Source organism: Telmatherina bonti (assembly GCF_933228915.1).
Source record: "Telmatherina bonti genome assembly, chromosome: 19".
NCBI classification, from domain to species: domain Eukaryota; kingdom Metazoa; phylum Chordata; class Actinopteri; order Atheriniformes; family Telmatherinidae; genus Telmatherina; species Telmatherina bonti.
The window spans coordinates 32,439,716-32,511,804 of NC_136617.1; the positions used below are offsets into that span (position 1 = coordinate 32,439,716).

The window sequence follows — 72,089 nt, forward strand, 5'->3', positions numbered from 1 at the left end:
CGAGTTTTGCATGAAAAGTAGAGTAAGACTAAGCGGTAGCAGAGTCGAGCAGTACACTGTAAGAAGTCCTGACCGTTTGTTCTCCGTTCCAGAATCCGATTGGTCGGATCAACCTGGCGAGTTGCACCAGTAAGGCTGTGGAACCAGCAAACCGGGAGTTCTGTGCCCGACCCCACACATTTGAGCTGATCACAGTGAGGCCTCAGAGAGAGGATGACCGAGAGACACTCGTCAGTCAGTGCAAGAACACCATGTGTGTCACAAAGTGAGTTCAGACCTACACACACACACACACACGCAGCCTTTATATGTGTGTGTGTTGAAACGTAACTCTTCCTTTCTCTTCCAGAAACTGGCTGAGCGCCGACACAAAGGACGAGAGGAATCTGTGGATGAAGAAGCTGAACCAGATCCTGCTGGACCTGCGTGTGTGGCAGCCTGACACCTGTTACCGGCCTCTGTGATTTCAGCTTTCTAGACTTTTCTCTGGGACACACACTTCCTAAGTGCAATACAGTGCAGGTGTTTTGGCGGGAGCAGGTTTGAGCGGAGAGGAATAATTCAGCCCAGATCAGAGGAGGAGCGTGAAGCCGAGACATTTCTGAACAGTTTTGTTTCTGAGTCGGGGTTCAGCACTGCTTTTTACACATTTCCCACTCGTGTTTTGGGATATTATTATTGAGATGCCATGATTTTTATTTTTTATTTTAATCCAAATATGTAGTTGTTTTGATCTGAAAAGCATGACTTTGATGCTGAAACATAAATGACTGTTTTACTGATGTTTTATCACACCGTGTCCTGCATGGCTCAGACCGGTAATCACAGCTAAGGTTATATTTTATATATTTGCTTTTTGCGGCAGGAGACGATGACATGCACAGACTTTTGATGGCATTTATTATCAGACTTATTTGTATTTGCAATGTCTTGTTTTTATGTAAATGTTTTAGTGTGGAGAGGTTTGGGGAAGTGGGGATGAGGTCTGTTACACACTCAGGTCTTCCCAAAACTAATCTGATGCCAATACTAATGTGTAAAAGTCTAATATAAACTGTCTTATCCTCTGACGTCTAACGCGGTCAGGTTTCAGCCTGCTGGGGAGTGTGTAACAGACCCTGCAGGGACCCTGCAGCTGTTGGAAATGTTTTACTTTATAATTGGATAAAAGAAGCGGCTTTTTTCACTGTTTACAATCAATACAAATTGAAAAAAACAACCTGTAAAGTGGTCTTTTTTTTCTGCCTGGTCTGCTAGCTTCAGACTAAATGATTGAGAGACGTGGCTACAGAGTTACATGCAGTTAATCGCTCTTTTAATTCTCATTTATTGAACATTAAAATGATATTACAGTCAAGGGATTTTTTTTCTAAGCATGATTACTGAGATGTGATGTTCCAGCGGTGAACTTACCAGCCTGATACTGAACGAAGCCCCAGTTTTACTGCAGTGGTCCACCAAAGACGGCGTTGTCTGAATCCGACATCGGTGGGTTTGATTTCCTGATCAGAGTTGAAACATGGTGCTTTGATCGGATTGAAACTGAGCCACAATCTTTTCCAGGAAAACAAATGAGATGAATGATTATGAATCTGAGTTCAACACTTTCCCTTGAATTCTTAAATTTCAAAGAAAATCTTGTAGTTTAGAAATATTTGGCTAAAGTTTTTCATCAACCTAAAACCAACCAAACAAAGAAGCGTGGTGAATAAAACAGGCATGTTTCATGCTGGCAGCTGTTCAGTAGTTGATAAGTTCATGTCTCAGGATTCTGGTGGGGAAAACGTCTCCAGGCATCCCCAACTTATCTGGTCTTCAGAGAATGAGCCGCCAAGAGTTGGCATCAACCACAATGTAAACAATAGTTTATCAAATTCATTCAGGCGAGTTGGGACATGGAGCGCTACTTCAGGAAAACCTGCTGAAATGATCCGAATGTTTTCATCACTTAACCACTAAAAAGCATTAAAAAAAAACTTTACAATCACTCCCAGCATCAACTATGCAAAGATGCAGTGTAGAGGATCATTTTTATTTACCTTTAAACAGTAACTTTTACTAAGTAAAAATGTTCAAGAATCTGAATTTTTATATATATATATATATATATATATATATATATGTATGTATGTGTATATATATATATATATATATATGTATGTGTATATATATATATATATATGTATGTATATATATATATATATATGTGTGTATATATATATATATATGTATGTATATATATATATATATATATGTATGTATATATATATATATGTATGTATATATATATATATATATATATGTATGTATATATATATATATATATATATATGTATGTATATATATATATATATATATATATATATATGTATGTATATATATATATAATTTTTTTTTAGTATTTTCCAGACTATAAGTCGCTCCAGAGTATAAGTCGCACCAGGGCAAAAATGCATAATTAGGAATAAAAAATTCATAAGTCGCACTGCAGCACTGGTATGTAAGTTGCCTTTTTTTGTGGGCAATTTATTTTACAAACTACTTGACCAAAAACAGACATTACATTATCTTAGAAATCAAGTTATAACAGTAATAAAAGAAAAGAGAACAAGCTAAATGGGTGCAAGATCAAATCAAATCAAAGATACTTTATTCATCTCCGAGGGGAAAACTCAAACAAGATACACAGTCCAGGGAGGCGGTGAGTCAGGAGGGGGCCGGGGGTGGTTGAGGAAGGGGGACAAACCGCCAATGAACATCTCTTCCTCTGTTCTCAGGGGGGGTTGCACTGGCCCAAGGCTGCTGGGAAGCCAAATCCAGATATGATTGTTTGGGTTCCAGGCGAGGAAAACAATTTGCCCTTGACCTTGAGTCCATAGCAGGTCTCAGGCTCCAAACAGCTCCAAACATATGCTAACACGATGACGGTTATTCAGCCACACAAATAATAAACATGAACACAAAAAGTTTCCAGTGTTTATGTAACATAACAATTTTACATGACAGCCTAAAGAACAAAAATGTACCTTTACTGTATTTAAAAACGCACAATCTCAATCCACATCACTAAATCCGTTGAATTCTTCATCCATAACTCTGCGTGGAGACGTAACTTCACCGTTAACTATGGCAAGCATCTCCCTGCAGCATGTTGTTCAACCACCGACTGGCGAAGTCGTTTCTCTAGCTGTGGCCATCGAGCTTTGAGCCTGCGATTAGCTTTTTTGTTTTATTGTTTTCTGCATCGTAGTAAATATGGCCTCCGCTTTACGCCATTCCAACAAGTTTCTCACTTACTCCTAACTTTCTCTCTGCTGCTCGATTACTGTTTTCCGCTGCAAATTTCACTACCTGCAGATTATGATTTTATTTTGGGGGGCTTTTATGTTCAGTGGTTCTCAGTCGCCTTGTAAGCTAACGTTTACTGTGTATATTTTTGATTGTTAAGGAGTAGGAGATATCGGCGTGTAACTCTAGAGGGCCCTCTTGTGGCTGTCTGCGAAATTATATATAGTTTTTCACGTATAAGTCGCTCTGGAGTTGTATGTCGCAGGAAGAGCTAACCCATGAAAAAAAAGTGCAACTCATAGTCTGGAAAATACAGTATTTATAAAATGATTCCCTTGTTGGTTCCAGTTTGAAACTTTAGATGAATTACTTAAGAGAACACATTTGTTTACAGGTGTATTATTATTTTTGTCAGGTCTGATATCTGGCGACCTTCTCTCTTCCTTGCAGGAAAGTGGTGAGAAGTTACTCTAGGTCCCTTTTCCTCTTTACTTTCATCCGAGGTGCTGGATCTCTGATAATACAGCAGCGAAAAAACATTTGTTTGGTAAAAACAAACAACGTCAGGGATGTGCTAAATGTTTCTGGTAGTTGGTCAGATGTCGACATGTCGGAGATGACCCATGATGCGCCGTGATGATGTGAAATTCCCATTCCCTGTGTAAGTGTTCCAGGAAGCAGCAGCTTGTTACTACTCAGACAATGGCGTTCCCATTTGAGGAATGTCCTTTATTAAATGTACTCTACAACATGACACGTGTAGCGGAATAGCCTCTACAAATTATGAATTTATTAATTACCTCGGAGCACCACTCATCACCTTTAATTAACTTAAAATTCAGGCGGATGAGACACCTGAAATAAACTCAATTCAATAAACAGTCTCACTTCCAAGGAGTAAATCCTAAGAACGAATGAACCAGAAATCGTGCATTCAGAAATTATGACAATAACGGATGAATTGATTATACATATTTATTTACAATGATGGTAAACATATAGCAATGAAAATGAGCAATGATGGAGAGATGTTATTGGTGAGATGGTATGATGAATTTGTCAACATGGAATTTCATTTATAACATTAATAAAGAACGCTGAGATTAATTAAATGAGATGGAGGCAGGAAGAAACTGGTTGGAATTAAGCAAATAAATCGGGATGATTATCTTACTTAAATCTTTGACAAGAACGTGTTCAATAATTCTAAATTTGGATAAGAATTCGAATTTAATTATTTAATTAGAATTTGATGTACTGGTTTGGGACATCACAAATGTCAGAGCGCTATCAGATCCTACTTTGAACGCTGAATCCGGAGTGTGGGTCGAAGCGGGTGGTTGGTTCCCTATTCGCCGCGTTTCCGGGGGAATTGGATCCCTGGAGCGTCAGAAGATGTAGGTCTACGCAGCTACTCTGGCCTTCTGGATCCGTTCAGCGGAGTTCCAGAGCGGTGTGATGATGATCCAGATTGTCCCAAAAATAGATAGTTCCAGATTTTACGTGTAAAGACGTAATGGAAAAAGTTGGAGCTACGGTTCTAGTTAATTACTGATCTCGGGAAAAATACTGGTTACAAATAAACACTTGTTGTACTTTCTCCCGTTCGGAAGAACGGAGAGGTAAAAACTTATAATGAAATAACAAAAAGAAGACAAAAGGCTAAGGAATTAAACAGAGGACAAAAGAAAAGCAGAAACTTTAAGAGGAGACGAAAAAGTAAAGAAAACTCAGGAGAAAAAGCTCAGGAAGTTGGTCTGCCAGTCTAATTTAAACAGACCCGCCTTTCGAACTTCCAGCCAATCATGAGTTGCTTCTGTCAGAAACTGACCAACCTTATCCAATCAGGTAAGCTCTAGTTCCTTCCCTCTGCATCTCATTAATGTGAACAGGATACTTTCAACTCCTTGATTTGTCTGCCGCAATACACATCAAATCACATTCTTTCAGAGTTATGCAGATTCCTCGTTTGCTGGCGAAGGAAAGCATTTTATAGTATTACTTTCACACATGAAAAGATTGGCTACATGTAATTTTTATTAAAGGTGGATTAATTAATTGTCATGACTCGTCCTCATTGGGTGATCCTAAAAAAAGAAAACTCACATTTTATTAATTCATATTAGTAGCTTAAGAGAAGTCCGAAGCTTGGAAAACATACTCAACAATTATTTACTGCAGTGTTCATGATTAATGTGTGTGTGTGATCAGTTCAAAGAATTACATTACATATCAAGATAAAATAATTGAAAATAAGAGATTCAACCAAAACAATTAACCACAGTCTTTTAGACTAAGTTAGATCAGTTCCTTCAATTGGGGAAAGAAGTTTGGATTCCTTCTGTCTCCTTCTCCGTCAGGGGAGGGGTTGTTCTGGTGCCCTGGAGTCTCGTCTTTTTGGCTTAGAAGTGTCATTTCTGACAAGAACCAGGGTTTGGTCAGATGCGACTCTCGGCATTTCCCCGACCTGCGACCATAAATTGTTAGATGTGCTTTAATCCTTCGTGTTGACACAGCTGCATTCTGTAGGGAGTAAAGGTGTAAATCTCGGGGTGTCACCCCTCCTCTTGGGTCAAATGGTCACTCTCTACTCGTCCTGTGTGGATCAGTCTTACTGCAGAGAAAGAAATAACAACTATTGTTTAATCCAGTTGAATGTTTTTAATCCTGGGAGGCCAAGATCGCTACACACGTCTGGCTGCCAGCTTCTTCTGCTTTGCTGGCCTCAAACCAACAAGGCTTGTCGATGTGGAGTTTCACCAACTGGCAGGTCAGCAGGATGTTTTTGTGACAATGTAAGAATGTGTAAAAATGATTTTAGATTTTGTCTGGGCCTAAATGGCATTTTTCAGTCTTTCCCAACATAATCGGTGTGATTGATGGGACTCATGTGCCAATAAAAGCCCAACTGTCCAACTAGGCTGTCTACAATGATCACATCTATTTCAGGATGGCTTGTTAATTGTTTTCTTTCCCCCTGGTTTCATTGGAATAAAACACAACGTGATGCTTCAAAGCTCATTATGTGGAGGTGAGACAATGAGGTTTAGTGCATAATGCAAGAATGTACAGGAAGCGTCAACTCAGCACTAAGTTCCACAGGGTGTGTCATAAACACACTTGATGTTACGTGCAGTCAGGTTAATTTGGTGGTTTTCTCCTTAGAGATTGAGGACACTTGTGTCTCCCACAGCTCACCTTCCTTTATTTGTTTGAACAGGACAGTGAATATTAACGACCAAGCAAAAGTAGTTATAAATATACCATATTTAGCAAAATGCTAATTTCCACCCGTCATGACAGAAAACTCATAATGTTGCCAGTGTGCATAAAGGCCTTTTCACGAACTCTGAATAATTCGTCCAACAATTCACATGGTAATATATCCTATGGAATCAATGTCAATGTCCAACAATTTTATGAGTTTCATTTGTTCAAACTGAGGTTGATTTTTCTTCATTTTTGCATCCAACAGATATATAATCGACCAATCAGAGGCATGTTGACAGATAGATCAGCAGTTGCAGGTGTCACATTTGCTGCTGTTTCATTCCAACTTTGTATTATCATGGCCGATCAGATTTATTATTTCTTCTCTGCTTCTTAAAGCAAGGAGCTAGCTGCTAAAGCAGATCATCCGACTGTCTCACAGACGTCCTAAAGTCCGTCATGAAGCGGCTGTGGTCCAGTTTCAGGTCCTGGATAAACGCTGCAGTAGGTAATGTTGTTTAGAGACTTTTCTTTTCACTGTGGGTGAAGTGGTTCCTCGTCCTGATAGTAGTCTATACATTTTGTAATCATGAACAATAAGAAATATAGTTAGACCCCTCAGTTTACTGTAAATCTGTAAAAACTCTGACCAATCCAAACATTCCGACCGAATTGAAGCTTTTCATTTCTTTTATTTCGTAAGCTTCTTCTCCCGGCTCCCGTCCACCCCCTCCAGCAGTGCATACCTGATAGCCACACCCTGCATATAAATAGTGTGTGATAAATAGTGGAGAAGAAACTCGGAAGGCAAACATGGCTGAGAAAATGCAGGAAGGATTTCCATACCAGGGTTTATTTGCCTCCTCCCGCTAAACAGCCGAGAAAGAGAAAATCGTTGGTGGAAAAAGCTGCAAATAAAAAAAAAAATTGGATCGTGCAAGGAGGAGGAGCAAAACACAGAGGGAGGAGCCAATACAGGGGGAGGGGTTGTCATCATAAATTTTGTTCTTTGTTCTTTCAACTATATTGGAGTTGGCGCGTTCATGTTGTGATTTTTTTTTTTTCTTTCAGCCTTCGGGAATGAAATTAAAGTGGAACTATTCTGTGCATTTCAGGCTAATTTATATTTATTTCTGAGACCAGAAGGGCTGGGATTGATCGAGTTATTGTCACGAATCGCTTTATTTACTTCAGACCGACCCTCTCCGTAGGCTGTCAGATCAGCCTGTGGGCAAAACGAGTGGATTGAGACTCTTCCGCATTAAGCCCCGCCTCCCGCCACTGCACTACATCGCCGTCATTGTAACATCTCATAAACAGAAAGATTAGGCTAAAATGAACTCAATAAAAAAAACAAACTACAATGTCAACACATAGCATACAGCCCTACATGTTGGAACCTGAATCAGAGCCTGAAAACGAAGTGGAAAACAGCAACCCACAGCAACGAATGCAGCAGGATGTCTCTCTTTGGTAAACTCACCAGCCATCGTTGGAAATAACTTTATCCCACGTTTTCCACCCGCCTGATGTATTTGTACATGCCCTTGTTAACCAGTAGAAGGTAACCAATCACCGAACCTTATCCCCCGGGACGTCACAAGGATTTCCAAGTAGAAAAAACTCTCTAAAACGACACGTTTTTCGTCGCCATGGAAACCGAATGGAGAGAGTGCTGAAACTCAAACTCAAACTCAAACATTCGTTTAGGTGATAAAAAACAGTGTCGTTCGCATGTCTGATGAGGATTCAACACTGTAACACTGTAGAAAGCTCAGAAAACTCCAAATACCAGAATAGCACCCCTTTAAACAATTGCTTAATCCAAAGATCACGCTGTGTTGCCACAATTTATTAACCAGCACAATGCAGACGCGGACCGGTTACACATACACACATACAACTCAACGTTGACGATGCTGATTACAGATCAGCCACGCTACAGGATACATGTGGAGTAAACATTAGTTTTGATTGAGGTTGGAGAAGTAAGCTTTCTCAATTTTTTTTAATTGGAACCTAATTAGTTTTTATCTCTGCAAAAAAAATTGATTCTCACTTTTTTTTTTTTTTTTTTTTGCTCTCAAAACTCAATTTTGGTTTCAAATCTTATTTGATTGGAAAATAAAGAAACAAATTTCTCTCCATACAAGAACGCAGTGATGCATATAGTCAGAACAGCAAACTGAGAGAATAAGAAAACATTAAGAAAAAAAAAAGATCAATAAAAATAAATAAATAAGTTTGAAAAAGGCTGCGCGGTGGCACAGTGGTTAGCACTGTGGCCTCACAGCAAGGTCACTGGTTCAATCCTTCGCTGGGAAGGGGTTCAGTCAGTGGCCTTTTGGTTACTCTAAATGGCCCCTAGGAGTGAGTGTGAGTGGTTGTTCATCTCTGTGTGTCCCTGCGATGGACTGGTGAGCTGTCCAGGGTGTACCCTGCCTTTCACCCAAAGCCAGCTGGGATAGGCTCCAGCTTCCCTGTGACCCTGAATTGGATTAAGCAGTTCAGAAAATGAATGAATAAAAAAAAGAAAGAAAAACACAAGATTAATATTATTATTGATATACTTTTGTCACTATTCATTATTTTTCATAAGGTCATTCAAACAAATACCTTAAACTCAGAGCAAGTATTGACTGTTTTAACATTGGAATAATAGTTGAGACATACCGCTCCAGTTCAGTCTTTAGCACCAAAAAAAGTGGAGTTTTTCTTGTAAACTTGCATTTATGAACGTGATGTTTGGCCACAAATAAAATTAGATTTACAAGAAAAAGAGCATCATTATTAATCACACTGGGTCTAAAAAAATCAAGTATAACATCTTTGTAGTACAAGGAGAAATCTGGGAGAATATTAGTAATAATAAATTAGTTAACCTCTTTCCAGAGATTATATGTGAACTGACAGGACCAAAACAAATGTGAAACGGTCTCAGGATGCAGACCACATAACTTTTGGATGGATGTGAACAACTTTCTAGCGGCGTTTTGGTGTCAAAACGAGGAAGTGAACTCTGAACTCAGCACGGCCCACTAGTGGATGTACTGAACAACCACGGCAACGTAAAAGTCACACGGAAACATGAGGATGACGTCGTTTACGTCCGTACGGGGGCAGAAATGGGTCCTTAAGCCAAGCGGTGCTCTTCCTCCTGTCAAACAAAGTTATCCTGTAGTTTTAAAGCTTCACACACAGAGTTGTTTGTCCACCCAGAGCCACCGTATCGTTCAGTTTTTATGCTCCTCACATGTGGAACAAACTCCCAGGAAACTTCATGTATGCTAAAACTTTTTATTTTTTATGTTTTATCTTATTTGAGTTGAGTCTCTCTGTCTGTATTGAATTTCTTTTATTCGTTTGTGTTGTACTTTAAATGCTTCTTCCACAGCCTGCTGTAATGCCTTTAATGTTTTACATGAAGCACATTAAATTGTCTTGTACATAAATTAAAGAAAGAAACTTGCCGTGTTCAACAAAAAGTGGCAGCTTCCATGTGAGTGGACAAACATCCATGATGATCCTGGAGATCATCATCTCAGGACATGTCCCGGAGTCAAACCCGCAGCAGGAGTGAAGAAGACCAGCCGAGGCTGGACAAGCTGACGCGCTGCATCACGGCGTGCTAAGCTCAGCTGGGAAGCAGAAGGTCCTGCAGAGGGTCAGCTGTAAGGCGACACTATGCCTGTTACAGCTGCTGAAAAACTCAGCTGCTCATCTGCTGAAGTCCAGAAAGAAAGCTCATATTCCTCCTGTTTTAAAATCTCGCATCCTGTGTGCTTCCACATTCATTTTGTGACACTTTTATTAGTTTTAAAGTCTTTAAAGGTTTAGTTTACAAACCTCCCAGGTTCCCCAGGTTGTCTGGGGTCTAATATCCATTCCTAAAGCTGTTTTTTTTTTTACTCCTCGTCTGTGCAAAAAGCAACACAATTACACTTGAAACCAGTTTTTTCTTGTTGACTGTGGAGCTGGGAGCTCAGATAAATAATCATTAATCTGATCTCTTTTCTTTTAGTTTAGTTTAGGGATCGGATCATTAAAAAACAGCTTCAGTTCGGGTTCTGACGGAGGTTTCCTTCCTGTTAAAAGGGAGTTTTTTCCTTCCCACTGTCGCCAGCGTGCTTGCTCAGGATGGGAGATTGAGTTGCACCTCCAACTCAATCTGTTGGTTTCAGGCTATTATGAATTGGCTTTCATTATGTTTTTTTCCTGTCTGTAAAGCGTCTTGAGATGGCATTGCCATGATTTGACGCTATATAAATAAAGCTGAATTGAATTGAATGCACGGGGTTACCTGGGCTGAAGCCCAGGGACCCATGGAGTTCAGGGGCCTTTTCATTTTCGGGGTGAAATGATCTAAAAAGTCAAATTGTTATGTAACTTGTAAGTTCTGCTGTCAGTCAGCATCTTGATTGATCCAAATGAACCCATTGCCCCCATGCCAAATCCCCCCCTGCATGTGTGCCAATTCAAAACACGACCCAGCTCTTTGACATGGACGCACAATGGTGCATGTAGTCACGCGGGGACAGCTAGAGCCAGATCTGTTATGTTCCCAGTCTGAGTGGGCAATCTAGAATTTTCCATTGGGCTGAACCACAGTTTGCAGGTCATTTAGTGATTGTGTAAATGACCTGCAGCAAAGAAATCAGATTGACACACAAATAAAGGCTTTATGGGAGCAAATTTATGATAAAGTTAATGCTGTTGGTTAAATGGGGATGAAGGAAAAAGACGGAATAAAGACATTTGAAGGTGAATAAAAAAATAAGAAATCTGGAAAAAAAAATAAAATAAAATTTTTGGTTTTAGTTAATGAGTGGAAAATAACCGTGAACATCCGGCGACATGTGACATTTAGGACCTGAACAGCACATCTGGAGGATCCCGGCTGCGACATGCATCTGTTATCTGCAGGTGTGTGTGAGTCCTCTTCACGTCCACCAAGAGTTCCTCTAAAAGCTCCAAAATGCTGGATAAGTTTCTGTTTTGATGATTGTTTCTTCATTTATCCCACAAATCTTCACATGAGGATGAAGAGTGCGTTCTCTACGTCTCCTTGCTTTATTTGGTGTCTCCTAGTGACGATAACCGCAGCCATGTCCACGATAACACACACAGACGGTCTGCACGTCCTTCTGGAGCGTATTAAATATAAACAGCAACCCCGCTCTCAGGTTTAATAAATCACTTTGCTCGTGTTGCTCCTCCCAACACACCGAGCAGGCCGTGAACGCCACATACTAAACGTTACGCTGGACGTACCAACAGTCAGGCTGGTTTGTGCAGCAGTAAAAGACACAATCCTCAATGTGTGCTGTTAATAAATCAGCTTGTAATCTTTTTGTTCTTGCACATGTTTTAGTTTGTGTAAACCTTTAGTAGATCCGGGCATAAAAGTTCCCCTGCAGCATGAGACCACTGTGTTTTTATCAGGTAGGAAGTCAGTTATAGGTATCAGCTGACTCTGATATTCAGTTTAAATAGAAAAGGGGAGGGGGGGTGGAGTAATCATCAAGTCAGCTCTATCGTGCCATGTTGACACTTAAAACAATTATTTTATGATACTTTTCAACTGGGCAGAAAGGGGGCTGATGTGTCTGCGTCAGAGCACTTAAACAGCAGAAACATAGTCAGTAATTCTTACACTTCTCAGTTATTGTGCAGAGGTGTGGGGTAACACACTGTACTACCACTAAACCCTCCGTTCTGTTGCACAAAAGAGCCATGAGGATTATCAGCAAAAAGGGGTATAAAAACCACACAAGTGATTTGTTTTTGACAACCAGACAACTTAAATTTAAAGAGCTGGTTGATTTAAAATGTGCACTTGTCATGTCAGAGAATTTTGCCTGATGCTGTTCAAAAACTTTTCACTTCCAGTTCACAGAAATGTTCTCACAGACGGAGAGATGATTTTCAGACTCGAACGACACAGAAGCAGAGGTGTGTGTCTGCTTATGGAGCTAAGTTGTGGAACTCCTTAAACAAAGAGCTACAATGTTGCTAAAGTGTTTTCATATTCAATAAAATGTACAAGGATGGAATTATGAGACTGTATACACAATTGTAAGTTTATTAAATCTAGCTACAGATACACAAGACAAATGGGTTTTTTTCTTGTTTTTTTCTCTTATTTTTCGCTGAAGTAGTGTGTGGTGACATGGTTAGGGTGGGCGTTAATTTAATTTAGTTAACTCAACTCAACTTATTATTCGAAAGGTGCTTTATGGGGCAGATTATATAAGATTTAATCTTCTGTCTGTGCCTATTTGTTCATGTATTACAATGTAAAGTTAAACTGAACATGAACATGAAATGAACAAATAAACTATGTATACACTTATCGCTGACATTCTTCATAATTTGGATTTTAAGGACACAGTTTTCAGTTTTCTGTGCAGGAGAGACCAGAAGAAAGCGCTTCCTAAAAGGAGAGTTCAGTGTTTAGTGAAAGCATCTGCAGGTTTTCACATGTTGTGTCTGAAAAGTCATGTTGATGAAGCTGTTTCTGTTTAGGAAGCTTCACAGGGTTGTTTAATCTGTTGCTGCTGTTATTTAATACAACTAAATAAAGAAAACCTCAGTATAAACCTGGATAATATTTTCTGTAATGAGACTTGGTCCATCTGGAGGACGGGACGGGACGGGACGGGACGGGACGGGGGGCCTACAGAACTTCTCAGCCCAACAGCAGGTAAAGGCGCCCTGCTCTGGACGTCCTGTTCTCAATAAGTCAGATTCTGATTGTTGGTGAACATTACTGACACATGGTGACGTCGCTAACATTCAGACTTATTTCAGTTTAAGTCTTTATTTTTATACGGCAGTCCCTCTGACACCCCGTCTCATTTCTAAGATGTGTTCATGAGTTAGCAGTCTAATAGTCTGAACTTTATACACAATCTGAAACAGTTCTCTGATATATCAATGAAACTTTGCAACCCTGCTTTGGTAAACGTGGTCCACAGTTTGAGAGCAGCTGCTTCCCTCTCACCCCCCTCTGACAGCACCGCTCAGACGACGCTTAGTTCCCGGCAGCTCCTTTTTCCTCTGATTTGGAGTTTATGTAGAGAAACTCTTCCATCCGGCTGTCCACAGCTCCTACTGCTTCCTGCCGGCTGAAGAATGAATGTTTGGACTCGAAGCAAAGACCAGCGATAAACAGATTGAAAATAATCTATTTAATAGTGGAAAGGACGCTGAATATCTGGGAAGGGGACAAAACCAGGGAAGCCACTAAAACGGAGAAGAATGGAGTTCAGCGTGATCGAGTCTAGGAGAAAATAACTGTCATGGGTCTTCAGACTCTGTGTGTGTGTGTGTGGCATAGCTGCCATTCATCAACCCATCACACAGCAGTATATCCCTCCGAGTCCATCCAGCATTCAACGCCAGATCGTACTACGAACTAGTGGTATCTGGTCTGTAGTATTCTTGAATTTACCAAAGTGCTTGTTTTGTGTTTAATGTTTATTTGTCCTCCTAGAGACTCCAGTCTGATCCCATCGCCATCCTCAATCTTTTGGAACAAACTCTCCAACCAGTCCTGCGCCGCACCCGGATCCACCTGTACTCCCAAACATCCATTCACCTGTCTGCCTGCCAGCTCCCTGGACCACCAACCTCTCTGGAATACAGTTTGTGTTTCAGCGCTACATTCCCCGTCTGCTCTTTGGGTCCGAAACCCTGCATGTGTGACAAAAACACAGTCATTAATACTTTCTCAAGAATGATACTTCCAAAATCTTAGATTAAACTCACGTGGAAGATCCGGGATCAACGGGTCTGGGTCCAGACCTGGTCAGCTGAAACTAAAGGGGGGGGTGAAGTGGATTGAGTTACTGAGGTGACAACTGTTGGCCACGGGAAGTATGCCCAAATAAGGCATGAGTCAGAGAAGCAGACCAGAACCATGAGAGACGAGATGAAGATGAAGACGAGGATGAAGACGGGATGAAGATGGGACAAAGACGGGATGAAGACGGGCTGAAGATGAGATGAAGACGGGCTGAAGACGAAATGAAGACGAAATGAAGACGGAACGAAGACGAGCTGAAGACGGGACGAAGACGAGATCAAGACGAGGATGAAGACGAGCTGAAGACGAGATAAAGACAAGGATGATGACGGGATGAAGGCGGGACGAAGATGAGCTGAAGATGGGACGAAGACAAAATGAAGACGGGCTGAAGACGGAACAAAGATGGGACGAAGACAGGATGAAGACGGGACGTAGATGGAATGAAGACGAGAATGAAGACGGGACCAAGACGAGCTGAAGATGGGATGAAGACGAGATGCAGACAAGACGAAGACGAGACGAAGACGAACTGAAAACGGGACGAAGACGAGACGAAGACTAGATGAACACGAGATGAAGACGAGATGAAGACGAGACGAAGACGAGAGGAAGACGAGATGAAGACGAGATGAAGACGAGAGGAAGACGAGACGAAGACGAGATGAAAACGGGATGAAAACAAGATGAAGACGAGATGAAGACAAGAGGAAGACAAGAGGAAGACGAGATGAAGACGAGACGAAGATGGGAAGAAGACGAGACGAAGACGAGACGAAGACAAGATGAAGACGGGAAGAAGACGAGACGAAGACGAGATGAAGACGAGATGAAGACGGGATGAAAACAAGATGAAGACGAGATGAAGAGTAGATGAAGACGTGATGAAGACGTGATGAAAACGGGATGAAAACAAGATGAAGACGAGATGAAGACGGGATGAAGATGAGATGAAGACGAGACAAAGACGAGAGGAAGACGAGATGAAGACGAGACGAAGACGAGACGAAGACGGGATGAAGACGAGACGAAGACGAAGACGGGCTGAAGACGAGACGAAGACGAGATGAAGGCGAGACGAAGACGAGACGAAGACGGGAAGAAGACGAGACGAAGACGAGACGAAGACAAGATGAAGATGGGAAGAAGACGAGACGAAGACGAGATGAAGACAAGATGAAGACAAGATGAAGACGAAGACGAAGACGGGCTGAAGACGAGACGAAGACGAGATGAAGGCGAGACGAAGACGAGACGGGAAGAAGACGAGACGAAGACGAGATGAAGACGAGATGAAGACAAGATGAAGACGGGAAGAAGACGAGACGAAGACGAGATGAAGACAAGATGAAGACGGGATGAAAACAAGATGAAGACGAGACGAAGACGAGACGAAGACGAGATGAAAACGGGATGAAAACAAGATGAAGACGAGATGAAGACGGGATGAAGACGAGATGAAGACGAGACGAAGACGAGAGGAAGACGAGATGAAGACGAGACGAAGACGAGACGAAGACGAGACGAAGACGAGACGAAGACGAGACGAAGACGAGATGAAAACGGGATGAAAACAAGATGAAGACGAGAGGAAGACAAGAGGAAGACAAGAGGAAGACGAGATGAAGACGAGATGAAGGCGAGACGAAGACGAGACGAAGACGGGAAGAAGACGAGACGAAGACGAGATGAAGACAAGATGAAGACAGGAAGAAGATGAGACGAAGACGAGATGAAGACAAGATGAAGACGGGATGAAAACAAGATGAAGACGAGATGAAGAGTAGATGAAGACGAGACGAAGACGCGATGAAAACGGGATGAAAACAAGATGAAGACGAGATGAAGACGGGATGAAGACGAGATGAAGACGAGACGAAGACGAGAGGAAGACGAGATGAAGACGAGATGAAGACGAGACGAAGACGAGACGAAGACGAGATGAAAACGGGATGAAAACAAGATGAAGATGAGATGAAGACAAGAGGAAGACAAGAGGAAGACGAGATGAAGACGAGATGAAGGCGAGACGAAGACGAGACGAAGACGGGAAGAAGACGAGATGAAGACAAGATGAAGACGGGAAGAAGACGAGATGAAGACAAGATGAAGACAAGATGAAGACGAAGACGGGCTGAAGACGAGACGAAGACGAGATGAAGGCGAGACGAAGACGAGACGAAGACGGGAAGAAGACGAGACGAAGATGAGATGAAGACAAGATGAAGACGGGAAGAAGACGAGACGAAGACGAGATGAAGACAAGATGAAGACAAGATGAAGATGGGAAGAAGACGAGACGAAGACGAGACGAAGACAAGATGAAGACAAGATGAAGACGGGATGAAAACAAGATGAAGACGAGATGAAGAGTAGATGAAGACGAGACGAAGACGAGATGAAAACGGGATGAAAACAAGATGAAGACGAGATGAAGACGGGATGAAGACGAGATGAAGACGAGAGGAAGACGAGAGGAAGACGAGATGAAGACGAGATGAAGACGAGACGAAGACGAGATGAAAACGGGATGAAAACGAGATGAAGACGAGATGAAGACAAGAGGAAGACGAGATGAAGACAAGAGGAAGACGAGATGAAGACGAGATGAAGACGAGACGAAGACGAGATGAAAACGGGATGAAAACAAGATGAAGACGAGATGAAGACAAGAGGAAGACGAGATGAAGACGAGATGAAGGCGAGACGAAGACGAGACGAAGACGGGCTGAAGACGAGACGAAGACGAGATGAAGACAAGATGAAGACGGGAAGAAGACGAGACGAAGACGAGATGAAGACAAGATGAAGACGAAGACGGGCTGAAGACGAGACGAAGACGAGATGAAGACGAGACGAAGACGAGACGAAGACGGGAAGAAGACGAGACGAAGACGAGATGAAGACGAGATGAAGACAAGATGAAGACGGGAAGAAGACGAGACGAAGACGAGACGAAGACGAGATGAAGACAAGATGAAGACGGGATGAAGACGAGATGAAGAGTAGATGAAGACGAGACGAAGACGAGATGAAAACGGGATGAAAACGAGATGAAGACGAGATGAAGACGGGATGAAGACGAGATGAAGACGAGAGGAAGACGAGATGAAGACAAGAGGAAGACGAGATGAAGACGAGACGAAGACGAGACGAAGACGAGATGAAAACGGGATGAAAACGAGATGAAGACAAGATGAAGACGGGATGAAGACGAGATGAAGACGAGACGAAGACGAGATGAAGACGAGACGAAGACGAGATGAAGACGAGATGAAGACGAGACGAAGACGAGACGAAGACGAAATGAAGACAATATGAAGACGGGACGAAGACGAGACGAAGACAGGACAAAGATGAGACGAAGACGAGATGAAGACAAGATGAAGACGAGATGAAGACAGGACAAAGATGAGACGAAGACGAGATGAAGACGAGACGAAGACGAGATGAAGACAATATGAAGACGGGACGAAGACGAGACGAAGACAGGACAAAGACGAGACGAAGACGAGATGAAGACAAGATGAAGACGAGATGAAGACAGGACAAAGATGAGACGAAGACGAGATGAAGACGAGACGAAGACGAGACGAAGACGAGATAAAGACAAGACGAAGACGAGATGAAGACGAGATGAAGACAAGATGAAGACGAGATGAAGACAGGACAAAGATGAGACGAAGACGAGATGAAGACGAGGCGAAGACGAGACGAAGACGAGATGAAGACGAGACGAAGACGAGATGAAGACGAGACGAAGACAAGAGGAAGACGAGATGAAGACGAGATGAAGACGAGACGAAGACGAGACGAAGACGAGACGAAGACGAGATGAAAACGGGATGAAAAGATGAAGACGAGATGAAGACAAGAGGAAGACGAGATGAAGACGAGATGAAGACGAGACGAAGACAAGACGAAGACGGGCTGAAGACGAGACGAAGACGAGATGAAGGCGAGACGAAGACGAGACGGGAAGAAGACGAGACGAAGACGAGATGAAGACAAGATGAAGACGGGAAGAAGACGAGACGAAGACGAGATGAAGACAAGATGAAGACGAGACGAAGACGAGACGAAGACGAGACGAAGACGAGACGAAGACGAGATGAAAACGGGATGAAAACAAGATGAAGACGAGATGAAGACGGGACGAAGACGAGATGAAGACGAGACGAAGACGAGAGGAAGACGAGATGAAGACCAGATGAAGACGAGACGAAGACGAGACGAAGACGAGATGAAAACGGGATGAAAACAAGATGAAGACGAGATGAAGACAAGAGGAAGACAAGAGGAAGACGAGATGAAGACGAGATGAAGGCGAGACGAAGACGAGACGAAGACGGGAAGAAGACGAGACGAAGACGAGATGAAGACAAAATGAAGACGGGAAGAAGACGAGACGAAGACGATATGAAGACAAGATGAAGACGGGATGAAAACAAGATGAAGACGAGATGAAGAGTAGATGAAGACGAGACGAAGACGCGATGAAGACGAGATGAAGACAAGATGAAGACGGGAAGAAGACGAGACGAAGACGAGATGAAGACGAGATGAAGACGGGATGAAGACGAGATGAAGACGAGACGAAGACGGGATGAAGACGAGACGAAGACGAAGACGGGCTGAAGACGAGACGAAGACGAAGACGAGATGAAGGCGAGACGAAGACGAGACGAAGACGGGAAGAAGACGAGACGAAGACAAGATGAAGACGGGAAGAAGACGAGACGAAGACGAGATGAAGACAAGATGAAGACAAGATGAAGACGAAGACGAAGACGGGCTGAAGACGAGACGAAGACGAGATGAAGGCGAGACGAAGACGAGACGGGAAGAAGACGGGAAGAAGACGAGACGAAGACGAGATGAAGACGAGATGAAGACAAGATGAAGACGGGAAGAAGACGAGACGAAGACGAGATGAAGACGAGATGAAGACGGGATGAAGACGAGATGAAGACGAGACGAAGACAAGACGAAGACAAGATGAAGACGAGATGAAGACGAGATGAAGACAGGACGAAGACGAGATGAAGACAAGATGAAGACGAGATGAAGACAGGACAAAGACGAGACGAAGACGAGACGAAGACGAGATGAAGACAAGATGATGACGAGATGAAGACGAGATGAAGACAGGACAAAGACGAGACGAAGACGAGACGAAGACGAGATGAAGACGAGACGAAGACGAGATGAAGACAGGACGAAGACGAGATGAAGACAAGATGAAGACGAGATGAAGACAGGACAAAGACGAGACGAAGACGAGATGAAGACAAGATGAAGACGAGATGAAGACGAGATGAAGACAAGACGAAGACGAGACGAAGACGAGATGAAGGCGAGACGAAGACGAGACGAAGACGGGAAGAAGACGAGACGAAGACGAGATGAAGACAAAATGAAGACGGGAAGAAGACGAGACGAAGACGATATGAAGACAAGATGAAGACGGGATGAAAACAAGATGAAGACGAGATGAAGAGTAGATGAAGACGAGACGAAGACGCGATGAAGACGAGATGAAGACAAGATGAAGACGGGAAGAAGACGAGACGAAGACGAGATGAAGACGAGATGAAGACGGGATGAAGACGAGATGAAGACGAGACGAAGACGGGATGAAGACGAGACGAAGACGAAGACGGGCTGAAGACGAGACGAAGACGAAGACGAGATGAAGGCGAGACGAAGACGAGACGAAGACGGGAAGAAGACGAGACGAAGACAAGATGAAGACGGGAAGAAGACGAGACGAAGACGAGATGAAGACAAGATGAAGACAAGATGAAGACGAAGACGAAGACGGGCTGAAGACGAGACGAAGACGAGATGAAGGCGAGACGAAGACGAGACGGGAAGAAGACGGGAAGAAGACGAGACGAAGACGAGATGAAGACGAGATGAAGACAAGATGAAGACGGGAAGAAGACGAGACGAAGACGAGATGAAGACGAGATGAAGACGGGATGAAGACGAGATGAAGACGAGACGAAGACAAGACGAAGACAAGATGAAGACGAGATGAAGACGAGATGAAGACAGGACGAAGACGAGATGAAGACAAGATGAAGACGAGATGAAGACAGGACAAAGACGAGACGAAGACGAGACGAAGACGAGATGAAGACAAGATGATGACGAGATGAAGACGAGATGAAGACAGGACAAAGACGAGACGAAGACGAGACGAAGACGAGATGAAGACGAGACGAAGACGAGATGAAGACAGGACGAAGACGAGATGAAGACAAGATGAAGACGAGATGAAGACAGGACAAAGACGAGACGAAGACGAGATGAAGACAAGATGAAGACGAGATGAAGACGAGATGAAGACAAGACGAAGACGAGACGAAGACGAGATGAAGACGAGATGAAGACGAGACGAAGACGAGATGAAGACGAGATGAAGACAAGACGAAGACGAGACGAAGACGAGACGAAGACGAGATGAAGACAAGATGAAGACGAGATGAAGACAGGACAAAGACGAGACGAAGACGAGACGAAGACGAGATGAAGACGAGACGAAGACGAGATGAAGACGAGATGAAGACAAGACGAAGACGAGACGAAGACGAGATGAAGACGAGATGAAGACGAGACGAAGACGAGATGAAGACGAGATGAAGACAATATGAAGACGGGACGAAGACGAGACAAACATGAGATGAAGACAAGATGAAGACGAGATGAAGACACGATGAAGACGGGACAAAGACGGCCTGAAAATGGGACGAAGACGAGACGAAGACGAGACGAAGACGAGATGAAGACGAGATGAAGACAAGATGAAGACAGGCTGGGCGAGCAAAGGCCATACAGACATGGACGATGTGGAAGACCAGCAGAGGGAGGAACTTAATAGTTTATGACATAAAAATGGACTTTTAAAAACGAGTTTAGATGTTTCATTTCAGTCTGCTGAAAACTAATCAGTCCTGTTTTTATGAGTTTTTTTTTTTTTGTCTGTTTGGAGCGTAAAACGCCACTTAGAGAAGTCATTTTTCATGCAATGTCCCCTTTAACGCAGTTAGACTGAAGTGGGACATCCAGTCGGGCTGAAACTGTGGAGAGGACGGGGGAGTGGGCCGAGGAAGGGGCTCACATGCAGTGGACGTCCGCAGGTTGACACTAAAACCTGGGCTTACTGCTAAATACCTCCGTCTTCCATCATCTCAGCTGGCATTACGACACCCACCATGCATGACTCGACCTGTAATCTTACAGGAAAAATCTAGGAAGTTATTTAACACGTTCCCGTTCCCTCCCAAACCACTGCAACTCGAGCAAAAAGAAACTTTATTTTATTTTTCTGTAAATAAGTCATGGTGACTAAATGTTTCGTTGCCATGGTTGCTTCCCCTGAAAATGAGCTGATACTCAGCTCAGCGTGCTTTAATGACGGAGGTTGTTCCATTAGATTCTCCTCCTGTTTAAATCGCTCATATTTCAGAGCAAATCCTCCCCCAAACCATTAATCCCTCCCAGTAAAACCAGTCCAGGGCGTTGTGTTGGGATGTTTTATGGGCCAGCTGCTGGAATCATCCAGTGTCCCAGTTTAACCCACCAAGATGGGAAATTTGCCAAGTCTTATGAAAATGATTGAATACACGGACTGGGAGGAAAACAAGGACAACAAAACAAACAAACAAATAACAGAAGAATAAACTTTTTTAAAAAAGCTTTAAGACTTTTTGTCTTGTGTGGTGTGTTTTCACAGCTTCTGCTCCGTTTCACCGGAAACACACTTCCATCATTCCCTTCAGTGTAAAACTGCATCAGATCCAATTTCCATCCATCTAAAGGACAGAAAATTATTCACATCCAGAAATTAGAAACACCAGTCAAACAATCACGAATGTCTATGGACTGTGGGAGGAGAGAAGCCACGCGTGGCAGAGGAAACACGCAAACTCCACACAGGAAGATCCATCAAAGTTCCGAATCTGGTGTCAATATGTACCTTTAATGGTAGGTACCCTACCTGGTCATTGCCTCAGATGTAAGATAATTTATTACATATTACATCGGTCATAAACTAATATTTAGTTTAACAATCCTTTAATGTTTCCGCTCCAGTCAGGTGTTTTCTGTTCCTCTCAGTCAGACTTCTGCACCTGATGACAGGTATTTTGTCCCACTGTTCAACAGAAAAGTCCTCTAATTTGTCCAGGACCAGTTTCTTTGTTTGTTTTTTTTTCTTTTTTCAACTCAATTAAATGAAAAAAAAAACCAGTGTCTTATATTACTAAATTATATTTTTGCAAATTATTAGCTATTGTTCCTTTTTAAGTCTGCAGTTATTTGAGTGACTGTTGTAAATTCAGTCTTTTCTTTAATGAAAGGGAATGAATACATATGAGCACACTGTATATACATACACACACACAAACTTCCAATTAATTAAACTATAATAATTTAAACTTTTTTTTCTTGTGGCTTCGTCACCTCTAAACTTTAATTTTTGCAAAATTGAATCGCTGACTGCTTGCAGGTGATGCAATCTAAAGTTTCATTGCAATTTTAGAGCGAGGCGTTACGTCACCGGTACAAAAAAATAGACCTTCAAAATAAAAGCATCGTCGTTACACACATCCTTATGTGAAGATTTTTAAACACGTGCTGATTGGTGCGACCATAAATAATAAGCTGATTCTGCTAAAAAAAAAAAAAAAAAAAAAAAAAAAAAAAAAATGCTTCCGTGTATGAGAAAATATTTTATTGATTATACACATGTGCTGCTACTGCGCGTGGAAGCTCTTATTCTCCTTCCGGTGTCCCACGTGCCGCCTCCCATGTCGGTGTCTGCTGTTGCATCAGTTCACCTCTGAATAAAAGCAAGTGTCAGGACACTTTGGGCTCTTTCCTGTGGACAACCACTAGAGCAGACCGGTAAGTTGAGTATTTAGGACTGAAATCTTTTAATGTTTTATTGTTTAAAAAATAAAAGATTGATGGCAGTTTCCTACCAGGAAGATTCACGTTGTCCCATTCAAATTAAATGTATTTTACTTCTTTGAAGGTACACACTTATTCACCGGGTTAAGCAGAGCTTTACCTCACGTTAGGATGGTTTTAATATAAATTCGGCGCAGGGATGGACCATCAGCAAGCATCACTTTCTGCAGAAATCCTTGCTTTGCTGTCTGATAATTAAGGAGGACCACGCGGTGATGAAGGGAGGAAATACCGGTTTAACCCGCCCAGCGACACTAAAACAGCAAAACCTTCGCTGTTTTAGTAGCCGATGTAATGACTGAAACGTAAAACACCTACCTGAGCTGCTAAACCACACCGTTGAGCCTTAACTAAACGCTGGCCACGAGTTTAGCTTAAATTTCAGGGATTTTAAGCGGAGTTCTGCATTGCTGGGTCGACGCACGCGGAGCGAAAACACGCAACTCTGACGCGTCTTTTCCCACCAACAGCAAAGCTTTTCAATCATAATCAATTTATTAACATTTTGGTTTGTATCACCCACAGTTTTAAGTCACAGCTGCTAATTGAGAAGTTGAGATGCCACGTGCTTCCTTTCATCACTGTTGGATTCATCACTTCTTTTAGGACTTTTTAAAAATTTTATTAATAATAACACACAAAGTTGAAACATTATACAGAGGCATATGTGTGCTATCTTTAAAGCCGACTCGCCATTTGGACCGCATGTCACTGTCAGGGAGCGCGTGTCTTGCATGCACACAAAAATCTAGTGTGACGTCCTGGTTTGACCCTGCAGATCAGGGCCGGATTAAAAGTGCACAGGCCCCTGGGCCCAGAGTGTTCCAGGGGCCCCCTTCCCACCCGCAACATTGTTAAAAATTGTGAATGAAACACTGTGAAACGGCATTTCTAACATCTCTCAGCCAATAGTAATACACTAGACACTGTAGTGTCTAGTGTATTGTGTATTGTGTATTGTATTGTATTGTATTGTGGAGTGTATTGTCTAGTGGACGTGGGGCCCTGGGCCTGTGCCCACAATGCCCATTGGGTAATTCGGCCTCGCTGTTGACTAGAATCCCTCAGATATACTCTAACTGATGGGAAGAGGTGGGCAAAACAATGGATCCTGTCAGATCAGATAAAGTTTTTAGTGCCATTAATGACCTGAGATCAATGGGGGAAAAAAAAAGGTTTGAACTGGGAGGGCTGTGCTGGTTTTGCATGCAGCTGGAGGACCCTCAGGATACCAGAGTATCAGGTTTCCATTCCCACAAGCTTTCACACTGCAGATTGTGCTTCTGTTCTGGCGTTTTGTCTTGGCGGTATCTGCAGTCATAACGGCAGAAATTGAGCAGAGTCCCACCAGACAGCGGAGTGGGCCGTGTCCACATCCAGTCTGTTAATCCACAGCCTCCTTACCTGCGTTGTTAAATCAGTTATCAGTGTTTACATGTTGACAGTTAGAGCCTCAGTTTTTTAATTGAAAGTAAGAATCGGGCGTAAAATCCTGTTTTCCCAGCTGCATCTGCACCTCCCCCAGCTAGAACACCAAAATGCTCCTAAAATCATGGGAATGGAGGGTCCTAACTATTTCCCCCCTACCTGAGTGGGTTTTTACATTTTCCACTGACCAAAAAAACTTTTATTTTACATCCACAGGTGTTAAACGTTGGGTTACTTAACGTAAACCCTGGTTCTTTGATAACAGAGTGAGGTGTTTCACTATGGGAATCGCTTATGCGTGACCAACTATGGATGCTCCAATGACACCACGTCTGTCTGTGACAGACAGGTTGAGCCGTACCCAGGGCTCCGCCCCCACATACAGATACGGCCAACCAACCCCCTCCTACTCATTCTGGACAGGTTTCTTTCCGTGTCCGTGCAAGACGGGATGAGAAGGTGAAACGCCTCACTCTGTTATCAAAGAACCAGGGTTTACGTTAAGTAACCCAACGTTCTTTTTCTAACTTCGCTCGGTGTTTCACTATGGGAGATATAGCCCATTCCCGGATTGCATGAACAATGCCGAAGCGTGAGGAATAGCTACTGACAGGTAAAAGTCAGACCTAACTCCCCACTTCCAGTACCGCGTGAGCCAGAGACGGCTGAGCAACATCCAGCCTGTAAAACCGCACAAATGTGTGTGGTGTGGCCCAACTAGCGGCAGCACAGATGTCTTGAATAGACACCCCTTTAAACAAAGCCCAAGATGTGGCCATGCTCCTGGTAGAATGAGCCCTTATCCCTGTGGGTGGCTGCGCCCCTTTACATCTGTAAGATAGACGTATAGCCTCAACGATCCAGTGTGATAACCTTTGACGAGACACAGGTTTGCCCTTGTGGGAAGTGACCCAGGAAACAAACAGCTGGTCAGATCTTCTGAAGCAAGCTGTTCTGTTCACATAAACCCTTAGTGCTCGCACAGGGCATAATGTGTTTAGCCTCTGCTCCTCCCCCGAGGCGAATGGAGGAGGATGGAATGCCTGCAGTTCCACCGAAGAGCACCTGTATAATGGTTCAATAACCTTAGGCACAAAAGCCGGATTGGGCTGCAGACACCCTGGTGAACCCTGGACTCCACTGTAAGCAAGAAGGGTGGATTGAAAAGGCATGCAGATCACTGACTCGTTTGGCTGTGGTCAAAGCCAAAAGCAGTGCTGTTTTAAATGAGAGAAACTTCAGTCCCACCCCCTCAATCGGTTCGAAAGGATGCTGAGAGAGGGCATCCAAAACAAGCGACAAATCCCATAATGGAATGAGTGGTTTGGAGACATGTAGTTTACGGCGTGCACCCCTCATGAAACGACACACCAGGGGGTGCTGACCCGCTGGTTTGTCACCAAAGCCGACATGGCAGGCTGAAATTGCTGCTAAATAAACTTTGAGGGTGGAAAAGGCCTTCCCTTTTTCCAACAAATCCTGTAAAAAACAGAGTAGATCTGCAACAGAACACTGGAACGGTGCATGTTGCCGTTCTTCACACCACTTCTCAAACACTCGCCATTTGAAGCTGTAAAGAGCGCGTAGAGGCAGCACGTGCATTTTGGATAGTATCAATTACTCCTGGAGAGAGACCAGTAGCATTTAAAATCCACCTTTCAGGGGCCAGGCCCAGAGTGCAACCCGGTCTGGGTAAGGGTGGTAAATCTCCCCCCTTGCCTGAGACAAAAGGTCCCTGCGGATGGGGAGAGACCATGGTTCCGCAGTTAGCATTTGAATTATCTCTGCTACCCAGGGTTTGGATGGCCACCAAGGAGCTACCAGGATCAGTGCCAGACCCTGCTCTCTCACTCTGGTTAAGGTGGGGGGGATCAGGCTGAGAGGTGGGAATGCATACAGCAGCACGTTTGGCCATGGGTGGGCTAAAGCATCCATCCCTAGTGGCGCGTCTGGCTCGGATAGGGAGAAAAACAGTGGGCAGTGGGTGTTTTCCCGTGAGGCGAAGAGATCTACGGCGGCTCGGCCGTACCTCTGCCATATCTGCTCCACCACTTGAGGATGGAGTCTCCATTCCCCGTACAGGGGGTTCCCCCTCGACAATAAATCTGCACCCCTGTTCAAGACTCCTGGTACGTGAGTTGCTCGAACGGACAGAAGTCTGGAGCTGCACCACACTATAATCTTCCTGGCCAGCTTGTGCAGGTGTAGTGAGCGGGTCCCACCCTGACGGTTTATGTAGGCTACCACCGTGGAGTTGTCCGTCTTCACCAGGACATGACGGTCCTCCAGGTGGGGTAGAAAGTGTCTCAGAGCCAGGAATACTGCCTGTAGCTCCAACATATTTATGTGAAGGCGGGCCATCTTCTGTGACCAAACGCCATTCACCACTCTGCCCATCATGGTTGCGCCCCAACCTTTCAAGGAAGCGTCCGTTGTCAGGGTAACCCTGGACGACACTGCGCCGAGCGGCACTCCCGCAGTGAGAGTTGTTGGCGCTCTCCATGGCAAAAGAGCAGCCATACACGCCGGTGTGATCTTCACACCGCGGCGGAGATGACGGCGGGTGCACATCCGCAAAGACGCGACCCACCGCTGAAAATTTCTCATCATCAAAAGCCCGAGCTGTACCACCGAAATGACCGATGCCATTAGACCGAGCAGACGCAGGCAAAGTCTGAACGTCACGACTTTACCCAGCCGAAAGCGAGTCATGCACTGGGTGAAAGACGCGATCCGCCCCTCTGACAGAGTGACCCGATATGACATGGAGTTTATTTTGAGCCCCAAATATTCCGTACACTGAGCCGGAATTAGACGGCTCTTTTCCCAGTTTATTTTGAAACCGAGATCGATTAAATGACTTATCACAGCCTTGGAATCCCTGATCGCCTGTGTCTGTGACTGGGAGCAGACCAGGTAGTCGTCTATGTAGGAGAAGATCCTGATGCCGCTGTTCCTCAGTGGAGCCAGTGCTGCATCCACACACTTGCTGAATACCCGTGGGGCTAATGACAGCCCGAACGGCAAGGCTTGAAACTCGTAGGCTGTGCCCCGATAAGCAAACCTGAGAAACTTTCTGTGTGGAGGATATATGGCGATGTGGAAATACGCATCTGAGAGATCGATTGTCACAAACCAATCTCCTGGGCGGATAGAGCGGCAGAGTGTTTTGTGTATCAACATTCTGAACGTATACTTTCTTAAGTGTCTGTTTAACACACGTAGATCTAAAATAGGTCTGAGCGATCTCCCGTCCTTTTCCGGGATGAGGAAATACCGAGAGTAGAAACCCTGACGACTTTCTTCGTCTGGGACTACTCTGACCGCTCTTTTGTTCAGCAGGGCAGCTATTTCGTCCTGTAGGACGTGAGCTGAATCGCCGCTGGTCGCTGATGTTAACACACCGTTGAATCTGGGTGGTTTGATCGCGAATTGAAGTCTGTATCCCTGGCAAATAGTCCCCCTGACCCAGGGATGCACTGCGCATGCGCGCCACTTCTCTGCCCGGGCAGCCAAAGTGTCGCACTCTTGTGACGTCACGCTGGCGATGCTGTCGGTCCTGTTGCGAAGGGCCGGAGCGCCCTCCGTTGGTGACAACAGGGACCAACAGCCTTTTTCTCTTATTCTGTTTATTTTTTTGTGGGGGGCATTCTGCCCTTGGCAACATGCCTGGCTGCAGAAATGCACGCTTTATTTTGTTTGTCACCCCCTGTCTGGAACAAACTGAACTGGGACACTGTGTCGTGCTTGGTGACACTGACAAAGTGTTTTTGCAGGCATGAAGATCTGAACTTTGTTCCACCTGCATCTGAGTCTCTGCTCGCTGCTGTGGAGACTGAAAAAGGGCTCCTGATGAACTGGTAACCACAGGAGCCACTGAACATTGAAGAACTGGGCCGAGTCCATCCTCGGTCAGTTTTCTTTTCTTCCAAGGAGGGGGGGACAGTGAACACTGGGGTGTTAGGTCGTCCGCTTCTTCTTCCCCTCCCCGGGGTGGGACGGGCGGTTTCTCGCTGCGACTGCCGCGAAGGAATGTTTACCCCATGGTCTTGGGTTCTCAGCTTTGTGAGGTGGGTTTGATTGCCCACCTCCATGCCTCTGTGTTTTCACCCCACTCCGGTGCCCTCTTGCAGCTGCAGCTGCAAAGCCAGGCCTGGGAGCCTGTGGGGGAAGAGGGTTTGGCTTACGTGGGAGACAGAGGTTGAAAGCTTCACCCTCCTCTTTTCTGCGGGTGCTTGTCTCCCTCATTTTCTCCAAAGCTGGTCCAAAAAGCCCTTTGGCTGGATCATAGGTAGCATCCATGACCTCAGCTTTTTGGGAATCACCCAGGCCCGACAGGTTTAACCACAGGGCCCTTTCACCAGAGACAGCTAGTCCCATAACCCGACCAGAGCCCTGGACTGCTCCCCTGGAGGAGCGGAGGATGAGATCGTTAACCACACAAATTTCATCCCACAGAACTGGATTAGGTGATCCAGAGTCCAGCTGACGGCCCATCTCCTCAAGGATCTCAGCCTGATATGCAGACAGCAGCGTGACTGCGTTGAGGGAGCACACTGACTGTGCACCATACTTGTACATCCTCTGATAAATGGATGCTGTGAGGCGATCCATCTTACTGGGGTGAGAGACACTTGAGGATGCTGAGAGTGACTTGCGGTTTGGATGAAGGTGATAAGCCACTGAAGGCTCCACCGCTGGGGGCTCAGCCAACCCCAGCTCAACCATACCTTGCACTTCCAGCTTAGAGCAGCCTTTGGTGGGAAGCTTGCTCTTGTAAGGGCTTGACCAGTAACGGCTCATTTCCTTCATGCAAGCAGGAACTGCTGGTAGCAGTTGCTTGGCTGGTGGCAGGGCTGGTGGAAGTCTCTTGCCATCATACAGATCTCTTTCTGTCCCTTCAGCATCCTGAGCTGCGGGCCATGGGATTCCGAGCCGCGCAGATGCACGTTTACATACATCGTATAAACTGCTGTCTGCTGCAGGGGGCATTTCTGCCCCGCTGGCTGGCCGTGAAGGCTGGGCTGGGAAGGTGGAGTCATCCTCCTCTTCCTCCATGTCGTTCATCTCGAGGAGGTCAGAGTTAGCATCGCACTCTGCGTCCTCGTTAACCGGGTCGAGCCCTCCATCGTCGAGAATTCCCTCGAAAAGTGGAGGCATGACCGGGGACTCCTCTTCCATCATGTCCGCCCAGCTCGTGGTGGCTCGCGGCTGATGGATGTCACCTGGAGCCACGGCAGTGGTCCCGGCAAGAGAGGGGTCCTGGTTGTTCGCTACCGCCACCCTCAGTCTCCTTTCGAGGATCTTTTCGGGCATGGCGGAGCAGTGGGAGCATTCCTGCGGGTTAGCTAGCGAGTTCTGGGCGTGTTTAGTGCCCATGCAAACTATGCACATCGGATGAGGGTCCCTGCCCGAGATGGAGGCCCCGCACGACGCAGGGCACGGGCGGGATGCAGCCTCCTTAGGTTTCGGTTCCGACCCTTTGGCGGGGGTGGCAGCCGTAGCCATAGCAGGAATGCGGGGAAGAAACAGGCTCGTCGTAACACGTTAGTCTGTTCGTGAGCGCCAGTCGGATGGTTATTTCCGAGCTTACCACTTAATGTCCGAGTCAGCTCGCCGTGACACGTTAGTTGAAGCAGACGGTCTTGCTAACAAGTTAATGTCAGACCAACAACAGGCTCACCATGACGCGTTAGCCCGAGTCACACGGGAGTCAGTAGACCGCTTGTTAAAGACGGTTGGATGCAGCTTGCTTTACGCAGTTGCCTATCCGACGACCGTGCAACTAACGTCTTACTCAACACGGTTGCAGACCAGAGCCAGGAACTGCGTTTGGCGACGTGCTCCTGTGACGGGACGCCTGCGAACAGTTAAACAGTAGACCAAGCTAGTCCGACCGCGCTGAGGGAGCTTCGCTGTAGTTCCACACGGGAAGAAAGCGAGAATGAGTAGGAGGGGGTTGGTTGGCCGTATCTGTATGTGGGGGCGGAGCCCTGGGTACGGCTCAACCTGTCTGTCACAGACGTGGTGTCATTGGAGCTTCCATAGTTGGTCACGCATAAGCGATTCCCATAGTGAAACACCGAGCAAAGTTAGAAAAAGAACTTTCTCCACAGAACCTCTCAGAACCCATTTCGGATCAGTATCGCTATCAAGCACCATGTTCCATATTAACCATATTAGTTTATGGTTCTATTTCCTCATATCGGCACCTCCTTTAAGATGCTTTTATAAAAGGAAATTGTGTTTACTGAATGAATGACAAGCTTTTATAGGAGCGCTTTACAAGGTAAACGGATGATAAAAAGACAAAGGACTAAAATGAGATAAGGGAAACGGAGGAGGGAAAATGTTTCGACATGTAATTGGAGCGTTTACTGTTTGAAGGCGGCAGAGTTTAGAGGAAGAAGGCTGATAGAAGACTCCAGTGAAATGCATTAATGAGTAAATTGGATGAAGATTAACCTTTTTAAAATAACAGAAATAAAAATGCAGAAATATGAGAATTTCATTGTAAGAGACAAAAATATGATTTAATATAATAAAAGATGATGCTGGAGAATCTGCAGGAAATAAAACGTGACATCTGATTGGCTACCATGATCATGTGACACGGAGGAAACTCACTGCGGCTGGATTTTATTCCCCAAAACTGAGAAATGAAAACAAACTATGTTCTAGTTTTACTCACTGGTTTCTGCAATATCAGAAAAATATCCGCTCTGATCTTTTGACTGTCGGATGTTTAAGTATCGATATGCTCTCCCCAAACAAACACATCTAGAAGTTACTTCTGACTCTGGTCTCCTCCATCTTCGGTTAAACTCGAGGATGAGGAAGATGCTGATCTTCGTTTCAGACATTCTTTGTTTCCGAATTTCCAGTAGCTGGTAGCTTCATCTGGGTCTGACCTTCTAAACTGTAGTGTAACTATGATAACAGATACGTTATCATGTTTAACCTCAGTGTCTGCTGCAGGTTTAAGGGTGCAACAGTGAAAACGGTCCCCCCCTCCCCTCAGTCAGCTGCTCTGCTGCAGGTTGAAGGGTGCAGCAGTGAAATCCGCCCCCCTCCCCTCAGACAGCTGCTCTGCTGCAGGTTGAAGGGTGCAGCAGTGAAAACAGTCCCCCCTCCCCTCAGTCAGCTGCTCTGCTGCAGGTTGAAGGGTGCAGCAGTGAAAACAGTCCCCCCTCCCCTCAGTCAGCTGCTCTGCTGCAGGTTGAAGGGTGCAGCAGTGAAAACAGTCCCCCCTCCCCTCAGTCAGCTGCTCTGCTGCAGGTTGAAGGGTGCAGCAGTTCTTTTGCCGTGAGTCTTATCATCAGCAGATGTGGGACAGATGTTCTGCAGAAGACATGCTGCTGTGACGTCTGCCTTGTTACCCTTGGATGACCCAAACGTTTTGTTCCCACCCCCACAGGTGTGAAAATGTGCGGCATCTGGGCTTTGTTTGGCAGCGATGAGTGCCTGTCAGTTCAGTGCACGTGTGCCATGAAGATCGCTCACAGAGGTCCCGACGCTTTCCGCTTTGAAAACGTCAACGGCTTCACCAACTGCTGCTTTGGCTTCCACCGGCTGGCCATCGTGGACCAGCTGCACGGCATGCAGCCGCTGCGCGTCAAGAAGTTCCCCTACCTCTGGCTCTGCTACAACGGCGAGATTTACAACCACCACAGAGTAAGACCGGCTTCTTCCTCTTCTCCAGCCAGACACAGCTTCCTTCCATCGCTTAATTTCTTTCCGTTTTTGACTTCTAGCTGAGGAAAGAGTTTGACTTTGACTACCAAACCAAGATGGACGGTGAGATTTTGCTCCACTTGTACGACAAGTTTGGCATCAAGAAGATGGCTTCCCTCCTGGACGGCGTGTTCGCTTTCATTCTGTTGGACACGGCCAACAGAAAAGTCCACCTGGGGAGGGACACGTACGGCGTGCGGCCCATGTTCAAGTTCCTCACAGACGATGGATTCCTGGCCGTCTGCTCGGAGGCCAAAGGTATCAGCTCCCACCTGAATGCGTTTGTGGCGTACCGACCTGTGGTTGACTTGTTCTGTTTGCAACAGGCCTCATGGACATCACCCACTCCATGGCCACCACCGCCAACATCGTCCCCTTCCTCCCCGGACATGTCGAGGTCTTTGATCTGAAGCTTAACGGCAAAGTTGAGTCCATTCAGTTGGAGCAGTTTCACTGCTGCACGCAAGAGCCGGCTCACGCTCGCTACGACACCGCAGACAAGCTGTCCAGAGGTAAGTCGGGCGGCTGCTTGTGTGCTTTGTGTGTTAGTCTGTTAGACGGCGTCTGAATGAGGGGAAACGTGTCTGCGCAGGTTTCGACGAGGAAATGGTGCAAAGCAACATCAGGACCCTGTTAGAGAACGCAGTGAAGAAACGGCTGATGGCGCACCGGCGAATCGGGTGCCTCCTGTCAGGTACGGATGTTCTAGTTCGCAGCACCGCCCCGCTTCAGATGCAGAACGTTCTGCTGGGAGATTCACTCGGATGTAAGTGGTTAAATCTGGTCTGGTAACTTCTCAGGTGGTTTGGACTCCAGTTTGGTCGCCTCGATTCTGATTAAACTGGCAAAAGAGGAGAAGCTGGACTACACCATCCAGACGTTTTCCATCGGCTCAGATGACAGTCCAGACATCCTGGCCGCTCGCAAGGTCAGTTCCTCTCCTCCCGCAGCCGTGTTGCAGACCGATGAGGTGGGTTCCTGGTGGTCATCGGCAGCTTTGTGTTTGGTCAGGTGGCGGCTCACATCGGCAGTGACCACCATGAGGTGAACTTCACTGCGGAGGAAGGGATCCAGGCCGTGGAGGACGTCATCTTCCACCTGGAGACCTACGACATCACCACCATACGTGCCTCTGTTGGTGAGTTCAGCAGACGTCCAGGTGATGTCGCAGACGTTGGTCATCACACGTGTCCGGGAGACGCAGGCCGGCGCTGGCGGCAGCCTGCGTCTTATTCTGCAGCTGTGTTTCCATGTTAGCCGTTAAATAAGATGTCTGAGTTTGCACCACTGGACAGAAATTTCCCTCTTTTATGAACAAGCTCATCAGTTTGGGTTGTCTGGTCATCTTTTAGTGACTTATCCTGCCGTGAAACACGTCTGCTACCATCTTCCTCCATGTTTGTTTATGTATTACAGCGTGCATGCCTTAAAGCGCATACTGCAGTAAAGCGTCTTATCGTGGCGTAAACAATAGAGCTTCATGTGAAATGAGACGTTTTATATTGTCCAAACGATATATCGTCACATCACCCAGGTAGAGATTAATCGATTTTCATCAGATTATTCTGTCTTTATGACAACCATTAATCCTGCTGGATTAGTCCAAGCAGGATAATCTGAATTCACCGAGCCAGGTGTAAAAGCAGCGTCTGATCGGAGCAGGTGGAGCGGCTTTAACTCTGCCAGGAGTCGTTCTTCGTGTCTCTGGGTGGAAAGTGGAGTCAAATGCTCTGAAGACTCACCTGCCGGGTTTGTGGCTCAAAATGAGAAAACAACAAAAGGAGCATTGGAGATGTTTCTAGAAGAAACGGGCGGCGTGATTTCAGATCTTCAGTGAGAAGCTGGACACGTGCACACACACGCGTGCGTGTGGGATTGAGTCGACGGGTTTTATCGCGGCTTGACGGATCACAAACGGAGGACTGAGACGTTTCAGTAAAAATAACGAACAAGCAGTAAAATCTGAAGTTCTGTTTTATTTCTGACAGTCAAACTGGTTTTGTGGCTCCGAACTGGTTGCAGAGCAAAGCTTCTGAAAAGGCTCGGGCTGAACAGACCAGTTCACGTGGATTTTTACCACATTTGCTGCTAAACTTTAGTCATGAGGCAGAAGTTTGACTTAATTCTGTTATTTAGTTAAATGATCACATGGAGAGTTTAAACGTTTCTGTTCCTGGAGGGAGAAAGAAGGACGTGAACGGCGGGAAGGCAGCACTGCTGTCACAAATACGTTTAATTGGATATGGAATCAGATTTGTTTCAGAATCTCCAAGAAAAACTTTTTTAAAACTCAAGCAAAAAAACAATCAAAACCAAAACATTTTAAAACTTAAGTAAAATAAATTCTCAAACTAAAAAATGATCAATCATCATGAAAACTATTAGGCTTTTATTTAGTTAAATTGAGTAGTTTTGTTTGCAGTTTCCTCTTTTATTCTCTTTTGGTTGCGCTTCACAGTCTTTGGTTTTTATTCTTGATTGTTTTGGTTTAGTTTCTGACATTTAATGGGCGGGCTCTTTTCAGGGGTGCATTCTGATTGGCTGGTGAGTTTTTGAGTGACACAGCTGTTGTATTTTCTGAAACAAATCTGATTCCATAACGCTGTTATGTGTTTTAACGGAGAAAAAAAGTATTTTTCTTTTTGTTTAAAGTCAACAAACATTTAAAATTCCTGAACATCATATTCATAAGGATGTTTTATTCCTGAAATTCCTCTTTTCCGACGTCTGGCGACGCGTTCATGAACCACTGCAGCAGAACGTTTCCCGTGGTTTCTCACACAAACATTTCTGACAAGCTGCGCTCCGATTGTTCCAGTTTACAGATCGGATCCCGTTCAGCCGCATCGGGTCTTTTCAGGTCGTCGTTTGATGTTTAAGTTTTTACAGCATTTCTCAGCTTTTGGTCTTGATCTGGTCCACGATGAGAGTCGGAGACCGTCTGGAGGCAGAGCAGCGGCATTCCCGCTTTAGTGTCTCTTCCTCGTGATCTGCTCATCATGTCTTCCTGCTGGGATCGCCGCTGTTCAGCAGGTCACCAGTGGAGGCGCCACCCTGCCAACCGGGACGCTGTGGGGGAATGTGATTGCAAAGCAGATCGTTTTGAGGCCGTCGTCATCCAGACAGTGGCGTTCAGCGTTGATCACAGCTGACTGATGGGACATAAATGTTTCTGCTGCATCACCACATTCCTCTTCCTCGCCAGCGACTCGGCTGAATAAAATCCAGTTTGACCAGTTGGATGGTGGTGGTGGGGGGGGGAGGGGTGTGATAGAGTACCACAGTCGTCTCTTTTCATTGTAAATAAGAGGATAAAATCCTGTTTGGACCCAGATTCATGTCCCATCATGACGTTTGCTGCTTTGAAATGTGTTTCCAGTCTGATACTGGTCTCCTGCTGGTTTTCATTTCACCGTGGTGGTGGTTGTTTTTCCGACAGGGATGTACCTGGTGTCCAAGTACATCCGGGAGAAGACGGACAGTGTGGTGATCTTCTCTGGAGAAGGAGCCGATGAGCTGACACAAGGATACATCTACTTCCACAAGGCAAGTGCTCCGTCAGCGAGTGGAGTGTCGTCTCCGCCGTCTCGCCTGATGCGTCGCCCGCTCGCTGGATGTGCAGCCGTTATGTCGCCATGACGACAGCCTCCGCTACGTGCAGGTGAAACCCGTCTGGTTTCTAACAGCTGCACGTGACCGTTTCCTAGTTGACGTGACGATACTGTGCCGTTACCGTTGGATACAACCTGGTTGCGTCTCTGCAACAGCCGTGTCTGTACGCGTTAGCTGAGGCGGAATCACGTACCGCGGTTTCAGGGTCTTTACCAGCTCATGAAGCAGCGGTCCACAGCTCTGCTGCTCGCCATCTGCACCAAAAGTCTGGATTTGGCCGTGTAACGCAGGCGAGATGCATGTAACTGCAGGACGGTAGATCTCCAGGACCGCTCCTGGGCACCCCCCCCTTAAGGTCCAAGGTGCAACTTGGATGTGAAGTTTTCCTACCGCTGTAGCACGTTGCTAACGTTAGCTCGGTGTGGTGTCGACCTGACATCCCAGCGTCGGTCTCGTCCCGCCGCCGCTTTCCCGGCGCCTTATAAAGTGTTGCTGTGTTAAATCTATTTCATCCCATGTTGCTGCTGCTTCCCTCAAACATGGCGGTGCGTCACCCAACATGCATACTAGCTAATGTTCTCGATTCTGGTAAAATTAATAATCACAATTATTTAGACTGAAATTGAGATCTAATTGATTATTTAACACAATTATCTTTAACAACATGAATTAAACATTAAACGGCGGCTTTTAAACAATGTTTTTAGGATTCCGCAGATTATAGAAAACAAACAAATAACTTGAAGCTTTGTCTTTACAAAGTGCAGATATTGATGTAAACTGAACAGATAAATATAAACTATGTTTAGGTGAACTTCCACAACCTACTGCAGTTATTCTACATTGACCTGCAGCCGGAGCCGACTGAGACTGGCCGCCTGGGAGTGCTTTAGGACGGGAGAGGCTCCCGCTGCTCCTTCCTTACAGTAACTGCAGAACAACATGTGCCTTCAAGTCAGTCACCAAAACACCAGAAAAGTCTCTAATAACTCCAGTAAAAGCTGCTAGATTTGTCGCTTTTAACATTAAAAGTCAGCAGATTTAGTGAGAAAGTCTCCAAGTTGGCAACAGTGTCTGAATGAAAGCAAAGCGGCTGTGGGAGGAGTTTACAGCACAGCGCTGCAACGCCAGAGACGCTCGATTAGCAGCTGAAGACAGCAGGAGAGGAAACTGCAGAGAGGAAAATAATCACACCCTTTTATTTTTATCATCGTTAGAAACCCAGATCGTAGTTGAGATAAACCTCTCCTTGAAGGGGCGGGACTCCAGACTGAATATAGAGAGCGCTCCAGGCTGGTGTGCCGGGCTAGTGCATCATGGGAACGATCTTCATCATCGTCATCATTCCCGGGGCTTATTGTGGCTTAAAATAGACGTTCAGCTTCTAAATGTCTGTAAACGAGCCTGATGTCCGTCCTCCACGCTGCTGACTCGTCGTGTTTGCTCGAGTTCGGGTCCCGGTTGACGCTAGAACTGATCGGAGTCTGTCGGTAGACCAGTTCCACAAACAAACCGCCTCGGGTCTGACTGGTTTTATAGAAACCTCTGCCGGAACAAAGACGCCGTCTGTTCAGCTGGCATCGCTCTGAGCTCGCTCCAGATGCGGCGGCGGCGGCGGCTTCAGACTTCGGTCAGAAGCGGCGTCGGCGTCTGGAGCGGCGGCTTTCCGACGCTAACGGATCCGTGTTCCTCCTCCAGGCTCCGACTCCCAAAGCGGCAGCAGAGGACAGCGTCCGTCTGATGAAGGAGCTCTACATGTTCGACGTCCTCCGAGCCGACCGCACCACGGCTGCACACGGGTAACGCTCCTCTCCATCTGACACACGCTGAGGTTAAACTGGGACGGCTACTGGTTTCATCCTGGAACGCTGAACTGGGCAGGAAGGCTTCAGCTTTAGAAGTTGCTTCATGTCGTTTCAGACGTTTCAGATGATTTTTAAGCCCGGCATCGTCTCCGTGCTGCAGAACGACGCCGTTTGCTCAGGTTGGATGTAATCTGATTACTTTCTGGTCTCACCAGGCTGGAGCTCAGAGTGCCTTTCCTGGACCACAGGTTCACCTCGTACTACCTTTCCCTCCCTGAGGACATGAGGGTCCCGAAGGTCAGTGAGCCGGCGCGGCGGCGGCGGTGGTGTTGTTTCCATGGTTACAGCATGGCTTTACATGAACTGTTGTGTGGAAGCAGGACGGAGTGGAGAAACACCTTCTGAGGAGCGCCTTCAAGGGTCTCGACCTGATCCCCGACGAAATCCTCTGGAGACGCAAAGAAGCCTTCAGCGACGGCGTGATGTCTGCCAAGAAGTCCTGGTACACCTGCCTGCAGGAGCACGTCGAGTCCATGGTACGTAGCTTCTGCCTCGCCGGCAGCGTGATGCGTTCAGGGAAACACACATCTGACGGGAAACACAACTCACATGTGCAAACTCTCCATCTCCTCCATGCGTCGCGTTTACACTAAGGCTGCAACCATTACTCGGGTAACTCGGGTACAAAAATTAGTCGAGGCTCGGTTTAATTAATATCACATGGTGATATATTTTGGCGTTCTCAGACCACGGCGCTGTTCGGAGGGATGACATCACTGCTTCAGTAAACATATAAAACATCTAAACATGTATAAAACATATAAAAGCAGAAGCTGTGGCCTACGGTGTGTCTGTACAGTCTGACTGTTTCAGCCGGACTGATGACGGACATTTCCACCAGCAGCGCTTTGCTTTCTGTCTGAAGATCCTCCTTGCTTTGGTCTCTAATGGCAGAGAATGAAGAAGAGGGGAGGAAAAGACCGAAAAAGTCGCAGTGTGGGACCATTTCACACTGAAAAGGACAGAAAAGGTAGTGCAGTGTGTGCACTGCACTACGTTTTAATCGGACGCGCCCCCCCCCCACATCGCTGCTCCAGGAGGAGATCCAGCTTTCTGATTTATATCAGCAGCAGCAGCGGCTGGTAAAATGTTCAGAGTTCTAACCTGTGATATCAGTCAGCAGTGACGAGGCATGGCGAGGTGTCGGCTGCTAACGCACGCTAACCGTCTGGTAATCCGTCCCTCATCCGTCTCTCCTGCACACACGCAGAGTCAAAGCGCATGTTTTAGGCAGCGTGTGGCGGAGCCTCTGTTCCTGCAGCAAACTTTTATTCCCGATTAAACAGACACACTTTTAACAGGCGTGTCGTCCACCAAGACATCGGCTGGTTCTTACTGTGGACATGTTTACAAGTCGCTCCTTCTTTCTACGGGAATTCTTCTTTTAATCTTTTAAAAGGCAGAAATTTGCGATTGGTTGAGAACTGTTTCTCCATACATTGAGCGCGCGCACAAACACGTCGGCACATTTTAAAATATATTTTTAAAACATTTTCCTCATGCATTAGGCAGTAACAACACAAGCAACAGCTTCACAAATATACATTTATAGATTTACTTTGGTTGAGTTTCTAGTATTTGTTTTACAAATTATAATTAAAAAAAAAAAAAAATCGTTAGAGTACTCGATTACTATTGTTAAAAATAATCGGTATTATTAAAAATAACTGACCGATTCCAAAAGTACTCCAGTGGCAGCTGTAGTTTACACTTGCCCATACACACATCAGTCCGTTGCCATGGCAACATGGCAAGGAGATGGCTTAGACGTAGAAAGGTGGACGGTCAGTCCTGTTTTCAGCTTACTGGGAGTAAAATGTGGAATAAAAACGTTATTTCTGGGAAATGACCTCCACTCAGAAGCAGTCAGACTGGTTTCCTGCTGCTGGCCACCAGGTGGCGCCACCTTCCCCTTGTTAATGACACGAGTTTTTTTGTTTTTTTTTGTTAAAAACTGGTTTTCTGTGGAGGGGGACTGGAAACATCCGGCTCGTCCCAGTTCTCATGGCAGCTTCTCTCCGTCTCCAGGTGAACGATGACCAGATGGAGAAGGCGCATAAGACCTTCCCTCACAACCCCCCCAGCACCAAAGAGGCCTACTACTTCAGACAGGTGTTTGAGAAGCTGTTCCCGGGCCAGGCCAAGTGGATCCCCCACTACTGGATGCCGCGCTGGATCAAAGCCACGGACCCGTCGGCCCGGACCCTGTCCATCTACAAACCCGATAAAGACCAGTGATGCTCGCCGGCGCTCTGAAGCATCTCGTCTGCCTCCCAACCTGTCATCGCTTTCGCTTCTGCTGTTAAATCTTCTGTTCAAAAAGAGAAAAATACTCAAATCACCTGGAAACGCTTAGAAGGGGCTGGACCCGGCCCGCTGGACCCAGGAGAGCCATGTGGGTTTCCTCCTCTTACGGTCCACAGCCGCTAGCAGGACGAGTCCCACGTTTATACCAGACTGGGGGTGTGTGTGTGTGTGTGTGTGTGTGTGTGTGTGTGTGTGTGTGTGTGTGTGTGTGTGTGTGTGTGTGTGTGTGTGTGTGTGTGTGTGTGTGTGTGTGTGTGTGTGTGTGTGTGTGTGTGTGTTGGTTTGGTCTGGGGTATGATCTGCTGCTGGGGTCAGAGGAAATCCTCTGATGTGGTTAAAAAGTAGCATCTCTGGAGCGCCGGCGGACTCGGTCCGGTCCGTCTGACACGCCGCGGCTGTTTCTGTAAACACCATCCGAAAGCTGCAACACATTTTTAAACACTTACTTTTTTTTTATTTTGGAGGGGAAAAAATGGGAAAACGGCTAAAAACGTCCATCTGATGGAACTTTTTACTGAAATGAAAATGTCGTGCAGGACGGGGAGGAAAAGCGCCGCGGCGGCTTTTCTAGATTATTTTTGTACGTACGGGCGTGTCCGACCCCAGAGTAGAGATAACCGAAACGGAGCGTTTGGGAGGTTTCAGGAGCTCCATCCTGATGTTCACCTGCAGCAGCCGGGAGGCGGGGCGGTCAGGTGACGAGTCCTGATGGACGGCAGCACAACGCAGCCCGCCGTATCCGACCAGGAAAGCACAAAGCGACCTGGATGAGAGGAAGTTCCTGTCCGCCGCTGCAGCTCTGTCCATCCATCCGGCTCCTTCAGGAAACCTTCAGACCTTCCAGCTCCGTTCGCTGAGCGCTGCTAGGAGGGAGAGACGTGTCGCAGTGAAACTAGTCCATAAATAAACAACCAAACTGATCAATAAGGACCTAAATGTGTTATGTACTCTCAGATATACACACATGAATAAGGATTGCGTTAATAAATGTATTTAAAGTAAAGATTATTTAAATATCTCCTGAGCTGCAGTTTAAACAGTCGGGTATTAATAGAAATAAAATACTTATAGGTACTACTGATGGTTAATCTCTTCCATCAGGGGTTTCATAATTATAAGAATGTTTAAATTTAGACCAAAGTGATCAACATGGATTTAACGTTATTTATTGAAATGTTGATGAAACATTTAATGTTGACACTTTTCTTCCTCGTGTTTGTTCCGCGAGTTTCGTCATTTTACACGCGTGTCAGGAAAGTTCTGCATCCTGCTATTTGGCGTCTCATGTTCAGGTTTTATTTTTTCTTTGGAGGGCACATCTTGGGTTCCTTTTTGATCCAGAAAGGTGATAAAAGCTGGTATTTATTGGCTCTGACGGCGTTCATCGTGCTGCTACCGCAGCAACGAGGCTTCCAGGGAACTTTAAACTGATGCGGTTCATTTAAGCACTCAGGTAAAATCATCTGTGGTTTTTAAGTTCATGATTTTTTTTAATTTTTATTTTAAGCTCAAATTCTTGTTTTTTTTAAACCTTCAAACTGATCCCATTTCTGAATAAGTTAAACAAATCTGATGTTGCAGCTCATCTCATTAGACACCAATGGTTGTAAACAAAGATGTTAAGTGTCAGTTTTTAATTTCATTTTTCTCTCTTTCATAAGCAAAACTGTTAAATGTCACTTTCTTCCAACTTTCCATGTTCCAAATCTGTTGCTGGTGGAATAAAGGCGCGTCTTGGTGCAGCCGTGTCGTCTGGTGCTTGGTGCAGTACCGCTGCTGGTCACCAGAGGGCGCACTCCTCACACTGAAATCAGGAATTTACAACTTCAACTGGTGTTTAACCAGTAAACAAAATAATTTTAATGACTAAAACAAACAGATTCACTGTCCTAAGACACCATATGTGCAGGTGGAGAACATGACAGCTTTTCCAAATCACTCAAAAGCCAAAATGAACCCGAGAACAGCTGCAGTTGAACAGTTACGAGGCACTATGCAGAGAAGTTGGCAGTTTTCAGCAAACCCTTGGGCGTAGCCTTGCTTTGATAGCCCACAACAACATTTGGTCTTTGTGGTTTGGCAGATGGTGGGAAAACTCACTGAAACCACTAAACACTGACGATGAAACAGTCCCAGTTTGGCTTCTGGGACAAAGGAGACACAGGTAGAGCAGCGCTACGTCACTACAATGTGGAAACAATCATGTTTATTCGACTAACAGCTAAACACAGTCTGGAGAAACAAAGCATCGGTGAGGAGGAGGATGAGGAGGAGGAGGAAGAGGCAGGCCATGGCCACTCAGCGCCGCTGGTCGTACGTCTGTAATGTGCTCCACTCGTACGATTCTGCAGGACAAACACAGTTTCCATAAAGACAAGAGCCATAACTTCACATTTGCAGCTTAAAACGTGAGCAGTTGGAATTACCTGGCTCTTCTTGGCTCCTTTTCCCCATCAGTCCGACAAATGAGTTGATTTTATGTCCTTGAAAGGAAAAAAACAAACCAGAAATGTGAACTCTGGACTTTTCATCCTTTTATAAAAGCCTCAGGTAGAAATCCTGGACGGGAACGACGTGGCGTGTTGGATGTAAACTCATTTTCTCAGGATGTGAACACAGAGGGACCGTCAGGTCTGCAGGATGGAAATGTGATGAAGAGCTGCCCTGCAGGCTGACGGGGGGGGGGGGGCTCCTGTCAATCACAGTAATGGCCTGTAATGTGATCATGAGGGGGGGGGGGGGGGGGGGGATTGTATTGGATTTGGATGCTGTAAAAACTGGATATTACTCCAGAAATAAAATCAATGTGACGAACTGGTGAGTTCAGTGGAAACGGTGTCAGAAGTAACTAAAAGCTTTCTGGAGAGATGCAGCTCCATCCATCCATCACAGTAAACAATCCAGTTTAACTCTCACGTGTCCTTGGGGCATTGACCCCCCCATCTCTCTGTAATGATGAGTGACAGTGGAGCCTCTAGGAGGAATAAATTAGACATATGTGCACTAATGCTGCATCGCGGATGGGATGACTCATTTAACCTCTTCCTGACGGTCTACTCCCCCCCCCCCCCCCCCCCCCCCCATAACTAAGTACACCAGATGTTTTCCAGGTGTTGGACTGAATGCTGCACATTGGCATGGCTGCGTGTCTGCAAACATCTCGTGGACTGCGTGGGTCTCCTGCTGCCTCGTGCGCAGCAGCAAAGGTTCAAACAAAACGAGCAAACGAGGAAAATCCTCTCGTGGTTTTTTTTTGTTATCTCTCCTCGCGCACAGGCGCGCGCTCTGCACCCACCCCTCCATAAAACAACAGAAAGCGACCAGTGGGGGCTGGTAATTAATTAAACCCCCTCCCATCCGCTTTGCTTCTCTGTGCACTAAAGATTTTACTGAAACTGCTGCAGACTGGGGGCGAAGCGCCGCGGAGTTTTGAGGGGGGGGAACATGGACCAAAGGAACATTTTCCTGCCTTTAATGTTAATAAAATGCTAATTAAAGATGTTTCACACACAGACCCGCTCAGATGTTTTATGTTCATGAAGTTTTGTGAGTTTAAATGGATCCCTTCAGCGGACACAGGAGGTCTGTGTGCCCCCCCCCCCCCCGTATCTCTCAGCTTCACAGCACAGAAACACGTGCATGCGGGACTTACTTTTGCGGGTTATCTGTGAGTTTGCTGCAGAAACGAAGTGAAAAAAACAAACATGTGGTTAGGATGGAAGCAGCAGAGAAGCAGAGAGGAAGAGGAGAACTTCTCACCCATGGAGCGCTTCCCCATCAGGCCGATGAACTGGTGCGGCCGCGGCTTCCTCGTCATCCTCAGGAGGATTTCTCTGAACGGGTCTCTGGAGAGCCAGCCTTCCTGTGGAGGAAATAAAAACACTCAGTTCCTCCTTCCACGCACAGACTCACGCACAGGGCTGGAAGCTGCTCCTTCTATTAATCTTTTCTATTTCCATCCCAGGATCTATTTCTACAGAAAGCATTAGTCTGACTGCGACGTGGATCAAGGGGCCCCTAATGGTCTTACTGGAGGATCATTCATCTGCAGAATGGCCCCAGCCTGCAGTTCAGGCTTCTGGAGGAGTACGTCCAGTTTGGCAGCTCTCCAAACCACAATGTCAAACACGGGACGTGCGTCTCATGTCAATGCATGCGCTTTGGCGCACGCGCGGCTGTGTGTCAGGAATGCTGCTGTGAAGACTACAGAGATGTCAGCTGGAGCTTGTCTCTGCAGGAAGCGCGAGATGCTTTTCCTCCATGGCTTCCAGCAGCTGCAGGTTGGTTTCTGCTGCAGCCGCAAACTTTTTCATTCCTCCTTCAGAGTTACGCAACGACTTAGTCCAAATCATGGCAATAAACAAATAAATAAATAGATCAATAAAAATAAATAAATAAATTAAATAAAAATAGCCTAATTTAATAACATTAGTCTGACTCAAGAAAAATAAAAATAAAATTAATAAAAATAATAAATAAATAGTCAAATCAAGGAGTACACACATAATAAATAAATAAATAGACAAACAAATAAATAAATTGAAAACTGTTATTTGGAAATGGATAAATAAATAAATTTACAACTGTTAAATGGGAATAAATAATTTTAAAAAAGCAGCATTTTTCATGTTTTTTTTCTCCCTAAAATGACCGAAAAATATCTAATTTAATCTCATTTATCTCCTTGATCTTCATCATTTTGGCGGAAGAAACGGGACGTAAATAAGAAGTAAACAGGTGAGGTGAATAAAAAACAAGCCTTCTGCAGGTACCTGGTTGCTGCTGCTCCAGTATTCAGCCTCGTCTTTGGGCTCGTCTTCACACACAACTTGGCTGATGACGATAAAAACCAGTAAAACCGGAAAAAGCAGAAACTTCATGACGTCACTTTTCCCACTGACTTAATATTTAAATTCAGACTAAAAAATTTTTGCAAAACAAATAAATCTGTGGTCTGAAACTGCAAAGTGATTTCAGCTGCTTGGAGACGCGAGCGGAGCTGAAGGTGTGTGCGCGCGCTGCTACTTCTCTCACTGATCAACAGTTAGTCCCATAGCGCGTGCGTGTGTCCCGCCTCTGTGTCTCCGCGCGCTCAGCCTCTGCAGCAAACTTCTCGTCTCCTGCTCGTCTCGTGCGCCCTGCTGTCAGCAGAGGCTCGCGGACGCTCCTATATAGCAGCCGGAGCGGCGTTGCCTAGTAACGCGGTTAGTAATCTGATTACTCCGTCACGAGTACAAGTAGCGAATAAAACGTCATGATTAGACTTAATGTCAGTCACACCTTTACAAACAAACAAAAAAGTACATTTATTTATTCATAAAAGACTTATTTTATATAATATTGATAATAGATTTAATTTAATTATAATTATTTAGTTATTTATTTATTTATCACGTGTCTATTCCTTCATTTGACTATTTTTTAAAAATAATTTATTTGTCTTTTACTAGAGTCAGACTAATGTTATTCAACTATTTTTTTTTAATTTCATTTATTTATTTTTTTATTAAATTATTATTTAATGTTTTCATTTAGACTATTTTTCTTCCTTCCTTCCTTCCTTCCTTCCCTCCTTCCCTCCTTCCTTGCGGATGCTGAGGGGTCCTGGATGCTGTTGGCATCCAGCTACAGATGGGGAATGGCTCCACTCACAATCACGCAACACTCGCGTAAGCACTGACGCACTTCTCTTTATGTAAACTCGCTTCATCTTAAACCTGAACATTTAAAGTCTGTAGTTTCTGTAACAAAGCAGCCGGTTCATCTAGAGTTTGCACCTAAAACAGTATCTTAATTTCCTCTTTTATTTTATTTTCCTTTACCTTTTTGTTATCAGGCGAATGGGTAACTTTTCCCTTCCATACCAGGGACTCTGCTTCTTTTAAATAACATAAAATAGACGTTTTAACCACAAAACTCCCTGAATGTTAATTATGACCTAGAATAAACTAAATCTGTAACATTTTCTTGCTTTTTATGCGTCATGAGGAGAGAAATGCCACAGAAGGGCTCCGTGTGCCCAGCATAAACATGACTTGTGTGGTGGATCAGTTTGCTGAGTCCAGATGTTTGTCGACATTTAATGGCCTTAAAACATCTGAACACATTTGTTTTTGTTGAATCATTCTCTCCTCTATCCTGTTAGTGTCCCTATCTCGCAGCTGTAGCTGAGTTTGAGGACTTGATCTGCTGCTTTAACGTATGTTTGTGCTGATATAAACAGTGATGTGTGGCTGTAGAAGCCAGAATCAGACCACCAACCTCTGCTACAAGCCACACTGTGGTGCTCTGTAAAACCAGTCCAACACAGATTCATTCATCAGCGCCACTCTCTGCACTTGACTTGATTTTGATCGTATATTTTGAGCATGATCAGATTCCCAGTCAGGTCCTGCCGGCGGAGCCATGTGGCACATTATTTCCAGGTGGACTTTGCAGAATGGTTTGCAGGACCTGCAGACGTGTTTACAGTAATAACAGAGTTGTGCTCGGTGGTCAAAGAACCACTCCGCACTGGAATTTAATCATCCTCACGACTGTGACAGCTCATCCAATTAACAGACGGAAGGGGGAGGAGGTGAAGAGATAGAGGTGATGGAGCTGTTGCAGCCACGGGAGGAAGTTACCACAGAGGAGGAGGATCAAGAAGGGAAACGGAGGAGGTAAAGAGAGCTGGGCGACGATGAAGTTGGGGCGCAGTTGAACAGATATGCAGGTTATGTGTGGACATAAAGGATATCAGCTGGAGTCACCGTGGATGCTCCTCTAACTGATAAGGGTTTATACAATAAACCTGACATGAGTCACAGTCATGTTGGAGCCTTTTGTTGGTTGTGTGCATGGAATGAATCCAAATCAGATCATTTCTCTGACAGAGCTGAACACAGCACTCTGCCATGCATGAACAAGTCCTTTCAGAGAAGCACAGACTTTGCATTAGATCCTAAATAAAATACAAAAAAAGTGCCATTTATTTATGTATTTCTGTAACTGCAGCGTTTTCTTTACATAACAGAATAATGTCAAGAGGAAAGGAAACGGTTCCCTTCGCCGATGTGGCTGCAGCCATGTTACACGGTCATGTTTTAGTGGAGGACACGATGCAAACAGGTTCTCCCTTCTGTTTTCATTCTTTGCAAATTAAAGATGTGATAAATTAAATGGGGTTGCCAGTTGTTAGCTTCTCTTTGTGCATCAGACATTTCTCAACAGGAGCTCATGCAATTTCATTTTCCAGCATGACTCAACTCAACGACACTGACAGATACGAGCTCCAACAAAGGCTCTGGATTTCAGGCCCGTTTCATCCAAACAGACCATAAAACACGCTGTTATTGCTTCTCTACATGAAACATTATGCATATGATGGGTTGTTAGTTAGGTAAACTGCTTAGATTTCCATTTAGCATTTTAAAGTTTGAATTTAACTTGTTCTTGAGGTCATCTTGTCATTTTTCAGTTCCAGTAAGGCTTTGTTTCCTCCATAAATCCTAAAATAAAACTGTATTTTTGTCTAAATACAGTTGTTTAAAACTACAACATCCACCTCAGACGAGTCAACTCAAACTCAAACTCAGCTGAGAAATAAAGTTCCTGGATACTTTTCATATTTATTTACAATCCCAATTCCAAAGAGTTCAATAAAGTGCAAATAGAAACAGATATTAATCATTTACAGTTATCATTGACCCCTTTTTTTTATTCCCAGTAGAACAGAAACAACATGTCAGTTGTTGAAACTGGGACGTCTGTTGGAGTCTCTCACCTGGAAAGACAGACAGAACACCAATCTGAGACAAAATGGATCTAAAATTTGTGGAACAATTTAAGCAAAAATGTTGACATGCACAGTGTGCAATATCAGCAAAAGATTCAGAATGAGGAGGAATCTCTGTGTGCATGGGACAATGCTGATGGTCAAACTGGAGTTCCTTTTGTACAAGTCAGCAGGGAATGAACAGCTGTTAAGTGCCGATGAGTATATTTGTAAATGTGTATATACACAAAAATATAAATATATTTGTAAATATTTTTGGGTGTATTTAAATTCAAACTTGACTCAGCAGAATATTTAGCTAGCTTTATCATCCTGAAAGCATCCAGAACATTTGTCTACTTTTATCACCAGACTTTGGTCGTAACTTTTAGGTAATTGAGGTTTTAATAATCAAATGACCGGTCGATCCGCCACCGTGGACAGAAAAGCTGGGACGGTAGCAGCATCGGCTTGTGGTGAGAACAATCTGATTTCTTTCTCTGACGCTAACGTTAGCTTCACAAGGTGTGTTCTCAGTTAGAAGAAAGCCTCCTCCATGTTTTTTTTATTTAGACCAACAGGAAAATAAAAAGAAAAACAATAAAAACAAAATTCTGCCAGCTTTTTTCTTTGAGTTTTTATATTTCTGTGTGTTTGGGAATATATAATTGGATAAACAATGCATTTGCAGTTGCTAGGCGACGGAGGATTGGAGCACTATGGGTTATTCTCTACAGCAGGTGAGCTGTTTCAAGCATGCTTTGCAATGTGCAGACTACGTAGACTACAGAGTGTCCTACGTGGTCTGTAGACTCCAAAGTGACCCTGAATTGGGACCAAGCGGCAACCTCCGGCGGTTAAAAGTGCAGCCTATGCAGAAGTGCATAAAACTGCAATTCCCCCTTCATCCACTAGGGGCTGCAAAACAGAGCAAATCCCCATAGACTCCCATGTTAAAAAGACCAACTTCACAGCAGAAATAAACATGTTTACAGCTGAAAAAACATGTTTACAGCCTGGTCCAAAAATCCATTTTAGGTTTAATACTGAAGTTTTGATTATCGGTCCTGAAGGCAAGAGAGAGATCCTTTTATCAAAATTGCAACATTTTAATCCCTCCCAGTGTGTGAGAAATTTGGGTGTTCTTCTTGACTCTGAGCTGGATTTTATTCCACACATAAAAAATGTAACAAAAACAGGTTTTTATCATCTAAAAGATATTGCCAGAGTCCGCCCATTTCTCTCTCTTGCCAGCACAGAGGTGCTGATGCATGCTTTTATTTCCAGTAGATTAGATTACTATAACGCCCTGCTCTCTGGTCTTCCTAAAAAGTCTCTTTCCAGCCTACAATTACTACAGAATTCAGCGGCACGAGTTCTGACGAGGACCAGAGGGCGGGAACACGTTACACCAGTTTTAAAATCGCTGCATTGGCTTCCTGTGCGTTTCAGGATTGATTTTAAGATTCTTTTACTTGTTTATAAATGCCTTAATGGTCTTGGGCCTTCTTATTTATCCGACCTTCTTTTTAATTATGAGCCATCGCGGACCCTGAGGTCCTCTGGTACTGGCCTTTTAGTGGTTCCTAAAGTCAGAACTAAGACATACGGTGAGACCTCTTTCCATTGTTATGGTCCTGGACTGTGGAACAGCCTGCCAGAGAACCTCAGGGCCGCAGAGACTGTTGTTTTTAAGAAGAGGCTCAAGACACACCTTTTTAGCTTAGCATTTAACTGAATTTTATTTTACTTTATTTACTTATCTTAATTTACTTCATTTATTAATTAATTTATTTTTAAAATGTTTTATTAGATTTCTTATTTTTAATACATTATTGTGAAGTCCTTCTATGTATATGTGTATATTTTCTTTTATTGTTGCTCTTATTTCTTACTGCTTCTTAAGGTTATTCATCTTCTGGTCTTAACTCCAGTGTTTCCTTATGGGGATCCGGCACGCTGGGGGCCCTGCCTGTTTGGTCTGGGGGCTGTTGTCATGGCGACCGCTGCTGTTTGGGTGGCGCGGGGTCCAGCACTGCAGCTTCACGGCTGCGGGGTGGCCCCGTTGCTGCCTGGGAGTTGTGCGGTTGCCGTGGCAACGGCCCCTATGAGCATGCGGGGGACTGGCTCCTGGTGTGGATGGATCCCGAGGTATTTTCTCCTCAAATCAGCACCAAGTCCAAATTTTTATCACTTACTGAATGTTTTTAGTTGTTTTATTAACCAGAATTCAGTTAAAGAGACAGTATTCAGGGAATGATGTTTTTCGGGGAATGTGGGGGGGTTCTTTGCTCTGTGTCCTTGTGTGTGTGTGTGTGTGTGAGTGTGTGGAAAGAGCTTGTGTCTATTTTTTTTTAAATGCCTTTTTATCCACTGTTTCAATCCTTATGACTTGATTTTATCCTGTAAAGCACTTTGTGTTGCCTGAGGCATGAAAAGTGCTCAAGAAATAAAGTTTGATTTAATTTGATTTGATTTGAATAGGTCAGGTTTTTTCTGACTCGCCCGTTTAAAAGTAATTTAATCTCAAAATTTGGCATATTCAGGGTCGTGTTCTTTTGATTGACAGGTACCAATCTCTGACTTTAAGTCAGAAGAATGTAGAACTGCGGTTTTTAGCTGGTTAACAACGTGACTTAGCTTTAGCCCGCTTACCTCTGTTAGCTCCTGTTATCTCCAGGTTAGCTTGGTCAGCTCGGAGTTTGCTCGATGTTAATCACTCGCCATGACACTCACAGCCCCCCTCTCAGCTCCACCTCTTTGCCCATATTTGTATTTTCCGGGTGAGACAACACACATGACGCTGCCAAGATGGCGACGGTAGGAACCGCCCACCGAGATTCAATTCAGCTCTTCAGAAACCTACGGGTGACGTCACGGAGGCTCCGTCCATCTCTTTATATACAGTCTATGATTGGGACACAGGTAAAGTAACGGAGAATATGTTCGTCATCAGGACAGGACAAGCTAACGAGCATGACCAGGATTAGTTTAGGGAGGAGTTAACGTTTGCATGACGGAGGAAACAGTTTGGTTTTAAAATAGCCATTTTCATTCAGAATGAGGTGTTTACATGTTCATTTTTCATCTTTAAAGCAGATTTAACCTTTATTTGGGGTCACCACAGCGAATCATCTGCTTCCATCTAACCCTATCCACTGCATCCTCTTCTCTCACTCCAACTACATTCATGTCTTCCTTCACAAGACATAAATCCCCTCTTCGGTCTTCCTCTTGGCCTCCTGTCTGGCTATACAGTCACTATTCCTCCTCAGTACATGTCCAAACCATCTCAGTCTGGTCTCTCTGGCTTTATCTCCAAAACATCTAACATGTGCCGTCCCTCTGAAGCTCTCATTCCTGATCTGATCCTGTCTCTCAGTCCCGAGAGAACCTCAACATTTTAGTCTCAGCAACCTCCATCTTTATCTGCTGTCTTTTTTTTAGTGCTACTGGCTCTAAACCATACAACACTGCTGGCCTTGCCGCAGTCTTCTGCACCTTTCCTTTCATTCATTCATTATCCTAACCACTTAGTCCGATGAAGGGTCGCGGGGAAGCTGGAGCCTATCCCAGCAGTCTTTGGGCGAAAGGCAGGGAACACCCTGGACAGCTCGCCAGTCCATCGCAGGGGCCCTTTCCTTTCATTCTAGCGGAAACTCTTTTGTCCCACATCACACCCGACACTTTCCTCCACCCGGCTTGTACTCGCTTCTTCACCTCTTTTCCACACTGTGCTGAACTGTTGACCGTAATTACTTAAAATCATCCACCATTTGAAAACGTTTTTTCACGGTTGAAACTAATCTTTAATAAATACCATCATGAATTTGCCAACTAATATCAAATCATAATTCAATCTTATGTGTTTAATTAGCATATTATCAGTATTTCATGATTATTCTGAGGAGCAGAACAGAACAAAATCACTTTCTAACAAGAAAAGAAACTAACCGGGAAATTGATCACTCTCCCACCTGATGTTTTTTCCTCAAAACAAGCACAGTCACAACAACGTGCAAAATTCCTACAGGAATGATCGACAGGAATAAGCAGGTTGGTAGGAAAACAACCTGGTGGCTGGTCAACCAGCTGACTGGGTCGGCTGGAAGTACAGAGGATGAGGCGTTAACCAGCAAGCGGCTTGTTACCGGCTTGGCAGCAGATACGTCCAAATGTTTTAAACTTTTTTATCTGCATGACAATGATCATGTGGAAAAGTGGCTACTTGTGTCAGGCTTCAGGTAAAACCTTTTGAGATGCAGCCATGATCAGCTATTGATTCTGATCAAACTTTGTTTTCCCCTCATGGCTGAACAGCTTTCTGTGCTCAGAGTTTGGTTGCATGAACAATGCTGTGACCTTCTGATGGAGTCGGTCCCCTGGGCTCCATCCGGATAATGGATACTCAGCTGTGGGCGGGTGGCTGATGTGAAAGGAATATTGATAACTCACTGTCTGAGCTAAGGAGGAAACAAGTTTCATCATAGATGCTGATATTGAATTTGCTGAACAACATAGATTTCAAGCAATTTCATCCAAAAGAAGAAGTAAGCATAGAATCTTATCTTATAAAGTTTTATTTTAATACAGGAAGAGACAGCTGTGAACATTTTACTGTACAGGATCTGTGCAGAACTAATTCATTCAGCTTTGGACTCCTGCATGCACTAAGTTGTCATTTCAGAGATGTCTCCCCACTTGACTAAATACGCCAAGGCTACTCGTGGCTTCTGTGTTTCATCGTTTCTCTTTAGATGTACTTTAATGAGGTAATATTATCAGACAACACAGAATTAGAACCTTTTGCTACACAGAAAACACCCAGTTATATTTATCCATTAGGTCAGAAAACAACAGTTTGTTCAACAACAAGCATGTCTCAAAGACAAAAAGATCTGAATGACTCAGGTCTTACTTTTCTGAAGTACTTTGTGTCGTTTGTCGCAGTTTAAAGAACTTAACCTGAAGTTATAATTAGTCTGAGCTAAGGTAACATTCCTTAAAGATTGTTGGCATGAAGCATCACACAGTTGCTGCACATCACCATGAGAATCTCCCGTTCCACCTCATCACCATGAGAATCTCCCGTTCCACCTCATCACCATGAGAATCTCCCGTTCCACCTCATCACCATGAGAATCTCCTGTTCCACCTCATCACAGTGAGAATCTCCCATTCCACCTCATCATGATGAGAATCTCCTGTTCCACCTCATCACCATGAGAATCTCCCGTTCCACCTCATCACCATGAGAATCTCCCGTTCCACCTCATCCTGATGAGAATCTCCCGTTCCACCTCATCATGATGAGAATCTCCTGTTCCACCTCATCACCATGAGAATCTCCCGTTCCACCTCATCACCATGAGAATCTCCCGTTCCACCTCATCCTGATGAGAATCTCCCGTTCCACCTCATCACCATGAGAATCTCCCGTTCCACCTCATCCTGATGAGAATCTCCCGTTCCACCTCATCACCATGAGAATCTCCCGTTCCACCTCATCCTGATGAGAATCTCCCATTCCACCTCATCATGATGAGAATCTCCCGTTCCACCTCATCATGATGAGAATCTCCTGTTCCACCTCATCACCATGAGAATCTCCCGTTCCACCTCATCACCATGAGAATCTCCCGTTCCACCTCATCCTGATGAGAATCTCCCGTTCCACCTCATCACCATGAGAATCTCCCGTTCCACCTCATCACCATGAGAATCTCCCGTTCCACCTCATCCTGATGAGAATCTCCCGTTCCACCTCATCCTGATGAGAATCTCCCGTTCCACCTCATCACCATGAGAATCTCCCGTTCCACCTCATCCTGATGAGAATCTCCTGTTCCACCTCATCACCATGAGAATCTACTGTTCCACCTCATCATGATGAGAATCTCCTGTTCCACCTCATCATGATGAGAATCTCCCGTTCCACCTCATCACCATGAGAATCTCCCGTTCCACCTCATCACCATGAGAATCTACTGTTCCACCTCATCATGATGAGAATCTCCTGTTCCACCTCATCACCATGAGAATCTACTGTTCCACCTCATCACCATGAGAATCTACTGTTCCACCTCATCATGATGAGAATCTCCCGTTCCACCTCATCACCATGAGAATCTCCCGTTCCACCTCATCACCATGAGAATCTCCCGTTCCACCTCATCACCATGAGAATCTCCCGTTCCACCTCATCACCATGAGAATCTCCCGTTCCACCTCATCATGATGAGAATCTCCCTTTCCACCTCATCACCATGAGAATCTCCCGTTCCACCTCATCCTGATGAGAATCTCCCGTTCCACCTCATCACCATGAGAATCTCCCGTTCCACCTCATCATGATGAGAATCTCCCGTTCCACCTCATCACCATGAGAATCTCCCGTTCCACCTCATCATGATGAGAATCTCCCGTTCCACCTCATCACCATGAGAATCTCCCGTTCCACCTCATCACCATGAGAATCTCCTGTTCCACCTCATCACCATGAGAATCTCCCGTTCCACCTCATCCTGATGAGAATCTCCCGTTCCACCTCATCACCATGAGAATCTCCCGTTCCACCTCATCACCATGAGAATCTCCCGTTCCACCTCATCTGGATGAGAATCTCCCGTTCCACCTCATCACCATGAGAATCTCCCGTTCCACCTCATCACGATGAGAATCTCCCGTTCCACCTCATCACCATGAGAATCTCCCGTTCCACCTCATCACCATGAGAATCTCCCGTTCCACCTCATCACCATGAGAATCTCCCGTTCCACCTCATCCTGATGAGAATCTCCCGTTCCACCTCATCACCATGAGAATCTCCCGTTCCACCTCATCCGGATGAGAATCTCCCGTTCCACCTCATCACCATGAGAATCTCCTGTTCCACCTCATCATGATGAGAATCTCCCGTTCCACCTCATCACCATGAGAATCTCCTGTTCCACCTCATCATGATGAGAATCTCCCGTTCCACCTCATCACCATGAGAATCTCCCGTTCCACCTCATCATGATGAGAATCTCCTGTTCCACCTCATCACCATGAGAATCTCCCGTTCCACCTCATCACCATGAGAATCTCCCGTTCCACCTCATCACCATGAGAATCTCCCGTTCCACCTCATCACCATGAGAATCTCCCATTCCACCTCATCACCATGAGAATCTCCCGTTCCACCTCATCATGATGAGAATCTCCCGTTCCACCTCATCACCATGAGAATCTCCCGTTCCACCTCATCACCATGAGAATCTCCCGTTCCACCTCATCACCATGAGAATCTCCCGTTCCACCTCATCACCATGAGAATCTCCCGTTCCACCTCATCACGATGAGAATCTCCCGTTCCACCTCATCCTGATGAGAATCTCCCGTTCCACCTCATCCTGATGAGAATCTCCCGTTCCACCTCATCCTGATGAGAATCTCCCGTTCCACCTCATCCTGATGAGAATCTCCCGTTCCACCTCATCACCATGAGAATCTCCCGTTCCACCTCATCACCATGAGAATCTCCCGTTCCACCTCATCATGATGAGAATCTCCCGTTCCACCTCATCACCATGAGAATCTCCCGTTCCACCTCATCCTGAGAATCTCTCGTTCCACCTCATCACCATGAGAATCTCCCGTTCCACCTCATCCTGATGAGAATCTCCCGTTCCACCTCATCACCATGAGAATCTCCCGTTCCACCTCATCCTGATGAGAATCTCCCGTTCCACCTCATCACCATGAGAATCTCCCGTTCCACCTCATCATGATGAGAATCTCCCATTCCACCACATCCCAAAGCTGCTCTGCTGGATGTAGATCTGGTGACTGTGGAGGCCGTTGGAGGACAGTGAACTCATCATCATGGTGGAGATGATGTGAGCTTTGTGACATGGTGCATCATCCTGCTGGAAGTTTCCATCAGAAGATGCTACACTGTGCTCAGAAAGGGATGGACATGGTCAGCAGCAGGACTCAGGTAGGCTGTGGAGGTTAAACCAGGTCATGTTGGTACTAAGGGGACCAAAGTGGGACCAGAAAACCTCCCCCCACCATTCCACCAGCAGCAGCCTGAAGCGTTGATCCTGACGGCAGGATGGATCCATTCTCTGTACACACTGGAGATGGTTGTTTGTGAAAATCCCAGTAAATACTCAGACCAACAACATACCATGTTCAGTCACTAAAATCTAATTTCTTCCTCATCCTGATGCTCAGTTTGAGCTTTAGTTGTTGTCCCCATGTCTACATGACTAAATGTGGTTGGCTGATGAGATATCTGTGTTGAACAGGTGGAGCTGATGAAGTGGATGGTGAAGGCATGAAGTTTGATGAAGCTCTGACACGCAGACTGTGGCTGTGGTGGTCAGCAGATGAAACTCTGGAGCTTCTTTCTGCTCTTGTGTCAGTACACTTGAAGCTCAGTTTGAGGTAAAAACTGCAAACGATCGAATCTGTTACAGATTTGCCAATTACAGCTGATGTGTCCCATCTGGATCATCGTGATTGAAATTCTTCTAATCTGAAAACTGTGCACCATCCAAATGGTGAATAACTCTGTTGTTGCCATATGGGTATAAAGCAGATGCGTATCTGAGTGGTAGGACGGATGAAGGGTGCAAATATGGTAGAAAACTGTATTCCTGCAGATGTAACTGTGTGATTCATCCACGCTGCATCAACAATATCTTTACAACCCTCAACCATAAAATTACATTTCATGTTCAGAGTGAAGTGTGTGTATATGCGTGTACCCACTTGTGATTGTTAAAGTTGCTGTTATTTTGTCAACCACTCCATCAAGATCGACAGAATTACGTGCTCTCCTGCTGCATTCAGCCAGCTGCTCTGCAGGAGCTCTTGACATTCAGCAGACAACAACGGCTAACTGAAGTTGACGGTGTGAAGTACAGACGACAATTGTGCGTCAGTTTGTTCAAATGCCTCTTTCTTTGGAAATAAACCAAACACCTGGTTGCTGCTGTTCAATCACAGCCACTTCTCTTTGCATCGTTTAACTGGAGTCACATCCTGATGGCTGGGAGGAAAATCAGAAAAACATGAAATAATCTTTAATGTGACCAGTTATGAGCTCATCTGGGCCATTGTGTATTTCTGCAACTATGTAGTTTATTTGATATGTTATCTCAGCATGTGGGAATTATCTCAACTTCATGCAATTAATTAATTAGGTCCAATTCATTATGACTTTATTCCTATTGTACCAATTATTACATATTGCCATCTATTATTTTTTTTATACTTTATTGTGTCAATTTAGGCTTATTTTCTTGGTTATATTGTTGTTGTTTTCCAGAGTGATGCAATATTTTTCCAGCCAGTGTGTAAAATTATGTATACATATATCTATCTGTACGCAACCATCACTGTATCAAACGTATCACGCAATCAAACACTGTATACAAGTCACGTAGTTTATCTCTACGGTCGCATTCATTCATTCATTCAATTATTTATTCATTTATTATTCTAACCACTTAATCTGATGATAATAAATAAATAAATATATAAATAAAATAAATTAACAATGTATATATATATATATATATATATATATATATATATATATATATATATATATATATATATATATATATATATATATATATATATATATATATATATGTATATATATATTCATCTTTTAAATAACTTTGTTTACCATTATGGCTACGAGGAATGTTCTTTTTTTTTACAGGTTTTATTTGAGCAATCCGCCAGTTTTGCTGCCAGGCTCAGAATGATGCTCACATTACGTCTCTGCTCCCTCATGCCATTTCTCCTCTCCATGCTTGATCTGTATGACGATCAAGGCCGGATTATCCAAATTATCCAATGGGCATTATGGGCACAGGCCCAGGGGCCCACGTGGGGCATGCACCAGCATTTTGGACATGAAACAAAATGTACATAAAAGCCAGATAGTTACACCACATTGTCTAATGTATTACTATTGGTACCAGTGGCTGAGAGATGTCAGAAATGTTGTTTCACAGTGTCTCATTCACAATTTTTACAATGTTGGCGTGGGGAAGGAGGCCCCTGGAACACTCTGGGCCCAGGGGCCTCTGCACTTTTAATCCGGCCCTGATGATGTCATTGGTTTTATTTCTCTATGTTTTAATGTTGATTTTTCTCTGGATATGGATAACTGATTGTAATTTAGTAAAATATTTATATCAACAAATACTAAAAGTCTTCCTTAGAGTCTAGAGTATGAAGAGTTTGATCAATTAGAGAACGAGCCACTTTCAGAAGACCAGTATGTTATCACAGATCTGTGGGATTTTTCAGACAGGATTATGACACCGTCTCTCCTGTTCACCTGCTGTAATGAGCCTCAGTGGGAGGGAAAAGTGTGTGTGGGCGAGTGAAGCTCTCCAAGTCTGTTCGTCCCCCACTGTGTGGGCACCTCCGCCGGCCAACGCAGCTACATGCGAGGGGCCTCCAGCTTTGTTGCACAGCTTGCTCCAACTAGAGGTTATGCTGCCTAACTGGGTTGTTACTGGTCTTTTTATGCGCTCCACTAATAAAACCAGTTCAAGCTTTGTTTTTAAAGCAGCATTCAATCAGTCAGCTTAGTTTTTTATTAGTCGATGAGGTTAGCTGTGAATCACATTTTACCTTCTTCTCTAGCATATGAACCATTATCATATTCTTCTTTTTTCCTCCTCAAGTATCTTTTGTTTTTCCGTCATCCAGATTTTTCTTTCTTTTGAGGAATGTATTTAAGTTTAATAACACTATCAGTTCTGCGATGGACTGGCGAGCTGTCCAGGGTGTACCCTGCCTGTCGCCCAAAGCCGGCTGGGATAGGCTCCAGCTTCCCCGCGACCCTGAATTGGAATAAGCGGTTCGGAAAATGAATGAATGAACACTATCAGTTAACAAGTCAACATTTATTTTATGAGCAGTTACAACAGAAGAAACATGAAATCAATCTTTGTTACATTATTTTAGGTCAAACTTGTAACTTCTATTAAATAATATCAGCCTGTGCAGTTAAATGGTTTTAAAAATTGTAGTTTTTAGTCTTACATGCATAAATCTTAATGTTCACACCATGTTTCTACTGGATTGAGTTTAGAGTTGCCTCCAGAACAGAGGGGGCAGTAGCGAGCAGATCGCGCTCTGTGGTAGGAGTAGACAAGCTATTACAAGGTTATAATAACTTTTTTTGCTTTGTTCATTCAGAAGCAGGTTTATATTGAATCGTCACATGTTGAGGAAAAAGAATCATAAATTCATTTTTTCTCGGCTTTAGTCTCCATAGTAACTTTCTTTGGATTAAAACAATGATTAAAAACATTGAACTAAGTTCTTCACTTCAGAAGATTGTTATTAGCATTACCAGGCAAAGAAACCAACAAAAATAAAAGTGTCGTAAACCCCTCCATTGGATCCACTGAGTCCATCAGGTCCATCGGGTCATGAAATCCCAGGAGGGTTAAGGAGCTCCAGTTTGTACATATTTACCCTTCAGAGGACACAAAGATGGGTGGTGCGTGGGACGGTATGATCTGGACCAAGTTTTAGCTCCTGCATCCATGTAGAAATGTCTTATTAGCGTGTTATAGTGAATCTGATTCCTGGTCCGGATGGAGGTTTTCCTTCCTAGTTCTGGTCCTGATTAAGGTTTCTGTTCCTGGTTCTGGTCCTAGGGGAGGTTTTCTTTCCTGGTTCTGGTCCTGATGGAGGTTTTTTCTTCCTGGTTCTGGTCCTGATTAAGGTTTCTGTTCCTGGTTCTGGTCCTAATGAAGGTTTCCGTTCCTGGTTCTGGTCCTAGGGAAGGTTTTCTTTTCTGGTTCTGGTTCCGATGGAGGTTTTCCTTTCTGGTTCTGGTCCTAATGGAGGTTTTTCTTACCGGTTCTGGTGTCTGATGGAGATTTTCCTTCCCAGTTCTGGTTCTGATGGAAGTTTTCCTTCTCGGTTCTGGTCCTGATGGAGGTTTTCCTTCCTGGTTCTGGTCCTGATGGAGGTTTTCCTTCCCAGTTCTGGTCCGGATGGAGGTTTTTCTTACCGGTTCTGATCCTGATGGAGGTTTTCCTTCCTGGTTCTGGTTCTGATGGAAGTTTTCCTTCTCGGTTCTGGTCCGGATGGAGGTTTTCCTTCCTGGTTCTGGTCCTGATGGAGGTTTTTTCTTCCTGGTTCTGGTCCAGATGCAGGTCTTCCTCCCGGTTTTAGTTCTGGTGGTTTTGTTCTCTCCACTGTCTCCTGGTGCAGCTCAGGATGGAGGACTGAGGTCACGTCCACACGTTTTTTTTGTAAAACCGAATATTTTCCCGTCTCCGACAAGTAAAAAAATTCACATGACTTCGTTTTTCAAAATCATCCAATCAGAATAACCGTCCGTCTCATGACGTCACTTCCACAAAACATGAAACAGGCCTCCAACGTGATCTGGTTAGGTGGTGGAAAATAATTGTCTCAATGCCGATCAATTGCCATTTGTAGTTTATTTGAGTTTGTAAAAAGAAACAAACACAAGCACAAGTATTGTTTCTCTGGCTCAGAGCATACAGTCTGAAACCTGGCGAAGAAATAGAAGAATGAATGAAGAAAAGTGAGTAAGCAGCCACTTCATGGACTCAGTGACATTTTTAAAGATGTGAATTGGCAACCTAAAGAAAAAACATTCATCTTAGAGAAGCTTGTAGCCAACAGCAGCTGCACTGGAATCATTATCCAGATTGGACACGTCCACTCAGTATGCAGCCGGTATTTCACCATGACTTGACAGGGTTAAACTCTGAGAGAGCATCAGGAGATTCTCTTAAAGACGAGCTTACGCACGAGAAGTGGCCGTTGGACAGGATTTACATTTACAGGAAGAGAACCGCCCTCTTTTTACTGTGCTGGTGGTGATGGCAGGAGGACTCCTGCGTATTTCTCCGTCTGGGTGTGATGCATCGTGTCTGGGCTTTGTCCTTTACGTCATTCCATGCAGGAACAACGTAGTGACTTCACTCTTTGGTGCAGTAACTCACTCTGGCTGGGAATAAAGAAGGAAGACTGAGTCACACCCACTCATTCAGGATTTTTTCTTTCTTCAATGCTACCATAGATTGATCCAATCAGATCATAGTCATACAGAATTGATTCATGACAAAGTTATCTCGTGATAGCCCGATTATGATAAATGAATAGAAATTAGTCTGATTTGTAATAACTGTGTAATAACCAGTTACACAGTTCCAACCATATAAACCAGTTCAAAACAATAATGACAGAGCGAGGGAAACCAATGGATTGGATCAGATCTTCCCATTGATTGAAGCCTTGTCCACATGTAGCAGGTATTTCACAAAAAGAAGATATTTTTCTCTGATTTGGGCTGTCATCCACACCAAAAAGCAGATTTATGCACTCAAAAACGATGGTTTAAAAACCTCAGAGCAAAGTGAAGATTTGCGAATACATGTGGACATATATAACCGGGGTTTTGGGTTTTTAAACGTGATCGTCTGCAACAGAAAATGCCATGACATCACAAGTGCGACCTTTGTTTATGTAACCAAGGGTCTTGTTCATGCACCTGTACTTTTAAAATATATAAAACAATAACATGAAGAAATTCTGCGGAACTGGCACAACTGCCACGACTTATTATTAGTCAGCACCGTAGACGTGTTTAGGTAGACGCCTCATCGTATCACGCTGCCTATACGAGCTGACTTCTCATCGCGCCTCCAATCCATTCATTTGTAAGGTGTAGTTTCAACCACAACAATAACTTCACCAGTTTTTACCTGATTTTTCTCACAGTTTGGTTTGTTACAAAGGGCAGAGATATTGTTATGATACAGATCCCTGTAAAACAGTCAAATCTACGTGCTTTTGTGCTAAAATACTTCTTATAATGCTATGTAACAAAGATATAAGGTAGCTGCAATGTGAATAAATATATAAATGAGGACCGGAACTGAGAAACACTGATATAGATGCATGATTGGCTACGCTAACCCAAGTGACAGCATGACGTCACTCAAACGTTGTCAGCGACTGGCTAATGTATACACTAGCCAAGCAACTGGACCAACGGCAACTGGCCAGCATCACAAACTAACAAAAAGACCTTTTCTACATCTGGGTTTAATAAACACTGCAGCCCCAAGAGGGGCATAGGTGTTCTATGCAGGCCGGTCCCAAGCCCAGTTTTCTTCTTCGTTGGTTGTCTCCTCCTGTCCTTCAGTAGTTCTTGGTGGAGAGTGGAACAGGCTACTGAAATGGTTCTATTTGTTTGAGTTGCGCAGCGAGAACACAATCTCGGCCTACTTGTTTTATTGATTTTATTGGATTGTGATACTTTTTTATTGTCATTTTTATGTTTTTATTTGACGTAATTAAGCTGCACAGCATTTTGTTTTCGATGCAGCTGAAAGGGCTTTATGAAAAAGTTGATGATAATCTTATTGCATGTCACATTCATACAATCTCACAAACATTCATGCACAACATCGTAGTTTTACGCTTTATGTCTTAGACACATCGGTGTAATCCAGATGGACACACTGGGAGCAGGAGGAAGAATGGGAAGCAGAACCTGCAGTTATTAGACCCCCTCTGTGGAACCAGTTTGGCGTCAGTGACCAGACCTCCGCCTCAAACTCTCCTTTCTGATAAATCTTATTGCCTGCTGTGTCTGGTGACCCTGATCCATCCTTTAGTACTGCTGCTGGGCGATGCCTCATGATGGAAATTATGCAAAGGAATCACAAACGGCAAGAGAGAAGGACCAGAATTTCCTTATTGAACTTCTGCCAAAGCTTTATGTGCAAAAACAAGTCCAGGCAAGTTTTTAGCATGTTTGACACAGGAGCTTCATACTCTGTGACACATATATAAACTCCTACGCAACTTTACACCTCATCGCAGCCTCCCATCTGTCCCTCATCACTCGCCTCGCTCAGGTCATCCCTACAGAGACGACGTCTTGTGTCAATGATTTCCACTTCAGGCACATTTCAGGTACATGATGCATTTCTACAGTTTTTACTCACATGTAATTTATATATGATGCATATAAATCAGCTTCAGGCCTTTTAATTTAATTTTTCAAATCAAATTAATCTTTTGTTTTTTTTATTTACTATCATATATGTGCTTATTTTACATAGATTTTTCAGTTTTTTTCTAATATATTGTAACTAATTAAATAATATAAATACGGTATGAATATAAGCCAGAAATAATTGAATATAAATCTTTTTTTTTTTTTATTTAATCAGTTAAGTTTTTTTTAATTTATTTGCTTTACGATGATTGATGTATTTGTTTTTCTTTACTGGCATAAATCTATTCAAATATTAAAAAGATGAACAACATTAGGTAAATGAAATTGAATAAATAATTTTTAAAAGAAATACATTAATAATAGTAAATTAAAATTATGTATTTTTTTTGTTAATTTTCTTTTCTACAATTTATATATTTATTTTTATATTTACTCAGTTATTTACTTATTGCTAATAATTTATTTACTATTTGATTGCCTCTTATATTGTCCAGTTATTATATTTTTTATTTCTTCCTGAGTTAAATCTTGAGCTTCTGTTAAGGTATCTGAAAATTTGATTTAGTTTTCTATAAATAATTTATTTTATTGGGTAGAAGTCAAAGCCTTTGTGTTGCTGTCCTGCTGCAGTCTGACTCCAGCAGACGTGAAGTTCATCAGAACGCACCTCCCTTCACAGCAGCTGCTCTTCATCTTCATCCACAAACATCAGTGATTGCTCAGCCAGACCTCAGCAGAACCTTTGAACAAACTAGAATCTGAGCAGCAGGTCGTGATGGGATGGAGCACGAGGTGTATTTGCTTTGAGTTGAGTGGCCATGTTGGCGTCCTCCTGCTCATCAGCCTGAGATTTGGCTCAGTAAGATCGCACAGAAGCAGCTCAAACCTGGGTGAACCAGGCTTTATATCATGCCCGGTTTGACATGATGGGAAACAATGTGCTTGTTAGCTTTTGTCATTCTGGTGCTTGTAACAGCACAGTTAACACCTGTAGGAGCCAAACTGAGACAAATGTGGCAGCTGCTCCATGACCTACATTACAAATAAGGCCAATTATGCTGTATTACACGGACAAACTCTCAGCCGAATGTCACATTGATCAAGTGAAGGCATCATCAGCTGCTCCCTGTTGGTGTAGCAGCAGGAGAATCTCCAGGTGAGGGTCTGTCTGTCCACCGAAAACCTTCACGCTCTTTCCAGTGATGGCATTTTTCTGGACTGGTGCACTTGAATAAAAGCAGAACATCAGTGGAACCAGACCAACAAGAATCATCCACAGACTTAAACCTGTAGAAATGAAGCAGAAGAGCAGGTGATGAAGGTAATGAAGCTGAGGGTTTCCTTTCAGAAGTTTCTACATTCAGAAAAATGTCAAATGACTTTACTGCGTTACAAAGTTCAGGTCAATCGCTGATCAATACTGAACTTCTGGAACAGGAGAGTATTCATGTGGCACTATATTAATCCTCCATCATCATCATCATCATCATTCAAACAGGTAAAATGTTGAACAAGTCTGTAGTAGTTGAATCAGGTCCAGTTTAAGACCGGATCCAACAGAAGACAGGATACCGTGACCAATACACGCCTGATCTAACAACACTCTCATAAAGGGATTCAGATCAGAAAAAAGTTTAAATTTGACTTGAATGATCAGAAACTTGGATATTTAATGGTGGGAGGTGGGTTTTGGCTCGTCCATGTCAGGCTGGGATGAATCCCAGCAGCTACTGGGTGAAAGTCAATCACACGATCAATACAGAGAGACAAACAATCACTCTGTCACGGTAGCAAGAAGATGAGGACCCAAATGTAGGAAATGGTAACCAGAGTTTCAGGAAAAAGACGTTTTTAATCCCAAAAACAAAATTGAGGGTATGCAGACACACGAGCTTAAGTAGGACTAAACACATGAACACACAATGTACCTGCCATGGGGAACAGAAACCAAGGGGTGTAAATACTGAGAAACAGAAGAAGACACAGGTGAGATGGATAACACTGAGATCAGGTGAATCTAATGAACAGGAACAAAGGCTGAACAAGAAACAAGACACAAGTAAACTAAACATGAAAGACTACAAACTAAAACAGGAAACTAGAACTAAAGATACAAAACACACATCATGACAAACTCACACTCACTCAGAGGCAGCACTAATGTGTTTAACTAGCTGATCCAATCAGATTCAAGCATTTTATAAGGACTGGATTGGAAATCTTCTCAAGAGGCGAGAAGTGTCCCGAGATCATGATAGATCACCCAAAGAGTGGGCTTGTCAAAGCAATTTTCCCCATTAAGTTTTATTGTGGGATTCCTCAGATATTTACCTCCATCAGGGAGGTTATGTTTCACCCGGCGTTCATCTGTTTGTTTGTGTTTGTGTTGTATGGACAAATTTTAATTAAATTAACAGGAGTTGTTGGAAGTGTGAAAAGAAAGAACTGATTTCATTTTGGTGGTGATCCGGATTACCGTTTGGATCCAGAAACTTTTTAGAACTGTGGCCCTTGGTGGAGGTTTGCGCTCTCAGAGTGCTTTTCTAGTTATTATTATTATTTATTATTGACGGGGCTGATTGACAGATTGTAAGGTCTAATAAACATATCAGAGGCAGGTGGTGTTTATGTGTATGAAGACAACATACAAAAATGGACTTGAAATGTCAGTAAGTCATTTTCTGAATGGTTTGTCCAGTTCAGGGTCACGGGGAAGCTGGAGTATATCCCAGTAGTCACTGGGCAGGAGAGGTACACCTGGACTGGTCGCCCATCCATCACTGCGCAGAGTTGAAAAGTGTATTAATTTAGTTTTTTGGCCATCGTTGTGTCAGAGGGGAGAAAAATGCGATCCGTTAACCCTGGACTAAAAAAAGACACTCACACCAGATGGTCGAGGAGAGCAGGAGGATTATTTTATCCACCTGAACTTCGATGTTGCAGAACCTTCTGGATCACCAGCCACAACAAGATGCCAGGAATCCAGTGGTGCAAAAGTTATGCACCTAAAAATGGAAAAGACGCAATTCATTGTGCTGTTTTGTGTGTATAAATGAGCTCTGAGATGGGTGGTGTGTGATCTATGTGGTGGGCCTGTCTGGATCAAATACCAGGTCCCAGTCTGGCCATGACCGGGAGAACATGCAACTCCTGTGCTGCACGTTCCTCACACGTGGAGCTCTGCAGGCGGAGGTCATCACGCCTGACTGCAACATCACACCGAGTAACAAGAACGTGGATGACATTATAGTTCATTTCAAATCTCTCCTTTTCTTTTATCTTTTAGAAATTCCTGATAATTACCCCCTAAAACAAACAAAAAACGTGCAAATTACTGTTTTATTTAAATAATTATTGAATATAGTAGTATTATCTCCTGTCCAGTTGAACCTTGTCATTTATTGATGATGACAGTACGGATATTTTCACCGGAAAGTTAAAGCCGCGGTGAAAAACTGGGATCCTTTAAGCGGGAAACAAAAGGATGCATTTTCATGGTCATCGGTTCCAAAGCTTGTACAGTTTAATCAGAATAAAATATCAAATTATAACCATTGTATATAAAAGCAAACTGCTTCTCATTTTGTGGAAATGCATGTTTTTCATGACGAAAGAAAAGAAGATGTAAGAAACTTCAAATGGTCCATAAATCCTCTATTACTCATCCTCTTTGCAAAACCATCAACACATCTGAAAGCAGTCCTTCTGCTGGCTGAGAAGATGTTCCAGGCTGGACCAGAGAGCTAAATTTAACATTACTGAATGAATCGTTTGCTTTAATTGATGAATATTTTGAGCAGCTGAGCAGATCAGGACTGTTTATGTGGGAGCTTGGTGATGGAAAACATCCATTTTAATGACATTTTAATTAAACCCACCTACAAGCTGCAGTAGGAGGAATTCCATGAAGGAAAACATTCATCTCACACGTAAAATACTGAAAACGCAGGAAGAGTCTTCAGTTATGTAATTACTCTGGATGGCATGACTTCCAGTACTACAGAAAGGAACCTTGGAGTTACTCTGGACCAGGTTCTGTCCTTTTCTTCATGTGTGACACAGGTTTCCAGGAACTCAATCTTCTATCTGCATAATATCACCACAATGAGGAGCGTCTGGTCTCAGGCTGATGCAGGAAACTGGGTGACCAAGATCCACTGGACCAGAAAGATCTGAGAGCTCCAGATGGTCCCAACAGATCACGTCTCAGACTGCAGGTCTCTTGTGGTTCTTTGAGGTTGTAAAAGTAGAACCACAAGTTATCAGACCCTCTCTGTGGAACCAGATCCCAGTCTGGCTTCAGGAAGCATGATGCAATGTGGCACTGAGGATTTCTTCCCAGTTCTGGTCATGTTGGAGGCTTTTCTTGCTGGTTCTGGTCCTGATGGAGGACTAGGAACCTGTTAGATAATCAATGTTCTGGGTTGGTTTATATAAACAGTCTCATTAACCGGACTAATGTGGATTATATGATGCTTTTGGTGGAAGTTTCTGTAAAAGTGCTTTGAGGTGACTTTGTTGTCGAAGACAGCTGTATAAATATAGCTAAATTGAATTTAACTAATATACAATCCTTTCACTTTCGCTGCCTTGTAAAATAGATTTTATGTTTCAGGTTTGGGTTTACTGCACACAAGTGAAAATCAACCTGTCACAGTTGCTGAATGGTAATCCTCCGCTCAAGCAACCGTCTTGTGGTTGTAAACAGCGTTTAACTGGGAGTCAAACCTGACATAAAAAACATTTTTCCATGTCATTTGGAGACGTTGTATCAACATGTGCAGAATCCACAGAGGTGATGAGAAGTCTTGTGAGATGCAAACAGGAACAAATCAGAAACCGGAGAGGATTGGACACTTTTAGAGCAGGATTTAGCTTTTTATCACTCTTAACTGATCTATGGCAACAGTGGTTGGCACACAGATAATGAAGCCTTGGTCCAGGTACCAGAAACTTGGATAAACGGGCAGACGACAGCTTCACAGTCATCTCAACATACTCAAATCACAGCAGTCCAACGTATTGGCTGAATGGAGAACATAAACAAAAAGAGATCACATCTGTGCCATCCTCCTACTTTACTTTTCTTCATGCACACACACACACCGCAATTTCCTCTCGAAGCCTTTCAGCCTTGAATGGGAAAATTTGATCCAAGGTTAAATGAACTGCCAGCCTTCTGTTCAGAAAATTTTCTTTTCTCGTCTTTCAAGGCTTCGTGCTCACATTTAATTAAAACATACCATTTGTGAAAGCCCACGTCACCACTGAAGGTTGCAAATGTGCCATTCCTCAGGTTGTTTTGTGATCTGAAGCATAACTCCATCGCTTTCATTCAGTGAGCATTTTCATTGTTCATGCTTGATCATTTTTAGCTGCTATTTTACTGGATGTTCAGAACCTTAAATTGTTGTCTTTTTATTTTAATCATAAGTGTTTTTTAAAATTTTTTTTTATAGCAAATAATTCAAATTTTCCTCGATAGATGATGATCCTCTAAATGTTCCAATCACTGGGATGTCCATTCATATTTGCTGAAGAATTCGAAGACATGCCCTGATGGTTCACCGGTTCCCAGCAAAACCCAGTTTTTTTTTTGTGTCATCATGAATCTGTTTGAGGGGGGACCGTTTTTTTCTGATCTGGAGTTGCTGTCGGTGGTCAGGTCTAGGTTCAGGTCTAAGTACAGGTTTAGGTTCAGGCCTAGGTTCAGTTCTAGGTTTAGGTCTAGGTTCAGGTTTAGAATCAGGTATATGTTCAAGTCTAGGTTCAGGTCTAAGTACAGGCCTAGGTTCAGATTTAACTTCAGGTTTAAGTTCAGGTCTAAGTTCAGGTAGGTTCAGGTTTAGGTTCAGGTTTAAGTTCAGGCCTAAGTTTAGGTTTAATTTCAGGTCTAGGTTAAGGTAGGTTCAGGTTTAAGTTCAGCTCTAGGTTCAGGTTTAGATTCAGGTTTAGGTTCAGATCTAGCTACAAGTTTAAGTTCAATTTTAGGTTCAGGTTTAGGTTCAGGCCTAGGTTCAGGTTTAGGTTCAGGTCTAGGTTCAGATCTAGCTACAAGTCTAAGTTCAATTTTAGGTTCAGGTCTAGGTTCAAGTTTAGGTTCAGGTCTAGGTTCAGATTTAGGTTCAGGTCTAGGTTCAGGTTTAGGTTCATGTCTAGGTTCAGGTTTAGGTTCAGGTTTAGGTTCAGATCTAGCTACAAGTCTAAGTTCAATTTTAGGTTCAGGTTTAGGTTCAGGTCTAGGTTCAAGTTTAGGTTCAGGTCTAGGTTCAGATTTAGGTTCAGGTCTAGGTTCAGGTTTAGGTTCATGTCTAGGTTCAGGTTTAGGTTCAGGCCTAGGTTCAGGTTTAGGTTCAGGTCTAGGTTCAGATTTAGGTTAAGGTCTAGGTTCAGGTTTAGATTCAGGTCTAGGTTCAGATCTAGCTACAAGTCTAAGTTCAATTTTAGGTTCAGGTTTAGGTTCAGGCCTAGGTTCAGGTTTAGGTTCAGGTCTAGGTTCAGATTTAGGTTAAGGTCTAGGTTCAGATTTAGGTTCAGGTCTAGGTTCAGGTTTAGGTTCAGGTCTCGGTTCAGGTTTAGGTTCAGGTCTAGGTTCAGGTTTAGGTTCAGGTCTAGGTTCAGATTTAGGTTCAGGTCTAGGTTCAGGTTTAGGTTCAGGTCTAGGTTCAAGTTTAGGTTCAGGTCTAGGTTCAGGTTTAGGTTCATGTCTAGGTTCAGGTTTAGGTTCAGGCCTAGGTTCAGGTTTAGGTTCAGGTCTAGGTTCAGATTTAGGTTAAGGTCTAGGTTCAGGTTTAGATTCAGGTTTAGGTTCAGATCTAGCTACAAGTCTAAGTTCAATTTTAGGTTCAGGTTTAGGTTCAGGTCTAGGTTCAAGTTTAGGTTCAGGTCTAGGTTCAGATTAAGGTTCAGGTCTAGGTTCAGATTTAGGTTCAGGTCTAGGTTCAGGTTTAGGTTCAGGTCTAGGTTCAGGTTTAGGTTCAGGTCTAGGTTCAGGTTTAGGTTCAGGTCTAGGTTCAGATTTAGGTTCAGGTCTAGGTTCAGGTTTAGGTTCAGGTCTAGGTTCAGGTTTAGGTCTCAGTTCAGGTCTAGGTTTAGGTTTAGGTTAAGGTTCAGCAACATTTTATGTCTAAAGAATGAGGTCAGATGATACCTGAATATACTGAATAAGCAGGTTGTTCCAACTGTCCTGATGGCCATATTCTAGGATGAAGAGGAGACATTATCTTCATCATATGGATTTGCCACCACACACTCCAGACCAGGGGTGTATAAAGTAGAAGCAGAAAGTAGAAGTCCTGTCTCTCTTCGAACCAGTCACAAAACCAGGTGAATTCAGTCAGCTAGACCTGAACCTCCAGTGCAAGGCAGACGAGGCTGTTAGTAAAAACACCTGTTCTAAATGCATCAGAAGAGCCAAAGACATGGCAGGACTTCTACTTTATCTTTACTTCTACTTCCACTTCATACACTTCTGGCCCAGACCTGAACCCCATGGGGAATTTCTGGAATTTGTTGGAGGTCCAGCTCACTCATTACCCTCTACGAGAAATATGAATGCAAGTTTGGAAGGAAATAAATGTGACGATGTCACAGCAAATACTGCTGGAGTCAGAGCTAAAGGAGGTCCGATGATGTTTCAGTGTCTGAACTTTTCTTTGGGATGTGTGCACAGATGTGTTCGGTTATCCCACTCAGGACTCTCTCCACAGTTTGAGCTGATGTTGTCAAACTGCTTAGTAGAAAAGACAAAAAGGAACTTTATTTTTATAAAAAGTTCTTTTTAATAAAAATATTCAGATGAACACAAAAGTTTTATTTCATGTCATAGTAACAAATTCAAATTTTCTTCTGAGGTTTTCTTTCTTTGCTCTCTAATCTATTTATATATGCGGCGTCTGTTCATTTGCATAATGAAAACACAAGCTAGTGCATAATTAAAGACAGAGGAGCCTCCAGCCACCGCAGAATCCTGCCAAACAGGCTTTTTCTTACCAAGAGCAGACACCACCTGAAAAGACCTGGATCTGAGCTTTATGATGGCATATCCCAGGTGAATTCCCAACTGTCAAATCATCTGGGCACACGGTGGCTCAGTGTTTGTTCTGCTTTGTTGGATGAGAGAACCGAGTTGTGACATCCATCAATCCAGTCATCAAGCCTGTCTTTTTTCTGCATGCTCCAAACTATATTAATGTTGCACATATTTCCTCCTTTTCTGAACACTGAAGACCTCTGCAGTTGTTTTCTGGCTCACTACAGTGTATTGTTATTAAATATTATTATGATTATTAACATTATTATTATTATTATTATTAATAATAAAACAACAACAACAACAATAATCATAATAAATATGAATTTTATCTCTAAAGCACTTTACATTTGGAAAGCACATGACAGTGAAAACTACCTACCTGCTTTCCTAACTGGTTCTTGGCCACCTTCCACTGTTTATTGTGCAAAAGCTTCTCCTGATAATTAAATAACCGTGCATTTGATCGAATGACCTCCTTCACTTCCTGTTAACAGTATCAACAGGAAATGAGTTTTCATTTAGTCAAATGATTGCCATGACTGAGCAGAGTAAATGGTGCTGCTTCCGGGGAGGCCGCAGACATGAAGTACAGCTCCAACATGAAGTGCTGTTGGCTTTGGGGCTTTTCCTCCCGAGTGTTGACATAAAAAATTCATTTCCTTGTTGGATGGTGGCTGGAGCAGAAGTCAGGACGACTAATCAAACAGAGGACTTTATGGCTAAATGATTTCTATCCTGATGACGGCGTTGGGAGCCGGTTTCTGATCACAGTTAGGACTACGAGGACCCATAAAAGTTTATCATTTCACTACGGAAATTACTGTTCTTGTCCATTAGAGATTTAATATTGGATGGGTCATTATGATGGTCAGAGGATTAAGATCCATGAATGGCAAACATCACCTGGTTGTCTGTGAACCTGATAAATGTGCCGTTTACAGTCAGACTATACAAACACATAGCCATACAGATGTTATGTTTCCCACTAAGACAGAGATGCAGTTTGAGAACAAGAGAACAATAATAACAAC

General features: G+C 44.0%; 3 protein-coding genes across 3 annotated transcripts in view; 2 read left to right on the forward strand and 1 right to left on the reverse strand.

Annotated features, from left to right (window-relative positions):
* anln (anillin, actin binding protein) overlaps nucleotides 1-464 on the forward strand; it is a gene marked incomplete at its 3' end in the record, with an annotated part of 19,553 nt that extends 19,089 nt beyond the window's left edge. Inside the window, exons 23-24 of the mRNA XM_079258780.1 lie at nucleotides 93-265; nucleotides 350-464. Coding sequence (XP_079114906.1) covers nucleotides 93-265; nucleotides 350-464 — 288 coding nt within the window. The remainder of the gene's footprint in view (nucleotides 1-92; nucleotides 266-349) is intronic.
* A 22,640-nt stretch (nucleotides 465-23,104) lies between these two features.
* asns (asparagine synthetase) lies at nucleotides 23,105-41,966 on the forward strand. The gene is made up of 12 exons (XM_079259323.1): nucleotides 23,105-23,218; nucleotides 32,130-32,386; nucleotides 32,467-32,704; nucleotides 32,773-32,958; nucleotides 33,039-33,140; nucleotides 33,247-33,374; nucleotides 33,458-33,584; nucleotides 35,886-35,992; nucleotides 37,757-37,857; nucleotides 38,079-38,160; nucleotides 38,244-38,399; nucleotides 39,952-41,966. Exons 2-12 carry the CDS (start codon nucleotides 32,138-32,140, stop codon nucleotides 40,159-40,161), a joined length of 1,686 nt encoding a protein of 561 aa, XP_079115449.1. The 5' UTR covers nucleotides 23,105-23,218; nucleotides 32,130-32,137; the 3' UTR covers nucleotides 40,162-41,966.
* A 562-nt stretch (nucleotides 41,967-42,528) lies between these two features.
* Nucleotides 42,529-45,110, reverse strand: tac1 (tachykinin precursor 1; the record flags this gene model as incomplete). Its single annotated transcript, XM_079258781.1, has 5 exons — nucleotides 42,529-42,575; nucleotides 42,657-42,713; nucleotides 43,883-43,906; nucleotides 43,990-44,092; nucleotides 45,003-45,110. The coding sequence occupies 5 exons, from the start codon at nucleotides 45,108-45,110 to the stop codon at nucleotides 42,529-42,531; spliced, it is 339 nt and encodes a 112-aa protein (XP_079114907.1).
* Nucleotides 45,111-72,089: the final 26,979 nt, after the last annotated feature.

Bases quoted from the DNA above. Each gene is read 5' to 3' on its own strand.
- asns (XM_079259323.1), top strand. From the start codon at position 32,138: ATGTGCGGCATCTGGGCTTTGTTTGGCAGCGATGAGTGCCTGTCAGTT. The intron at 32,705-32,772 runs GTATCAGCTCCC...TGTTTGCAACAG, and splicing joins CGTCTGCTCGGAGGCCAAAG to GCCTCATGGACATCACCCAC. The intron at 32,959-33,038 runs GTAAGTCGGGCG...GTGTCTGCGCAG, and splicing joins CGCAGACAAGCTGTCCAGAG to GTTTCGACGAGGAAATGGTG.